The following is a 72,089-nucleotide window of genomic DNA, read 5'->3' as shown; positions in this document are numbered from 1 at the left end:
GTATTCACTGTCTCCTGATTCATCAGTACGCAAAAGCAATTTGGCTAACAGCACAGTAGCATTTTATCACTTGTATTACTTGTCATCCCATTGATCCTTGATTTGCTCTCGAGCGGGTGCCAGTAGCATCTCTATTTGTCCCTGTCTTGTGCTAGAGTAGCCCAATGATATCTGCTCACTCCAGGAACAAGAAGAGCCTTAAATTGTTCATTCGGGGTTTTGACGGAGAAGTCTGACCATCTTGTTGGTGGGCTGCCATGCGGTCTTTTTTTTTTTAAATTTATTTTATTGAATCACCATGGGGAAAGTTACAAAGTTCTCAGGCTTATGTCTCAGTTATACAATACTCAAACACCCATTCCTTCACCCGTGCCCATATTCCACCACCAAAGACCCCAGTTTACCTCCTAACCCTCGCCCCCCCAACCCCCATCCCCGCCTGTGTAATTGATAAATTTCACTTCATTTTCTCTTTACCTTGATTACATTTCATAATTCAACACAAAACTCACTGTTGTTGGAGTTTTCCCCCAAGAAAGACAGCCCTACTGCCAATGAAGCATTTGATAATTAGTTTTCCATTGCTGAGACTGGAGAGATATGAAGTTCCACTGTTTCAAGTACATAGAATTTTTTTTCCCTTCCTTCCTGCGCCACCAAGTTCGTGCCTGCTTAATAAATAGCCCTCATATTATGGCTGACACCACGCCGCCCGATGAGAAAAAAGGATATTTCCCGTCCTCAGCCGGTGTGGGGCTATGGCTTAGTTCACAGTCTAGAGACATGGCTGCAAGCAGTTTCTGGAACCAAAAGTAGTTCCTCCAGATTCTGGTTGATCTGCAGCAACTTGGCCTCACAAGAGTGTGGCCTCCCAGGTCGAATCTCGGCAGAGCATGCGCTGGTATCGGCCCGAGACTGCCCAAGTGTCCCGCTGTTCCAAGTATATAATTTATTTTTTCCCCTCCCCTTCCCGCGCCTCTAAGTTCGTGCCTGCTTAATTGACCTCATAATATGGTGGACGCCACACCGCGTTTCTCCCAGAAAAGGGAAAAGAACTGAGAAAGGAGGATATTTCCTCTCCTCGGCCTGCATGGGGCTATGGCTTAGTTCACAGTCTAGAGAAGTGGCTGCAACTTTGATTACCTTCAATATTTCAACAAAAAACTCAGTATTATTGTTTGGAGTTTCCCCCCACAGTCAGACCTGCTAAAAAAAAAACCGTTTCACATTGCTGACAATGAATAGATATTAGGTTTTGTTTTTATTGTATGAAGTCCAGGGAAAATTCTGCCAGTAATTGCATCCCTGCAAGCTTTTACTTCCCTTTTGTGGTGCTCATATGATGGAGAAGCCTGGAGAGAAAAACCCTGCCCCGCTGGTGGAGCATGGACCAGGGGCTCCCATCACAGCCTCTTGGCCTCTCTGGGAGCTGCTTGTGTCCAAATTAGTTCAATTGCCTCCGGGGTCTAGCTCATGCAGCCACAGAAAAGACCATGCCCGCGTGGCGCTGTGCTTAAATATTGGCAAAGGGCGGGATGCCACGCGGTCTTTTGACGTCCTGTGGAATACAACTGGTAACTACTCAAGTCCAGCCATCGTCTCTGAATTGCATTACGTGTCCGGCCCATCTGATTTTCGATGCCTTTGCATGAGCCTCAGGCAACCACAAGCTAACATCCGTGCTCGCAAAGCTATGCAGAGAAGTGATAAAGGAAGACCTCAAAGAGAGAAAAGCAGTAGTGTTGGCCAATGCAGCAGAAGCCGGGAAAAGTATTTTCAGTGCATACCTGTCCTTCGCCAACTACAAGACCAACATGACTGCCCTCCGACATCCTAGTAGATCTATCACATCTTTCAGAGAGGTAATAGAGAAGACTATTCACAACTTCTACTCTGATCTCTTCGACAGCCACGTCCACCTGCCCATATACCAAATTCCGCAGGATAAATATGTCATTCCCAACGTCCTTCCAAAATCTGACACTCCATTTCTTCAGTAATGACGCGTACAGTACCCGGTCCAGACAAGGTCAGACCCGAACACCTGAAGAATCTACCGCCAGTATTGGTCAATACACTGGCTTGGCTCTTCACATGCTACCTGTCTGAATGCAAGGTTCCATCCCAATGGAAAGCCAGCAGGACCATTCTGTTGTACAGGAAGGGAGACATCCACAACATCAGCAACTATCGCCCAATTTGCCTGTTATCTGTCGTCTACAAGTTGTTCACTCGAGTCATCCTAAATAGAATAGGCAGAGCACTAGACAAAGGAAAACCATGTGAGCAAGCTGGATTCTGAAAAGGATTCAGCACGATCAATCATATCCACACAGTGACCAAGCTCATTGAAGTTTCGTGAGAGTTCAAGATGCTGCTCTGTATAATGGTCATCGATTTAAATAAGGCCTTCGATTCTCCAAGCAGGGCATTCAAACTCAGTATATCAAGATCCTCCGCGAGCTGTATTACGGATTCATCACCAGGATCTCACCATTCTACAAGGAAGTGATCATTGACGTAACGAGAAAGGTTCAGCAGGGTGATACTATTTCATTGAAGCTCTTCAGTGCCACCCTCGAGAACATCATGCCATGGCTGGAATGGGAAGGAATGGGAGTGAAAATAGACGGTCGGCAACTACACCACCTCTGCTTCACTGTGGACATCATTCTAATAACAACAAACATTAGCCAAGCGGCACGAATGCTGGCCGACTTCGACCATGAGTGTGGAAAGGTCAGACTGCAGCTGAATCTCAACAAAACGATGTTTATGAAAAACGAACTAGTCCCTGACATTCCATTTGCTCTCAATAGAATGAACATCTCCTAATGCAGCAGCTATGTGAATCTGGGTCAAGAACTCAACATGAGGAGTGACTTGGTGCCAGAACTGCGCAGGAGGAAGAGAGCAGCGTGGAACGCCTTCAAGAGCATCGAAGAAGTCGTTAAGAGGGCAAAGAATCTCTAGCTCCAGGCACATATTTTCGACTCTACTGTTCTTCCTGCACTAACATATGCCTCAGAGACCTGGGCCCTATGCTAGGAGTATCATGTTTCACTCAACTGAGAGAAGGAATCCGGAGTTCCGACCTCTGACGATGGTCAAGAATCAGGGATGTTGTCTTGCTGTCTTAATTGCCAAGGTGTCAAAAATCGAAAATCAGCATTTTATGGTTTTTTTTCGGGTCACACCCAGTGATGCACAGGGGTTAACTCCTGGCTCTGTACTCAGAAATAACTCCTGGCGGTGCTGGGGACCATATGGGGTTATGAGAATTGAACTTGGGTCAGCCGTATGCAAGGCAAACCGTCTACCCACTGTGACAGTAGCATTTTATGTATCACTGTATCTCTGTCATCCTATTGTTCATTGCTTTGCTTGAGCAGGCACCAGTAACGTCTCCATTCGTCCTAGCCCTGAGATTTTAGCAGCCTCTCTCTACTTGTCCTTCCCAATTGTGCTTCATTGAAGGCTCCTTCAGGGTCAGTGGAATGAGACCCATCATTGTTACTGTTTTTGGTATATTGAATATACCACGGGGAGCTTGCCAGGCTCTGCCATGTGGGCAGAATACTCTCGGTAGCTTGCTGGGTTCTCCGAGAGGGAGAACTATACAATAGGAGCTTCTGGGAGTTTTGTTTTATAGTCTCTGAATATTGGCCATTGATGGGATTACACAGTGTGTGTGTGGCAGGGGGGAGGGACAGTTTGCAGTTTGTGGGTACGACTGCCTAGCTACTGGAAAAGGAGGAATCTGGGTGGAGGAGGTCCAGTCTCTATCCGAGCAGGCTTGGAGATCTTAGCCTTGGGTCCCACACACCTGGGTTCTTCTGCCGGTTCTTTCATGCATGAGGCTCGTCTGAGCCTGTGGAGAGTGGCCTTGAGCATGGCTGCAGCTGGGTTCCAGAGGTCTACAGCTGCCAGGGCTCTGCTTGGGGTGGGGAGGGAAACTCAACCTGCCCAGCTCCGAGAGGCCCCAGTGAAGACAGCCAGGTGTGAGGAGCATTTTATGTACCCACAAAAAAATCAATGGTTAGATGAAGAGATAGGACAGTATGTACACACACATGAACCCTGGTTCCACCACTTACACCACTTACAGTTACCAGAGCCCTGTCAGGATTCATCCCTGAGCTCAGTATCAAGAACAAGTCCTGAGCACAACCAGGTGTGGCCCTCAAACACAATGAGGTAAATAAATAAAAATTAATGTTTCATATTATTGTGAATGTTTTTCTCCAACTATGTAAATGGTGAAAATGGTGCCAAGATTCTACAAGCATAGGATGTTCCCATTTATTTGTTTTCTAAGTGTAGTGATTTTTGCCAGTTATCACTAGCATTTGTGTTTTGTTGCTGCTATTTTCTTATTTTGGTTTTTACTTTCTGCTTGAATTCTTTTAAAATGAAAATGAGTATCTTTACAAAAATATGTAATGAGCAATTTTTAGATATAAAAAAGAAAGGAGTGAAATATTTATTAGAAGACTGGAACCTATTATGCATAGAATTGTATAATTTTAGGATGTAGTGACAGTGTAGGTAAAATCTGAAATTGTGCATTTGTGTCACTGACATCAGCGATGTCCACAGAACTCTCCGACTGAGTTTATTTATTAGCCTCAGCCTTTTTAAAAGTCTCCTTCGATTAGGGGCTGGAGATAGACCTGGCAGTAGAGTCTTTGCCTTGCATATGTGAGATCCTGGGTTTGCTTCCTGGCACTGTCAAAAGTATGTGTTGCCTAAACAGTTTCCTTTGAACATCAGAAGCTAACTGACGTTCTAAGCTTCTGAACTCAGAGTGTAGAGTTTTGTCACAACCTATATTACAAAGAACAAGAAGTGATAAGTGGGAATTACTCATGAGACAGAAAGACGAAAGAGAAAATTTCACATTGTGGGAGACATGGAGACAGATTCAGAGTTATGCATCAATGGCATAACTGCCACAGCTCTGGAATAAGAGATCAGCAAGGGCAAAGGGAGGATTGTAGCACGATGGCCTGAGATATTGTCTGTAGTCTTTAACCTCCATACATTCCTTAATGGTAGGAAGCCAAGATGTTGCAAGAACTGGCAGCTGGAGATGGCTTAGTTTAGAGAAACAGAAGAGAATACAGTGGCTAGCATGCACGCAATAGAGTTCGAGTCCGCAACACACGGTCCTCTCAAAAGGCCAGAAGTTACCCTGTAGGCCCCCAAGCACTGCTGGGGTGGTCCAGGTATACCCACCACTCTTGGGCCAGAGCACCATCAAAGAATCTCCAATGGAAACCCATGGGGCTCCCGAGAACTGCTCGGGTGCTAAAACAAAGCACAATAAAACACACCAAAAAATGTGGCCTAGGTTGGGACAAGAAAGTTGAAGTTGCTGCAACCCTTCTAACTGGAGCCATGCTGGTACTCAGCAATAGTTTCAGCAAGACTAGACACCACAGCAGACGTCAGTGCCCGCTATGCTGAAACAGATTGGCTGGGCCCCATGGGAGACAGAAGACCCCACCTAACGCCTTCCTGAGCAAATAGAACATGGTTCAGATTACACATGAAAGACAAGTGTTTTTAATAGCGCCATTAAAAGGCAAAACACTCGTGCACACACATGTAAAATTAATTGAATTATTTAACATGTAACCCAATGTAAAATATTTTCATTTCCACCTGTATCAAAATAAAAATATCAATGAAAGATTTATCATTTTTGTTTCTTTCTTTTTTTCCCTTTTGGGTCACACCTGGCAATGCACAGGGGTTATCCTTGGCTCTGCACTCAGGAATCACCCCTGGCAGTGCTCAGAGGACCATATGGGATGCTGGGAATTGAACCCGGGTCAGCCGCATGCAAGGCAAACGCCCTAGCCGCTGTACTATTGCTCCTGCCCCTTTTATTGAGTTTTTGTCTCTCTTTTTTTAATTTTTCATTTTAAACTACACTTTGAAAGCTTGTGTGTCTACTGGATCCACAGAACAGCATTTACACTGCAGGCCCTTTCCTCCTGCTCATCATTATCGCTGAGAATATCTTCTCTACTCAGAAACCGTCTTGGCAAAGAAGATGGGAGAAGGGATGCTTTCAGTAGAAAGAATATCTTCGACAGAAAATGAAGATTATAGATTAAGAACCGGAATGATAGTACAGCGTGAAGGGCGTTTGTCTTGCAAGCAGTCAAGCCAGGTCCAATCCCCAGCATTCCATATGGTCTTGCAAGCCTGCCAGGAGTGATCCCTGAGCACAGAGCAATGAGCAAGACCTGAGCAGCACCAGGTGTGTCCCCAAAACAAGCAGACTATAGATTGATTAAGATGCTTTAGCTTGTGGGCACAGTCCATTTTCTCTAGACACTAGTGTTTCTTTATCAGTAGCAGTGTACATGATGAGGTTATTCAAATAAAGAAATGGGGCCAAGGATGTGGCTCCATGATAGAGTACTTACCTCGTATGTGTGAGATCCTGGGTTTTAATACCCCAAAAAGGTACCCCCAAATAGATAAATGCCCTATTTTTTCACATTTAGTAATATTGGTACATTTCAACCTACATTATGCAAAATTGAGAATTCTTTTTACAGAGAACAAACAGCACATATAAAACTTATTGATAAATGAAGTCACAATTCATCTCGCCCTGAGAATTGTGTGACATGGGGGTCCTGCGTTGCAAGCATGAGGTCATGGGCTCGGTCCTCAGCACCACCGCACAGATGCTGAGAGTAATCCCAGTGTCTCTGCTGCTGGGGATCACTGGCACCACAACAGAGCCCATCCAGTTCCCTCATCACGACATCAAAAAGGGAAGGGGAAAACATTTTTCTTAATAAAAAGAAATTACAGCAGTATTTCTTGAACCTTCCAGATGCTTCTAACCTAAAACCAGAGCTACATGACACTAGTCATTACAAAGTTAATTGGGAACAAGAATTCCTGAGGGATAGCAGCTTTGTAATTAATTCCATTTCAAATAGCATGTAGTCAGTAATGCATTACTTTGGAAAAGTTCTTCAAGCTGTTTTCATTATTGTGTTGTACTCACAAGGGTCTCTCACTTCTCTGCCTTTACTTTTGATGTTTGCTCTTGACATGCCTTTATTCTCCCTTCAGATACCTGATTCTATTCACAATTCACATGCCAGTTTAAGTTCTATCCTGGCCATGCATGAACGGTGCCTGGACTTGCTGAATTCAAATAGAACTTACTGTATGTTTACGTTCAAAGGTTTAGCTTCTTCTTCTTCTTCTTTTTGTCCTTTTTGATGGTAGTGGTGGGGAGGGTGGAAAGCACACCCATCCATGCTCAGGGGTTCCTGGATCTGTGCTCAGAAATCACTCCTAGAGGTGCTGGGAGATGTATGGAATGCTAGGATTGAACCCGGGTCAGCATTGTACAAGGCAAGCACCCTACCCGCTGGATGGCTTAGTTACTAACTCTCCCTCTCTCTCTTTTTTTTTGTTGTTATTTTCCACTTGTTTTCTTTGGGAGTTTCTTATTTTGCAAGTGACCAGCACAACAACATGTATGGAAAGAAACTATTATTTTCTTACTATACCATTGCATTCATGTATGGAAAGAAACTATTATTTTTTAATATACCTATTGCACTCAGCAAAATTCTTTTTTTTTTTTTTTTTTTTTTGCTTTTTGGGTCACACCTGGCGATGCACAGGAGTCATTCCTGGCTCTGCACTCAGGAATTACCCCTGGCCGTGCTCAGGGGACCATATGGGATGCTGGGATTTGAACCCGGGTCGGCCGCGTGCAAGGCAAACGCCCTACCCGCTGTGCTATCTCTCCAGCCCCCAGCAAAATTCTTAGTTTGAAACTAACCATCAAAAATATTCGTTGCAGTTTTTCTGCCGCCGCTCGAGCTCAACCCCGGAGGCAACTGAACCACTTTGGACACGAGCAGCGCCCCCAAAATCCCTCCAAACTGTGTGATCGGAGCTACTGGCCCAAGCGCCTCCAGCAGGGAATGGTCTTTTCTCTCTCAACTCTTTCTTATTGAACGAAGCGAGGCAACTGCCGGTTTTTAGAGTATGCAAGAACCCGCGGGAAGCCCGGGAAAGCCGAGGGGGCGGGACTTCCGGATCGGCCCTGTGCCGATATTTAAGCACAGCACCATGTGGGTACGCTCCTTTTTGCCACCTCGCGAGCTCGACCCCGGAGGCAACTGAAGTACTCTGGACACGAGCAGCACCCCAAAAATGCCTCCAAACTGTGTGATCGGAGCTACTGGCCCATGCGCCGCCAGTGGGGCACGGTTCTTCTCTCCAGGCTCCTCCATCATGTGAGCACCACAAAAGGGAAGTAAAAGTTTGCAGTGATGCAATTACCAAAAGAATTTTCCCTGGACTTCATATAGAAATCCAAAACCTAATATCTCTTGATTGTCAGCAACGTGTGCATGCTCCGCCGAGACTCAACCCGGGTGGCCACACTTTTGTGTGGCCGCGATGCTGCTAATCAAGCAGAATCCAGAGCCTAACTAGACTACTTCCGGTTCCAGAAACTACTTGCAACCATGTCTCTAGACTGAACTAAGCCATAGCCCCACGCCGGCCGAGGACTGGAAATATCCTTTTTTCTTGTTGGGCAGCGTGGTGTCAGCCATAATATGAGGACTATTCATTAAGCAGGCATGAACTTGGTGGCGCGGGAAGGAGGGGGGAAAATTCTATGTACTTGAAACAACGGGACTTCATATCTTTCTAGTCTCAGCAATGGAAAACTAATTATCAAATGCTGCATTGGCAGTAGGGTTGTCTTTCTTGGGGGAAAACTCCAACAATACTGAATGTTGTGTTGAAATATGGAATGTAATCAAGGTAAAGTGAAAATGAAGTGAAATTTATCAACTAAGCAGGCAGGGATGGGGGCGGGGGGTGGGGGGTGGGAGGTATACTGGGGTCTTTGGTGGTGGAATATGGGCATGGGTGAAGAAATTGGTGTTTGAGTATTGTGTAACTGAGACATAAACCTGAGAACTTTGTAACTTTCCCCATGGTGATTCAATAAAAAAAAAAATTTCGTTGCAGGGTCAGAGAGAGTACAGCACTTGCCTTGCACATGGCCAAACAGGTTTGATCCCCAGCGTCTCATATGGAACCCCAGCCTGCCCAGAATAATTTCTCAGTACAGAGTCAGGAGTAACCTCTGAGCACTGCTGATGTAGCCAAAATCAAAAACAAAGCAAAGCAAAAAACAAATCCCAAACTTCTTGCTTAAAGTTACTAAGTAGTCTGTAAGATTTACTTAAAGAAAGAGGGGAGAGTGAAAGCTAATTTCAAATAGATCATAATTTTTGTTTTTGTCTGGGGGCAACACACAGTAGTGATCAGGCTCATTCTCCTGGCTCTATGCTCAGCAATCACTCCTAGCTAAACTTTGGATACAATATATGGTAACACTGTAGCACTGTTCATCCATTTGCTTCAGCGGGCACCAGTAACATCTCCATTGTGAGACTTGTTGTTACTGTTTTGCAACAGTAACAACAGTACTGTTTTGTTACTGTTGTTGCAAGGCAAACGCCCTACCCGCTGTGCTACTGCTCCACAGGGGAACAAACCCTAGATCATTATATTGATCTACATTTTGAGCATTGACTTGACCTTTTTGGTTCTATGCTAATGTTCCTTGTCAAAGAGGGCCCTAGAGAGATAGTAGAACTGGCAGAGCACTTGCCTTGCAAGCTGCTAACCTAGGTGTGATTTCCAGCACCCCATATGGCTTCCACCGCCACCCCCCCCCCCCCCGCCACCTTCCCCCCTTACCTGCAAGCCATGTGAGGAGTAAGTCCTGAGTACTGGGAGGTAATATCTCTACCCAGGGACCAGAGATTTAGCTCAATATGATGGGCACTTGCTTTACATGCAGGACACCTGGGTTAGATTCCTGACATCACATATGACTGGATCTCTGAGCACTGCTAGGAAAATGTCCCTGAATCTAGCCTATGAGCGCTGCTAGGCATGACCCCTCAAATATATCGTTAATCACAGGACCAATGGGTTTTTGATTGGCCTCTGAACTTTCAACTGTTCTCATCCTACGTATATACTTTTTTCCCCCTCTTCCTGTATTTCTTCACTCTGAGTTCTGTAGTCAAAAATGAAAAAATTTACATTCTTAAAAAATTTAAATTTAAAAAGTAAAATCTGATGGTGATGTAGGCAGGTAGATAGGGAAAGGCCCCTGGCAATGAAACTTAGATCATCAAAGTCTCCGGGGAGGAGAATCCTGAGACTGACCCACCCTGTGGATACAGGAAACGCACCTGATAAGACCTTCAACAGACTCTGAGGATAATAGACCCCCCACCCTGTGGAAACGCACCTGATAAGACCTTCAACAGACTCTGAGGATAATAGACTCCTCCCCAGGGGGTTCCCCAAAGAAGGCTATCACCACTCCCAACCTCCCTGGTAACCTCCTTAGCAATGGACTTTTACCTGGGAAGAAGCCCCCACGTGGGGGCAGGTTGAAGAGACCCTATAAAAGACACCTTGAACAAAGGAAGTGCGCGCATATGCTGCCTGAGCCCATGTGCTGCTTGTGCCATGTGGCCAAGCACATGTGTCGCCCGCATCTCCTCCCTTGAGATGTGTACTTTCATGCTTTCGTGTCCAGTGCTAGGATGTGTGTAGAGCTCTCTCCATCTTTGGAGGAGCCCGCGTTCTTTCTTGAGCGTGTTACTCCTACTGGTTTTCCTTTTCCACTTATCTCTTCCTCCTTCCCTAAGACCTTCTAAATAAAGTCTGTTACTTCACTGCTTGTCTACTCCTGAAATTCTTTTCCGAGAGCGAGACAAGAACCCAGTAACCCTGGGTCCCGGGTGTTTGAGGCGGTTGGAGAGAAAGTGACCGTCTTTCTCCTCCCTGCTTCACGAAAGTCACCCGTGGGGCCCACCGACGTCAATGGTAGCCTTGCCTTGACTGAATCATCAATGACTTCTGCTTGTGCCATGCATAAAACATTAAATCTTGCAAGTTTCTGCCTGATGTAGCCCTTTTTGATACTTGTTTCATTTTCTACTTTTCTGGGACTGGGCTATAGCTCTGTGGTAGAACACTTGCCTTGCAAGTGTTTTGACTTAATTTGACTTGAATTTTGACTTAAGAAAAGGAAGGGAAGGAAGGGGAGATGGATGGAAGAAACGAAGGATGGAGAGATGGAGAAAGGAAAGAAAAAGAAATCTCTACCTTTCTCTGCTTCCCTTTTTGAATTTCAAACTCAGTAATATGCTGTGTCTCAAACCAAACTCTTGAATCCCTCAAAGTATTAGCATATACTGTTTCCCTCTACCTTCAGTAGCAGCTTCCCAGAGACCCTCTAGTCTACTGCATTTCTCCCCACAATAATTGTACATTAAATATGAAACGTAGTTAATGAAGCAAGTTTTTATTATCTCAGCTTGGAGGAGAGAACTTCAAGACCAAGGAACCATCAGGGTTAGCTCTTGCTGAGGGCTCTGAGAGATTGTCTCATGCTGTTTTGTTTGTTTGGATTTGGTTTTGGCCACATTCAGCAGTGCTCAGGGCTTACTCTTGGCTCTACACTTAGGAATCACTCCTGGTGGGCTCCAAGGACCATATGGGGTGCCAGAGATTGAACCCCAGGCTGGCCATCTGCAAGGAAAACTCCCTACCAGCTGTACTATTGCTCTGGTGGCTCTGATGCCTTTTGTTAGTATTGGGGCACAGAAGAAAATCCTCCTACTCCTCCGGGTTCTTCTGAAGATGGAAGAGCAAACAATTTAACATCAGACAGATTCGTAGGAAAAAAGGACCAACATTAATAACTTACATGTGGAGAACTTACTTGACTATGAATTCTAAAGTAAATGGGGCAAAACAGGGCTTGGTATCTCATCTAAAGGACACATGATACACAATTCTCCCCAGCTCTTCACATGATCACTGTTCTCATGTTCTCTGGAAATTTCCAAAATCGATTCTTGAACTTTTATGAATACTTTGTTACTTAAATGTGATTGACTAGGTCATTGGCTGTTGAATTCAACGACTGCCCCCTCCCCTTCCCAGAGATAGGGAGAAGCATAAAGGGGAGAGGCCTGGAATTTCCTCGAATCACAGACTAGTTGCCCAGTCAACTGATTTCAACATCAGGTGCTCTCTGAAAGATAGCTCATGTCTACAACTGGAGGTCCCTTTGTCAAGACTTAGAAAATTGCAAGTGCTGGTTCAGAACCTGTGAATGAATAACACATATATATGGGAGTTATGTATTCAGTCATCTGAGTGACCAATACATATATCTTTTTGCTGTTGTTTTAGAGACCACATCCTGGGGTCCTCTAGCTGCTCCAGCTCGGTGATAGAGGGTCGCTTCTAGAGATATTGGGTGGGAGAAACCAAGAAATTTCTTGGTTTCAAGAGATTGAACCTTGGACTCCTATAGGCAAAGCATGAGATTTAACCCTTTGAGTTCACTCCTTGCTTCATGATGTCCTTTTCTTTTTACTTTTGGCACATTCAGTGCTCAGGGCTTACTCCTAGCTCTGAGATCAGAGAAACATTCCTGGTTGTTCTAGGGTTTGGGTGGGGTGGATTATATGTAATCCTTCAGCTCGAAGATAGGCTGGTTTTAGTCAAGGCAAGAGCCTTGCCCACTGTACACTCTGTCTGTCTGTCTGTCTGTCTCTCTGTCCCCTATATTTCTTATAAGCCAAATTTCAAGAGGGTTGATAACCAGTTCTTGTAAGGCATCTTTGGTTATGTAGAGGAGTAAAAATCTGCTAGCTCAAATAGTCTTCAGCAAAAGGTTGACCTCAAGGAGGCTGTTTTGAAGTCTGGGTGGGTACTGCTATTGAAAAAGACATTTACAATACAAAGGAGGAACTCTTTCTGTAAAGGCATCCTTTCAGTGTGCTGCTGAAGACCTAATCCCCTTATCTCTTTTCAACTGAGAAGGAGGAACTTAAAGTCTGCCAACCTTTGTTTTACCTTTTGCCTTTCTTTGGTAAGCATACTCACTGGCAGTTTCTTTTCTTTCCCCATCTTTGTCTTAGTTAAGGGTGTTTAAGCTCTATCTGAAAACCCTGGGAGTGAATTTCTCAGCATTGCTAGATCTCTTCCAAGTTAACAGGAGATATGCACAGTATCAATACATTTCTCTTTCCCTTTTATCAGTCTTTTTGATGCTTTGCTTAATTGTTCCCAGGTGGAAAGATAATTTTCTCTTATTCCATCCATTTGCTCCTCTTTAGACTCAATGTTATCATTTTTCTACAGATGTTTTTGGGGCATAGTGATAGTTCAACACCACATGGACCCCCACACACCGCTCAGAGTGACTCTTCAGAGTGACTCCTAAGAGCCAGGAGTAGGTATTAATTTTACTGATCTTGTACTTTTCTCTGTTATATAAATACGATAAGCTTCTTTGTGAATTAAAAAACACTGGATTCTAAGTCTAGACTAGTTATGTAAGGACATAAAACAATGTTAACAGCAGACTCATTATCAAAAAGCACAATAGAACATCTTATGCTTTCAAACAGATTTGTACTTTAGTCTTTCAGACAAGTCTTAAAAGAGGGTGTGGTGAAATGGATTGTTCTTCCTGAAAACTTAGTATTGCTAGGATAGTGATATAGCCTCAGAAAACCTCTGTTTTGATCTTCTGTGCCTATGCCTCTCTTAGCTGTCTATTCCCAACCTGAGACCATGAAATGACTAAATTTATTAAATTGGGTACGAGAAAGAAATAAATGCATGCATCTCAATGATTTAGAAGCAGTGTCTTTATATTTTTAATTTTTAAATTTGGGGAGTTTGGGGCCACACCCAACTGTGCTTAGGACTTACTCCTAGTGGAGCCTGGGGGACCTTAAGGGATAGATACCGCAGATTGAACCCATGTTGGCCATGTGCAAGGCAAATGCTCCGCCTGCTGTACTGTTATTTAGGTCTCAGAAGCAGTATCTCTGAAAGGCAGTCATGACCTGAAGAGTCCCACAGGTTGGGTGCATGTTTTGCATGAAGGAGGTCTGAGTTTAGTACCAGACACTACATGGTCTCCTGAGCAGCAACTGAGCACTGCAGGGTGTATCCCCTAAAACAAAACAACAAAAACAATGATAGTTAAATTCTTTTTTTAATTTTTTTTTTTTTGTTGTTGACAAAATTTTGTTCATGTGCAAACCCAGGGCTTCACACGTAAATGCTCTGTTTCTGAACTACATCTTTATTAAAAAATCTTGGGTTTTGTTGTTATTTTGATTATCTTTTTAAAGGGGAGAGGCATACTCAGTGGTGCCCATTGGATGTATGGCCCTTATTCCTGGCCCTTATTTCTGGCTCTTGCTGGGGATTGAACCCAGCCCTCATCCACTTAACGCACACACTCCAGCCTGGCGAGTTAATTCTCAACTCCCGAGCTGCTTTTCATTTGCTTTTTTTGACTCCATCCAGCAGTGCTCAGGGCTTACTTAGGGGGAGCTACTGAGGATCATACATAGCACCTGCTTGATCTAGGGTTGTCCTTATGCAAGACAAGCACCTTAACCCTATGCAATCTCTTTGGATCCACGAATTAATTTTATTACTTTGGGAATGGGCATGTAATTGATAAATTCACACCTGAGTGACATCCCTGAAATGACATTCTTCTAGGTCATAAAAAAGAAGAGCTCAGGGGCCAGCAGGAGCCATAGTAGAGCAGGTAGGGTGTCTTACTGCATGAGGCCACCAGGGTTTCATCTTTGACATCGAAGTGTTGGTTTCCCCAACACAACACTCCATTCCTGAGTGCAGAGCCAGAAGTAACCCCTGAGCATCACTGGGTGTGACCCCCCACCAAAAGAAAATCATCATCATCATCATCATCATCATCCCATTCATCGCTGATTTTCTCGAGCAGTCTCAGTAACATCTCCATTCATCCTAGCCCTGAGATTTTAAAAGCCTCTCTTTACTCATCCTTCCCAACGATGCTGCATTGGAGAATCTTTCAGGGTCAGGGGAATGAGACCCAGCATTGTTACTGGTTTTGGCATATGAATACACCATGAGGAGTTTGCAAGGCTCTCCCATGTGGGCAGGAAACTCTCAGTAGCTTGCCAGGTTCTCCCAGAGAGAGAAGTAGGCTATAAGATGTCATAAGGCCGTCAAGTGGCTACGTGCTTCCAGGAGCTTGGTTTTATTAAGTCTCTGGATGTTGGCTGTAGGTGGGACTACATGGTGCCGGGGAGCAATCCCTGCGTGTGACCGCCTAGCTACTGGAAAATGGGAAATCTGGGTGGAAGAGGCCCAGTCCCTATCCAAGCAGGCTTGGAGGTCTCAGCCCCAGGTCCCACACACCTGGGTTCCTCTATTGGTACCTTCATGCGTGAGGCTCATCTGAATGTGTGGAGAGGGGCCGTGAGCATGGCTGTGGCTAGGCTCTGGAGGTCTTTGGCTTCTGGAGCTCTGCTCAGAGTGGGAGGGAAGCTGGAGCCCACCCCCTCCGAGGTGCCTCAGGGAAGACAGCCAGGCTCATGGGCAAGAGACTCTCTGTCAAAAAAAAGAGTAGCTCAATTTCTTCTTTTACACTATTACCAAAAGGACAAAAGCTTCTTCTTAAACTTGGGAGTCTTCACAGTTCTAAAATTAATCTGCATCCTAGATAGGCAGTGTGCGAAGAATACCGAGAGTGAGAAAGCCACAGTCGCCTGTCTTTGGAAACTCTTGAGCTCATTCGTCAATGTGGTTTGATGCGAGCCTCAGGCAACCACAAGCTAACATCCAAGCTCACAAAGCTCTGCAGAGATGCGATAAAGGAAGACCTCAAAGAGAGAAGAGCAGCAGTGTTGGCCAGTGCAGCAGAAGTCGGGAAAAGTATTTGCAATGCTCGCCTGTCCTTCGCCAACTACAAGACCAACGTGACTGCCCTCTGACATCCCGATGGATCTATCACATCTTCCAGAAAGGCAATGGAGAGGATTATTCATGACTTCTACTCAGATCTCTTTGACAGTCATGTCCACCTGCCCACCTACCAAATTCTGCAGGATGGATATGTCGTTCCCAATGTTCTCCCTTCTGAAATCCGACACGCCATTTCGTTGGTAAAGACGCATACAACAATTGGTCTGGACAAGGTCAGACCTGAACAGCTGAAAAATCTGCCGCCAGTACTCATCAATACACTGGCCCAACTCTTCACACACTACCTGTCTGAATACAAGGTTCTGTCTCAGTGGAAAACCAGTAGGACCGTTCTGTTGTACAGGACGGGAGACATCCACGACATCAGCAACTATCACCCAATCTGCCTGCTATCTGTCTTCTGCAAGTTGTTCACTCATGTCATCCTGGATAGAATAGGCAGAACACTAGATGAAGGACAACCATGTGAACAAGCTGGGTTCTGAAGGAGATTCAGCACGATAGACCATATCCACACAGTGACCAAACTCATTGAAGTTTCATGAGAGTTCAAGATGCCGCTCTGTCTAACATTCATCGACTTAAAGGCCTTCGATTCTGTTGAGACTGAGGCGGTCATCGAAGCCCTGGCCAAACAGGGCGTTCAAACTCAGTATATCAAAATTCTCCTCGAGCTGTATTGTGGATTCACCACCAGAATCTCAACATTCTACAAGGAAGTGATCATTGGTGTAAAGAGAGGGGTGCGGCAGGGTGATAACATTTCACTGAAACTCTTCAGTGCCACCCTCGAGAATATCATGTGATGACTGGAATGGGAAGGAATGGGAGTGAAGATAGACGGTCAGCAATTACAGCACCTCCACTTCGCTGATGACATCGTTCTCATAACACCAAACATCCAAGCGGCACAAATGCTGGCCGACTTCGACCACGAGTGTGGAAGGTCGGATTGCTGAATCTCAACAAGATGATGTTCATGAAAAACGAACTGGTCCCTGAAGCTCCATTTACTCTCAACAGAACGAACATCTCTGAATGCAGCAGCTATATGTATCTGGGTTGAGAAATCAACATGAGGAAAGACTTGGTGCCAGAACTGCACAGGAGGAAGATAGCAGTGTGGAATGCCTTCAAGAGCGTTGAAGAAGTGGTTAAGAGAACGAAGAACCTCCGACTCCAGGCACATCTTTTCGAGTCCACTGTTCTTCCTGCACTAACATATGCCTCAGTGACCTGGGCCCTATGCAAACAGGATGAGAATGCTATTAGGGTATCCCAAAGAGGAATCGAAAGAGCTTTGCTAGGAGTATCACGTCTCACTCAAGTGAGAGAAGGAATCCGGAGTTATTATCTCCATCGATGGTCAAGAATCAGGGATGCTGTCTTGTTTGACAGGGCATCAAAAATCAGATGGGACGGTCATGTTATGCGATTCAGAAACGACCACTGGACTAGAGCTGTTACCAACTGGATCCCACAGGACGTCAGAAGACCTCGTGGCCGCCCACCAACTAGCTGGTCAGATTTCTTCGTCAATTCCCTGAATGAACAATTTGAGGCTCTTCATGTGCCTGGAGCAAGCAGATATCATTGGGCTGTGCTAGCATGCGACAGGGACAAATGGAGACGTTACTGGCACCGGCTCAAGCAACTCAAAGGTCAACGGGATGACAAGTGATACAAGTAATCCTGTCACTGTCATCCCATTGCTCATCGATTTGTTCGAATGGGCACCAGTAATGTCTCTCATTGTGAGACTTATTGTTACTGTGTTGGCATATCCAATATGCCACGGGTAGCTTGCCAGGCTCTGCTGTGCGGGCACAATACTCTCGGTAGCTTGCCAGGCTCTCTGAGAGGGGCGGAGGAATCAAACACGGGTCGGTCGCATAAAAGGCGAACACCCTACCGATGTGCTATCGCTCCAGCCCACAAGTCATCCTAGACAGGAGTAATTGTACAGCAAGTAAGACATTTGCTTTACATGCAGCTGACCCAAATTCTATCTGTGGCACCACAAATTCACCCTGAGCTAAGAACTTGAGTCCCGAGCACCAACGTGAATGGGCCTTAAATCCAAATGAATAAATTAGATAGAAGATATCTGCATCCTGTAAGTAATGTGATAGCTTATCCCATTATTACCTGTGTAAAAACACAAAAAAGAAAAGGAAGGGGTGAGGAGGGAAGCACCTCACCACACTGGGCACAGGGCAGCGGCACTGTCTCTCCCACCAACCCACGTTCGGTAGTCTCCAGCCACATCCCCCACCCCGGGGAGATTGATGGCGATGATGAGGCAGGCGAAGGAAGGAATGGAGCCAAGCTGGTTGGAATCAGTTGCAGTTTATTTCATTCCCATCTCCATTTTCCTCTGATTCTCCTCCTGCTTCTTCCTCTCCCATCCTACTTCATTCTCTTTCTCCTCAGGATATGGATCTCCATCTAGCTTCTCCAGATCTCGCACTAGGACTCGCACTGGGACTGGCCCTGGAACTGGCCCCCAACCCACTCTCATAGCCTAGTTAAATCCCCAAGAATGAGGGGTTGGGGCTTACACATAGGTGTGATCACAATCAATAGGGATAAAGTTCTTTCCCTCAGGGGATGCTTCTTCTAGGACAGATACTCTTTCAGCAGGACACCTGCCCAAGAGCAGAGTCCCATGGGTGTGTTTCTCCTCTCCTAGTCCAACTAACATATAAGTATTCATATTATTAATCATTTTGTATGGATATAGCAAGAGATGCATTAAGCTAATAGAATTGCTCTCCTGGGGTCACCTCCATCTCAGACTACAGTGCTCAGTCCAGATTAGTCTTTCCTATCCCTAGCAGGGTCCTAGTCGTGTCGTTGCTTTTGGATCATGACATGACATGACCATGACCAAGCTCTTAACATATAGTTAAGCATTAGGCGCTTTGGCCAGGAGCATCTCGATGCGAGAGTAGCACACAACTCACCGCTTGCCCTGGGTCTGTCCTGTCCCTCGTCAGGACCCTGCTTTTGGGGTTCCTAGGAAGTAAGGGCAACTGAGGCTTAAGTCAAGAAAGCAGATGCCCGGGAGTGAATAATATTTGAAGACTATTAAATCCCTTGTTATCAAAGCATATTAACAACTGTCTTTCTTTGTCCATACAAAAAGTATATTGTTTTAAAGTAAACTATTCAAAAGACAAGAGAGAAGAAAGACAATATTAACTTACAATACAAGTTCACTTTGATGGGTGTGACTGATATACCTAAGCTCCTAGTGGCAAGGGGAGCAGGACATACCAATGTAGTCTAGAATAGTTTAGAGATTATTACCAGATAAGCCCAAACTCTGTGGCAAGGGAGAAAGGACAAACCAATGATATCCTACTATTACCTAGAATCTTAATTACATATCTTAAGATCAGGTCTACAACATATCCTAACAATGATGCACATACATACAGGGACTTTGTCACCTGTATGTGACAAAGTCACCGGGACTTCGTCACCAGGGATTTTGTCAATCTTTCATTTTCCACAACAAGATTCTTGGTAGAGCCCGTTCTGGGTTATTGGCAAAAGCCTGGTGACCATTTAACAGATACCAAATCCCATAGAATGGACAACACCCATCTGCCATTTCTGTTTATTCTTGACAGCTGAGGAGAGACTTATAGAGAAACCAGGGCGCCCCTCAGTGTACAGAGTTCTACCTTCCAGGGCACAAAGCAAGAGGAGAGAGAATGGCCAAGAGTGGTGGAGGAAACAATAAAGCACAAGGGGCATTGGGTCTATTAAAATCACACAAATCCTGAGGTGGAGCAAAATGTTCCTGTTTTTGTGACAGGCAAGTTATTCATTCGCAACCTTGGTCTGTTTAAACTCAGACTAGCTCTGAGTGATTATAGGGTTCTATGTGAATGGAGGTGGGTGTTAAGGGATGATACTCTGGGCTGTCTGTTCATCCTGTATGTGTGTGCATCATTGCAGGGGTATGTTGTAGACTGATCTTAAGATATGTAATTAAGATTCTAGGTAAACAGCAAAGTGCTTGCATAAATTCTCAAGTTTTTTCCCCTAGAGAAATTGAATGATCAAATTAAAAATGTTTTAAAGTACACATCTACCTTTAACTAAAGATTAAGAATCTGAGTAAGATTGAGAGATTTTGTGAAAGACTGTTTTAAGGAGAAAAGACAGAGGGGTAAAGCAATGGGTAGGCCATTTGCCTTGCATGTGGCTAACCCAGGTTTGGTTCTGAACGATCCATATAATCTCCTTAGCATACCAGGACTGATTTCTGAGTGCAGAACCTGGAGTAATCCTTGAGCATCTCTGGGTGTGGCCAAGGAAGGAAGAAAGGAAGAAAGAAAGAAAGGAAGAGAAGGAAGGGAGGGAGGGAGGGAGGGAGGGAGGGAGGGAAAGAGAGAGGGACAGAGGGAAGAGAGGGAGAGAGGAAGGAGGGGAGGGAGGGAGGATGGAAGGAAGGAGGGGAGGAGGGAAGGGAAGGAGGAGAGAAGGGAGGGAGGAGGGAAGGGAGGGAGGAGGGAAGGGAGGGAGGAAGAAGGGAAGGGAGGGAGGGAGGAAGGAGGGAAGGAAGGAAGGAAGGAAGGAAGGAAGGAAGGAAGGAAGGAAGGAAGGAAGGAAGGAAGGAAGGAAGGAAGAAAAGACAAATGTTTTTCATTTTCCACATTCTGAAATGAAAACTTGCAATTTACAAAGGGCAGTTTATGAAAATAATTTCATTTAAAGAAAATTAGCATTCAGATGGTAGGGTCTAATTTTCTATTTAGTCTATAAGTGAAAGTAAAGCTTCTTTATTTAGGGTGTGAACATTTTTCTTAAGGAATACTTTCCTCTTATTAGAAAGAGTGAATGTGTTTAAACATTCATTTTCCACCAAAGTCACAAATGTTGCACTTCAAGATGATGTACATAACACAGAAAATGAAAATATGATTATGTATAGATTAAACCACTTTACACTAATAATTCCACTTTCTAGCATCATTTTACACCAAAAGAGGTAAAAAATAACTTCTGTGCTGCTAGAAATTGGCAGCATGCCAATCAAAACATAGGATTACATAATTAATTACCTTAAGACTGTTCAACTGTATTAATAGCCAGGTGCAACCAAAATTATTCTTTTTAGGAAAAGTTTTTATATAAATTATGTTCTTGTACTTTTAATTTTATGCAAATTTATTCCAGTACAAAAATGGTATGATAAAAAACATACTCCACCACCAAGAACGACAGTAAACCTTCCTCCCACACCCCCAGTCCCCCAGCCCCCCACCCCGCCTGTGTAGCTGATAAATTTCACTTTAATTTCTCTTTACTTTGATTATATACAGACAAAAAACTCACTATTATTGTTTGGAGTTTCTCCCCCCAGAGTCAGACCTGCTGGAAAGGCTTGGTAGTGGAATATGTGCACTGGTGAAGGGATGGGTGTTCGAGCATTATGTAACTGAGACTTAAGCCTGAAAGCTTTGTAACTTTCCACATGGTGATTCAATTAAAAAAAATCGCAAAAAAAGAAGAAAAAAGGTAGAAACCTTGAAACTTTCAGGAAGACAATGAATGGTAATTTAAATAAATAAAGTGCCAACACAAGTACATTCTGAATTACCAAAGTTATGAAAAAGTTATGACATGGGTAAAGGGTCTTTTGTATTATTAATGTTTTAATCTACAAAAAAAACCAACACCATACTATTGGGGCTGGAGTGATAGTACTTACTTTGCACACAGCTGACACTGGTTTTAACCCTAGACCCTCATATGGTGCTCTGGCAAAACTGCACCTGAAGTGATTCATGAGCACAGAGTGAGGAGTAAGCCCTAAGCATTACTGGGTGTAGAACCAAAAAATCTAAACTAAATATGGGTGTACAACTAAAACGTATTAAAATGCAAAAAGTACTTGTCTTTTAGAGCTGGAGATGTGGCTCAAGATGTGAACATAGACCTGGTCAGTCTGGAGCTCTGGGCTCTCTTCTAGGACTCCATGGTATCTAACCTCCCCTGCTGCAGGCCCCTGTAAACTGCCAAATATTGCCCCTACAACAATAACAGGTGTATTCTTTATAAAATAGTACTTATGAAATTAAAGCAATTTCGGCATTAAGTGAAACTGAAAATCTTTCCCTTAAATTACTGGTATTATAAAAATAGCTTTTTAAAGATAAAATTTATGTACTGTACAATTAATTCATTTAAAGCATACAGTGCAGGGGCTGGAGTGATAGCACAGCGGGTAGGGCGTTTGCCTTGCACGCGGCTGACCCGGGTTCGATCCCTAGCATCCCATATGGTCCCCTGAGCACTGCCAGGAGTAATTCCTGAGTGCAGAGCCAGGAGTAACCCCTGTGCATAGCCAGGTGTGACCCAAAAAGCAAAAAATAAAAAAATAAAAAAAAAATAAAGCATACAGTGCAGGATCAGAGAGATAGTACAGTAGGTAGGGCATTTTCTTTCTTTTTTTTTTTTTTTCCCTTTTTGGCTCACACCTGGAAATGCACAGGGGGTACTCCTGGCTCTGCACTCAGGAATTACCACAGGCAATGCTCAGGGGACCATATGGGATGCTGGGAATCGAACCCAGCTTGGCCACATGCAAGGCAAATGCCCTACCCGCTGCGCTATTGCTCCAGCCCCTAGGGCATTTTCTTTGCATGTGGCCAACCTGGGTTCAATCCCCAGCACCCTATATGGGCTCCAAGCACCACCAGAAATGATTCCTGAGTGCAGAACCAGGAGTAAGTCCGAGCAACGCCAGGTATGACTCCAAAACCAAAATAAATAAGTAAATAATAAAGCATGCAATGCAGTGGTGCTTATGTATCCAGAGTTGTATAGCCATTAGCACAATTAGTTTTAGAATATATATTTTTTCTTCTGCAAAAGAAATCCCATAGAAATAAATTTTGTTCCACTTATCACTCCTACTCCACCCCAACACCCAACCACTCACCTTTTCTTTTATCAATTTGTTTATTCTGGACATCTTAGCAACTTTATTATTTTGTTTTGTTTTGTTTTGATTTTTAGGCCACATCCATGGTGCTTAAGGCCTACTCTTACCTCTGTGGTCAGGGATCACTCCTGGCAGTGATTGGGGGACCATATGGGGTGTCAGGGATGGAATCCAGGATGACCATGTGCAGTACAGCCAAAGCCCTACCTATGATTGCTCTGGTTTTGTATTATAACACCTTTCTTTCTTTTTTTTTTTTTCTTTTTTTGGTCACACACAGCATTTCACAGGGGTTACTCCTGGCTCATGCACTCAGGATATACTCCTGGCGGTGCTCAGGGGACCATTTGGGATACTGGGAATTGAACCCAGGTTGGCTGCGTGTAAGGCAAATGCCTTACCCATTGTGCTATTGCTCCAGCCTCATTAACAACTTTCTAAAGGTGCAATTTTTATTTTAAAATTTCTGAATTTTGCTCTATATTAAACCACTAATGATACAACTTTGTATATATTTCCCTCCTAATTGACTAGAGAAGCTCTTTTGCTCTTCCTTAATTTAATATTGAGGGGGCCAGAGCGATAGCACAGCGGGTAGGGCGTTTGCCTTGCATGCAGCAGACCCGGGTTCGATCCCTGGCATCCCATATGGTCCCCCAAGCACCGCCAGGAGTAATTCCTGAGTGCAAAGCCAGGAGTAACCCCTGAGCATCGCTGGGTGTGACGCAAAAAAAAATGCAAAAAAAATTTAATATTGAGATCATATATATGACTCTTTTTCTTATATACCATTTTTTTTTTGGCCATCCCCAGTGGTATGCAAGGTTTACTTCTAGCTCTGTGACCAGGAATCATTCCTAGTAGGACTTGGGGGAATCATTTGGGGTGATGGGGATTAAACCTTGGTTGCCCACATGCAAGGCAGAGCCTTACCCACTGTACTGTCAGTTTTTTGGTTGTTTTGTTTATTCAAATGAATTTTTTTCTCAAAATTTTGTTATTAAAGCACCATAAATTACAAAGTTTTTCATAGTTCAGTTTTTGACATACAATGTTCAATCACCAGTCCTGCCATCAGTGTCAACTTCCCTCTTCCAGTGTTCCCAGATTTCCTCTCCTACACCCTCACCCCAGCCCCAGCCTACCATCTTGACAGGCACTTTTTAAACTTCTTATTAAAATTTGGGTCTCATGATTTCACGGTTGTTACCTCTGTTGTTTGAATATTTAGCAGTATCATTTCTTAACACCACCGGTGTACCGCTGCCCCCCATTGCTTCTCATCTGTCTCTTCTCCCTTCCCCTTCACTCTGTTTCTTTCCTTCTCCTCCCTATACTTTGGGGCTAAGGATGATCTAGGCATCTCTTCCTTTAAGCCATTGCATTTCCTTATCCAGTTACTCTCAATACCACATATAAGTGACATCATGCAGTGTTTGTTCTTCTGGCTTACTTCATTTAATATAGTATCTTCCAGTTCCATCCATATTGCAGCAAATTACATAATTTCACATTCCTTACAGCTGCATAGTATTCCATTCAGTATGTACACCACGTTTTCATGTGATGTACTGATCACATGATCTACTGATCTGTTGTTGGACGTTTAGGTTGGTTCCAAATCTTAGCTATTGTACCGAGTGCTGCAATGAATAGTGGTGTGCATACAACCTTTTAGAGGTTATTAGGTTGATCCCTAAACTGTTGCGATAAAAATATAGATAAATGATATATGTGAGTTTCTGCTGAAGTGTAATTCTTAACCCATAAAATACAAAGCACTTCAAGAGAATTTCAAGCAGCTAGTCAAGCAAGCAAGCAAAATAAATCTCAAGATGTTACATTAGTTTGTATTTACTCCCTCTGCCCCTTCATATTTGTGAAGGAAAATGTTTATCTTTACTGGTCCTTTTCCCTTTGTCATCTAGATGTCTATCCCATGTCATCAGAATTGGAGATCGGACTTTTCCATTTAAGGTTCTTTGCTCCTGTCAGAGAATTCCTCTCTCTCTCTCTCTCTCTCTCTCTCTCTCTCTCTCTCTCCCTCCCTCTCTCTCTCTCTCTCTCTTCCTCAATCTCTCTCTCTGCACCCCCCCTTGGTATTTTCAGCCACTCCCGACAGTGTTCATGGATTTCTCTTGGCTCCGTGCTTAGAAGACCATATGGGGTGTCAGAAATCAAACCTCAGTTAGCCATGTACAAGGCAGACTCTGTACTAATGTGTGCTATTTCTCTAACCCTTATTTAATTTATTTATTTAGGTATTTTGTCAAGTCAGAGAATTCTTAGTTTTTCTACAATCTTGAGTGTGAGTTCAGACCTTTCAGCAGCTTATTTATAAGCACTGGCTCTAACATCGATCCCCTGGAAACTAGAGTTCAGGGAGCCCATGTTCCCCAAACATTATGCCAAATGCTGACTGCCCTGTCATTATTTATTTTTCAGGAAATTGCTTCTTAGTGTTTGCCAGCTGTTGCTGATCTCTGTTTTATTCATCTGGATGGTATTGTACAGTGAAGATTCTTTGGTGGCTGCCATCTTGCTGGGTAGAACATTTAACTGTAATGTTGAAACAGCGTTCTTGTTATTCCAAAGTATTTTATCTTCTGATAAAATAATCTTTTTTGTTTGTTTGAGAAAATACTTTTGAATCTTGCTGATGTGTTAATAAATTTTATATTTTTCTAGAACTGCAGTCAACATGCAGTTCTACTAGTCAACATGTTTTACCTATCTTTTTATTTTTTAGATATCTAATATCACTTGTATCACTTGTCATCCTGTTGCTCATAGATTTGCTAAAGCAGGCACCAGTAATATCTCCACTCATTCCTGTCGTGTGCTAGTATAACCCAATGATATCTGCTCACTTCAGGAACACAAAGAGGATATTTTATCAGCCTCTCCTTACTCGTCCTTCCCAATGCTGCCATATTTGGGGCTCTTTCAGGGTCAGCGGAATTAGGTCCATTATTGTTACTGTTTTTGGCACATCAAATACACCCTGGGTAGCTTGCCAGGCTCTGCCGTGCAGGCTGGATACCCTTGATAGCTTGCCAGGCTCTCTGAGAGGGATGGAGTTGCGCTCCAGGAAATACTGCGTCGTTCTCTTTCAGCTTTGTTTTATAGTCTCTGGTTTGGCCTTTGATGAGATTAAAGGGCACTGGGGGCAGTTTGTGGTTATGACTGCCAAGCTACTGGAAAACTGGGGATCTGGGTGGAGGGGGCCCAGTCCCGATCTCAGCCATGGGTCCCATATACCTGGAAATCTAATAGTACCAATTAATCAATTAAATCAACCTACCTATCATTGTGGCTGCATGATCTTGGGTGCCTTATCTGCACCATACTTTTCATTTTATTTTATTATTTTATTTTTGGGTCACACTCGGTGATGCACAGGGATTACCTCTGGCTCATGCACTCAAGAATTATTCCTGGTGCATGAGGGACCATATGGCGTGCTAGGAATCAAACCTGGGTTGGTGGCATGCAAGGTAAATGCCCTACCCGCTGTGCTATCATTCCAGCCCTGCACCATACTTTTCAACAAAGAACATAAATAACTCTGAAATTCCCATGTCCCCTTGCCAGGGACTTAGTTTCAGCAATTAGATATATTGCTAGCAGATTTTGGTTTAAAAGGAGTTTAGTTGTGGAAACAAGCAAAGTGAGGGCACGGAAGTAGTCTCATTGGCATGGGAGCAGAGTTCATGGGTCTATTATGAAGGTGCAATTTCCGGGCTGGAGCAATAACACAGCAGGTAGGGCGTTTGCCTTGCATGCGGCCGACCCGGGTTCGATTCCCAGCATCCCATATGGTCCCCCGAGCACCGTCAGGAGTAACTCCTGAGTGCAAAGCCAGGAGGTAACCCCTGTGCATTGCCGGGTGTAACCCCCCAAAAAAATGAAGGTGAAATTTCCTCATCAAAGAAGTATGATAAGATGCTCAATGATATGTCTGAGCTGATCATCATGATATGTCACTAGGGATCAGAGAGATAGCTCAATGGGTTAAGCATGTGCTTTGTATGCAGGAAGTTTCTGTTTCAAAACTGTGTGAGTCAGTAGTAGCTCATGAGCAGTGCCAGATGTGACCCCCCCTCACTTGCCCCCACACTACGAAATGAAAGAATATAGATTTCAGCAAAAATCTTGGCAGTGAAAATGGTGGTATATATAGGCCACTGTAGGCTGAATAGCAAGGAAGCAAGAGATAAAGTGTTTGGTCATCTTGAAAAAGGGGGGGACCATGTACATGAGTGAAACAAGTTGAAAGGCAGGAGAAGAGATGAGAAATGCAGTGAACATTTTACCTCATCTAAAGGAGGGGTCTGCTACTGTCTGCTTTGTTCCCAGGCATTTGTCTCTGTCTGGTGTCACAGGCCCAGCATTGTCCTATCTTCTGATTTTTTAAGAGAAAGTAGAAGTTCAGATATCTTAAGTTGCTAATATGGTCACTAACTCAAAACACATTTCACAAGTTTATGTGATAAAATAATATATAGCAGATAAAATTCCAGTCTGTGATTTTCCAGTTTTAATCTCTGCTTTATCGGAGAGAATAACACAAATCCATTAAATGGTTCAATAAAAGCAGTGTGATAGGAGGAGGTAGGAGTCCAAAGCAGGAATTGACAAGAGCAGAATTTGGTTAACAGTGCACACAATCTAGAAAGGAGCCCTGAGACAAGGTTAAATAGTGTCTGTTCCCAAGGAACTTTCGGCAGAGATGGCCCCGGACTTTGCAATAGGCCTTCTCTGCTGGGCAGCTCCAGATGGGGGCAGGTGTGTCCCACCACCTGCCCTCTAAGAGCTCCAGTGGTTGTCATTTTCTAGAAGCCAGCAAGAAGCACCAGCTCCCACGTGACACAATCCAGAGACACACACAGAAATCTCGGACCCGAGAACTTGTGGCAGCAATTTCTTCAGACCGTAATTATTTTATTATTTTTTTTAAATTTTATTGAATCACCATGTGGAGGGTTACATAGTTCTCAGGATTATGTCGGTTATACAATTCTCAAACACCCTTCCCTTCACCAGTGCCCATCCTCCATCACCAACCCCCCCAGTATACCTGCCGCCCCCTCCCACCTCCCCAGTCCCCACCCTTGTACTTGATAAGTTTCACTTCATTTATGCCTTATCTCGATTACATTCCATGTTTCAACACACAACTCACTACCGTTGTTGGGGTTTCCCCCAAAAAAGAAAAGCAGTCCTATTGCCAAGGAGGCATTTGATAGTTCTCCACTGCTAAGAATATAGAGATATTAAGTCCCGATGTTTGTTACATAACTTTTCTTTTTCCCCCTTGCCCCGTGCCACCGAGTTCACGCCTGTTTAGTAATCGCCACGCTGCCTGACAAGGGAAAAAAAAAAAAAACAAAAAAAAACCGAAAAGGATGGTTATTTCCCGTCATCAGCAGACGTGGGGCTCTGGCTTAGTTGATAGACTAGTAGAGTGTCTGGAAGCAGTTTCTGGAACCGAAGGTCTTGCGCTGGTATCGGCTCCGGCTCGAGATTCCACCAGCGTCCCACTGTTCCATGTACATAATTTTTCCCCTTATATCCCATTCCCACGCCACCAGGTCTGTTTGCTTAATGGACATCACACTGTAGTTGACGACACGCCGCGTTTCTTCCCGAGAAAGAAGAAAATTTCTTCTCAGCTGGCGTGGGGATATAGCTTAGTTTAGTCTAGAGAGATGGCTACCGTTTTGATTGCCTTCAATATTTCAGCAACAGACTTACTATTCTTGTTAGGATCTCCCACAAAAGTCCGACCCATTAAAAGCGAACCATTACATATTGCTGATGCTAAGATGACATTAGGTCGCGCGGCCGCTGCAGCGGCCGCGCGGTTTTGGGTTACAGACCGTAATTATTAAAATCTTAGAATTCCTAGATTGCATGGCCGCATGAGTATGATATATTATACCCATAACAAGCAATGCAAAACACAATGTCTAGCAATTGTATTTTCTGCAGGCATGGGGGGGTGATAGGACTGGTTTTGAAATATTGAAGATAACTAAAGTAGAGAAAGAATATTTTGCAAATTATCTGCCACATATGCAGAGGGAAGTATAGAATGAGGCCGGGAGAAATACTGGGGATTTTGGCAGTGGAAAATGTGCACTGGTGAAAGGATGGGTGTTTGACCGTATGATAGAAGTTCAGACATGAAATTTTTGTTATTGTATCTCATGGTGAATTAATAATTTTAAAAAGTTGTCTGTTGTATTGGAAGTTTGGAAGACATCAAGAACCTCTGTCAAATCTCTTCCGATGAATAACAGAAGACAAATCCAAACTGCACAGGGTTGAGGAATTTGACAGAAGCAAGGCAGTGCAGAAAGAGTAGAGACTACTTTAGGAATTATGCTCAGAGGGAGACACAAGAAGAGTCCCCTCAACCCCTCTTTATAAATAAATGGGTTAGTGCCATTAAAGTGTATGCCTGCTTATGCTTATGTATTTTTCTTGCTAAACCTACTCTGCAAAACATATAACTAAATGGCAGAAGCAATCTATAAATCCTAGTCAGCTCAGCTGACTAGCGAAAGTTTGATTGGGAAAGTTCCCCCTAACTTAGTGGAGGATGAGTATAAGGCCAAATTATGTGTTGGAATCTCAGTGGGATCAGTGTAGGGGAACCAAGCTGAACAACTTCTCCAGGAGCTACACTAGACACTCATCATGCTATTCTGGTTCCCTGTGGAATACCAGAGAGCTGGAGCTCACTCAGAATTTGGAATGACTCTAGGTCAAAGGTTTGCATGTATTAGCAGGCCTAAGACTCAAAAAGAATGCTTACTAAAACATGTTGTTCAATGGGGCAAGAGATAGTACTTTGGATAAGGCACTTGCCTTCCATGCAGCTGACCCCAGTTCAGTTCCCAGCATCCCATATAGTCCCCTGAACACTGCAGGAGTGATTCCTGAGTTTAGAGCTAGGAGTAACCCTTGAGCATTTCTGGGTGTGGTCCCCAAAGAAAACAAAAACCAACAAGGTCCCTAAACACAACAAAAAATGAAACAAAACATAACTTTCAAGAATTATTCTATTGTGTGGGATGAGGAACATACCTAGTGATACTCAAGAGCCATTTCTATTGATGCTTGGGGGACATGAGGTACCAAGAATCTAAGGGAGACACCGACATGCAAAGCATGTGCTCCAGCCCATTGAGTAATTTCCCTGGTCCCCAAGAACTTGTATTTTTAACAAACTCTGATATAATGCTGGGGCTGTTGGTTCAGACACCATACTCTAAGTAGCATTTTTTACATATGAGAATTTTATTGACTGGGTTCTAATCTGATGTAGCATATATATTTTCCTAAATCCATCTTGATTTCTCCTGTAACACTGGTAAAGAAACTCTACCTTACTCTACCTTAGAATTCCTGATAATATTAATCTTTTTTAACTAATCCTCTGGAGCAATAGCACAGTGGGTAGGGCATTTGCCTTGCATGCAGCCAACCCAGGTTTGATTTCTCCACCCCTCTTGGAGAGCCCGGCAAGCTACGGAGAGTATCTCACTCACACGGCAGAGCCTGGCAAGCTACCTGTGGTGTATTCGATATACCAAAAACAGTAACAATAAGTCTCACAATGGAGACATTACTGGTGCCGATTGAGGAAATGGATGAGAAAAGGGATGACAGTGATACAGTGATACGGTGAACTAATCCTCTGTTACTGTTAACATTTGGCCATAAGCCCACAACAATCTCAATAAGCTGACTTTTACCTTGGTTTTTCACTTCCATCAATGCTTTTTTGACCCTCCATAATAATGAACTCATTCTGCTTCGCCTTTTACTTGGTGCTGGAAAAGATCAAGATATATTAAGATATCTTTTTCAAACTACAATGGATGTAGAGCCCCTTTCTTTACTAAGATTATCACTTTGCTTGTCCCAAAATTCTTAAGAAATGTTTATACTGATTCCTTAACCTGATCCTTGAGAGGGAATGAGGACAAGAGTCTTTTGGTGGGAGTATATCTGGCTCCCAGTAGTACCAGTTGGTTCCCTGGACATGTTCTTAAAATAGAAAAATGACATATTACAGCTCTGCCAGGACTACATTTGGTATAATCCAGAGAATATGTTTTTAAGTGTCTAAAGGACTCAGCCACAGGAATCTTGATGGTACCAGCCAAGATATCTGAAGTCCAAGGATGGCAAACCACACCAGGGACCATCCAGTACTCTTAGGGGTGGGGGAGTCCCGCTAAATAGAAGCTGGGATTCGGACATGTCTGGGCAGGTCTGATGAATACACAGGCCAGGCATGCCTGGAGTCTATTTCCATGACAGCTTTTGGCGGAAGAATGACTTAGTGCTGATCTGATGGAAAGTAGAATGGGAAGAACTGAAATGTGTTCATCATAGGACCCAGGTTTTAAAAAGTGTACTTTAAGAGGGAGTTAATGAATATAATATGATAACAATACTGAAATATGTCACCTTTTATCTCTGATAATTGAAAAATTTAGTATTTTTCTGTAAATCTTCAGGTAGAAGATCACTATTAAAGTTAAGAATATTTATTTAATTTTTTTAATACCAGGGATTATGTTGGGTACATGAATAAAAAGACAAAGGCACATTTTGTGACTTTGTAAATCCTGGGGGTGAGATAAAATCTTCTTTACATATTTATAGAAAATAATGTATCTAAACCTGTTGTTTGAACTGTGCACTTTTGCAATAGTAACTAGAACTATGGAGCTCTATTAAATATTAGTATGGCTAAAATACATTAAAATATATTTTCCATTCATAAAAAAAGAGACTAATTCCTTTTTTATTGTTTATACTTGAGCTTTAGGTATTGATCAATGTCATTCTTCAACCATTGCATTTTCAAAGTAGAATTTGTGAGGGTTTTTTGTTGTTTGTTTTGGGGTCAAACCTGGAGATGCTCAGTGGTTTCTTCTGGTTTTACTTGGGAATTACTCCTGGTGGTGCTCAGGGGACCATATGAAATGCTGGAGTATTGAACCCTGGTTGTTCGCATGCAAGGCAAAAATCCTAACTTCTGTACTATTGCTCCAGCACATTTAATTTTTTTAAATCCATACAATTTCATTATATAAGGAAGACCCATTTTCTATGTTGATTATATACATGAAGAAACAGAGGAAACAATACCATTATTTACTTCTATTAGGTTTTTCTCCATTACTTGATATTTTACAATTCCTAATAATTAGGGTATTGTCATACCAATTTAATTAACAACCACTAACAACTCTTTCTATTAATTTACATATATGCATAAGTGAATGTGGGTTTTCTTGAATCACAGCAAAAATTCTAACAATAGCATAGTGATATTCATCTCAATTAAATTCTAAAAGAGGCCTCTTTTTTTGGGTACTAAGTAACTTATTGCAGGATTACTGGAAAACATTGGAAACTTCAAGAAAAAATGAGATACTGTCTGGTGGTTGAGAGGAATGATTGATGCTGACAAATATGAAAGAGATCATTTAAATAAATAATCCAGATGATGTTTAAAGGGAAAACTGTTAATTTTTATCACTTTTCTTGCCAACACAGTATCCGTTACATTTGACATTTTTACTCTGACTGTCAATGACAGCTTTAAAGCATCTGTGGCATCCCAGGACAAAGGAACAAATCAACTTCAGAGAGGGCTGTGGAAACATATCTAAGCTCTGTATTTTCCCAGAGTTTATCCCTCATGTCAAGCCAATAGCTCTTGGGCATCAGGGAAGTTACAACCCTTGTCTTCTTGTGGTTAACAACTACTGATTTGTTTTCTCCCATTCCCCTTTCTCTGGAGCTAGAGACTAGCAAAAACTTTTAGACTCTTAATACCAACTCAGCTAAGCCCAGAGTTTCTGTATTCACCAGATTTCTCAGTGTTTGATCAAAGTTGAGAGTCACAGTGAATTAGTCTCCTACAATCATCTTTCATGACTTTTGGTTTCATATCATATATCTATATTATAGAGTTTTCACAAAAAGGGATACTTTTTTTTGATTGTTGTTGGTGGTGCTAGGGACTAAACCCAGAGCTACATGAATATGAGTTACATCCCAGTAAAAAGGATAAACTTTGAAAAAAAACTTGGGTCCATGGTCCTTCAAAGACAGACAAAATTATTTGCTTAGCAATGTTGGCAATGTTGACTGTTCTTTGCCCTTTACCTTCCACAGTCTCAATCCTTTCACTTCTTTGCATCTTGTACTTCTTTGATATGTTTTTCTGTTGGGGAAACATTGATTTATCACTTACAAGCTTTGGAGGAATATTTTTAATATATTTAGGCAGTCAACGAACAATTGATGGATGGGAAATTTGTGATTATCCAGCTATGTACTATGTAACTACATAATGCACTACAGAGAACACTTAGTGATACCTGAAGTACCACTCTGAGATTTTTCATAGTATGACTTGGCTGTCTACATAAAAGGCAATTTAGAAACACCTTTTCTCTTATTGTGACATTTATTTTTGTTTTTTGACTTTTGGACTCACACTTGGCCATGCTCATGAGGTTATGGGGGACCATATGAGATACCAGGAATCAAACCCAGATCAACCATGTGCAAAACAAAGACCCTACCTGCTCTGGCCACAGTAGCAGCTATGCTTAAGGGTGTTCCATTACAGAACAGTCCAGGGAAATGTAAACCCCCACTCCTTATTATAACTTTAGTTCTCTTCTGTTACTTTGGTCTCTAAGTACATCTGACACAGTGGTACATTAATTAGAGTCACATACAAAAGCATTCATTTCATTTCCCAAGTCTGTTAACCCAGTGATGCTCAGGGGTTACTCTGGCTCTGGTCTCAGCAATTACTCCTAGCAGTGCTTGGGGGATCATATGAGATGCCAAGGATTGAAAACAGGTTGACCACATACAAGGAAATCTCCCTACCCACTGTATACTACAATACCGTGATGTTAGTTTTCCACTTCTAGTCGTCCTAGCCGGTATCCTCAATGTTAACTTCTTGGTTACACAATCTTCATTCTTTCCCACCCCCAATTTTTTTTTTTCGTTTTATTTTTGGGCCACACCCAGTGATGCACTCAGGGGTTCCTCCTAGCTTTGCAGTCAGCAATTATTGATAGTGGTTCTGGGGATGGAACTGGGTTGGCCTCATGCAAAGCAAGGACTCTACCTACTATATTATCTCTCTAGTGTCCCCAAACATTTTCTTTACTGCTGTTGAGTATCTATATTTGCATGTTATCTCTCTTCTATATCCTGAACTCCCACCAGAATGGCCTTCACATAGCTTATTGACATTCTTAATAGGGCTTGTGACTGTTTCATTATGTACAAGGCATATCTGGTATGTAACGAGTTTTTGGCATCTGGAATATTTCCAATCACAGCATTAAGTATGGTTAGTATTTCTTTTGAGCTTCCCTCGTTCATCAGGTTGAGGGACTCAGAGAATGTCTTGTTTGCTTTTCCAATAGTCTTTATCATCTTCTGCCATGGTAATCTAAAAGGAGCTCTTTTTGCATCTGGTCTTATACTTTCAGACTGATTACTGAGCCAGTAGGCCTTTTCAGCATTCTTTTTTTTGCCACCTTTCTATTCATTTAGGTGAAAATTTTTTTCTCTCTGGGCTTTCTTTGAGCAAAAACAACCTATCATCAAGAATTGCTTTTGCTGTAGTATATCTACTCTGGGACTAGAGCGATAGCACAGCGGGTAGGGCGTTTGCCTTGCATAAGACCAACCGGGGTTCAATTCGTCTGTCCCTCTCGGAGAGCCAGGCAAGCTACCGAGAGTATCCCTCCTGTATGGGAGAGCCTGGCAAGCTACCTGTGGCATATTCAGTATGCCAAAAACAGTAACAACAAGTCTCACAATAGAGATGTTACTGGTGCCCACTTGCACAACAACAGGACGACAGTGCTACGACAGTGCAGTGCTACCTGGCCATGCTCAGGGGTCACTCCTGGCTCTACACTCAGGAATTACTGTTGGCATCGCTTGGAGGACCATATGGGATGCCAAGGATTGAACCTGAGTTGGCCTCGTGCAAGGCAAACTCCTTACCTGCTGTACTATTTTTCCAGCTCCTAGCATGACATTTAACCTGCATGAAATATGACGCTGATGTGTAATTCTATCTCTACCTCATCCTCATCTCTTTCTGCAAATGATATTCTGACTTCAAATGTTAGTCTATTTTCACCTTCCCATATGATTTTTTGATTTGTTTGGGTCCACACCCAGCAATGCTCAAGGTCACTCCTGGCTTTGCACTCAGGAATCCTGGTGGTGTTCAGGAAACCATATGGGATGTCAGGGATTGAACCTAGCTCAATTGCATGAAGGTTAATGTCTACCCCCTGTACTATTGCTCTGAAACTTATGATTTTTTATTATTATTATTGCTATTGTTTTTCCCCCTGAGTTTTGAGTCACATCCCATGGTGCTCAGGGGCTTAGTTCTCAAGAATAGGTCCTCAGGAGTGACCCCTTGGCACAACTTGTGGGATCATATGCAATGCTAGGGATTTAACTGAGGTCAGCTGCATGCAAGGCAAGTGCCTTAATCCTTGTACTAAATCTCCATTTCTGATTTCTTTTCTGTTCTTTTTTTTAATTTTTGGGTTACACCTGGCGATACACAGGGGTTACTCCTGGCTTTGCACTCAGGAATTACTCTTGGCGGTGTTCAGGAGACCATATGGGATGCTGGGAATCGAACCTGGGTTGGCTGCGTGCAAGGCAAACGCCCTACCCGCTGTGCTATCACTTCAGCCCCTCTGATTTGTTTTCAAAAAACCTACAACCAGAAGTTTGTTTATTGGTTGTGAAAATCATCTGTTTTGAGATTGTTACAAAACTGGGTCTGTCTTTTCATTACTGGTGTATTGGCTGCTGCTTATATTTAGGTAAACATATGTAATACTGGGCTGGAGTGATAGCACAGCAGGTAGGGCATTTGCCTTGCATGCAGCTGACCTGGGTTTGATTCCTCTGTCCCTCTTGGAGAGCCTGGCAAACTACCAAGAGTATCCTGCTCTCGTGGCAGAGCCTGGCAAGCTACCTGTGGCATATTCAATATGCCAAAAGCAGTAACAACAAGTCTCGCAATGGAGATGTTACTGGTGCCCGCTTGAGCAAATCGATGAGCAACGGGAGGACAGTGCTACAGTGCTATGTAATACTATTTATGTCACTTTAAGAAGAAACTTAAGGGGGCTGGGTTTGATCCCCGGCATCCTATATGGTCTCTCAAGCTCACCAGAAGTGACTTCTGAGCACATCCTGAGCACAGAGTCAGGAGTAAGCCTTGAGCATCACCGGGTGTGACCCCAAAACTTAAGAAAAAAATTTAAGACTAATATTTAGATGGGAAAAATTGGGTGAAGATTGCCTCTGATTATGGAGATGAGCTGGAAAAGACAGCTCTGATATTCTTCATTTTGGGTCACACCCAGCTATGCTCAGGGCTTACTCCTGTCACTGCAATCAGGAATTATTCTGGCGGTGCTCAGGGGACCATATGGGATGCTGGGGATTGAATTTTGGTTGGCCCTGTGCAAAGCAAGTATCCTACCTGCTGTACTCTCCCTAGTCCCAAAGATGATGGTGCTTTAATTTTTTTATTTTTAAATTTTTTGCTTTTTTGGTCACACCTGGCAATGCACAGGGGTTATTCCTGGCTCATGCACGCAGGAATTACTCCTGGTGGTGCTTGGGGGACCATCTGGGATGTTGGGAACTAAACCCGGGTCAGCCATGTTCAAGGCAAATCCCCCAACCACTGTGCTATTGCTCCAGCCCCTGATGATGGTCCTTTTAAAGGGAAACTTCAGTTGTGGCGCATTACTGGGACACACCCAAGTTACAGTCCATTCCATTGAGACTAGATACAGGTATGCAGTCACAAAGGGATTTGTTGGACCTCACATCCCTTTACCTTTTCAATTCCACAGTTGGAGATTTGTAATTTGTTTCAGAGCTTCTACAGTGCTTATTTCAGTGAAAGCTTATTTCTCAACAGATTTGTCATATACATTTTTATTCTAAAGCCCAAGTGTCTGTTTATTGTTTGGCAACCCAGAGATTCTCCAATGGGACATGAGGCTTTGGTGTTGCTCCTGGGCATCACCTGGAAGTGTTAGAGGACCACGTAGAGAAGGAATTGAACTGGGTTGGGCTGCATACCACACATGTGCCTTAGCCCTTGTACTCTCTCTTCATCTCCCTAAACAACAACTTCTTTGACATCATTAGCAATAGAGAGCATTGGCTTTTTAATTTTTTTATTTTTCCACTCATCATTTATTTACAAATACACATTATAACTTTTATATACATTGCACATTTACATGGTAGAAAAGTACAAAACTATATATTTAAATGAATTTATATTTAACTTGCCATGTTTGAAAATATAAAATTGCATCAGAAAAAAGTATTATGAAAAGCAAGAAACTTGAACTGATAAAGCTTTGATATAACTTTTAGTCACACATTGATTGAAAAAGAACTAATTTAAAAGGTACAGCAGTCTAGCTTAAAGGAAACACCTAACAGAAGGTTGAACAGATAGCATTCCTCTTCCTTCAGTCTTTGACACCCATCATTCAATTACTTTGGATGTGTAACATCTTAAAAATCCATTATTAGAACTCTAACATAACTATCCCCCCTGCCCCCCATATCTTTATCACAAAAGAACTGAAGGAGGAGTTTCCTCAAAGATTTATTGCCTGTACCTTGTATTTGAGTCAGTTATAATGCCTTTTGGTCAGTCAAGATTCCTTGTAAACAAAACCCGAGGGATCATGTATGTACAGAACAGGCAGCAGAGAATCCAATAAATAAACATGACAGAAACTGACATGCAAGTTTGTTAAAGTGGAAAAGAATCTAACAACAGTGAAATGAAGGGAGACAGATGAGTGAATGGATAATAAGGAATGGACTTAAATGGTTTACAAGGAAAAAAGAAAGCTTTTACTTTACAAGCAAGAGACCTCACAATAAATAACAACTGCTCTTCCTTTCACGAATAAATTTCTTCAAAAACAAGGTGTACAGTCAACCAGACACTTTATGTATAAATTATAAACATGACACAGTATAAATAAATGTCTACAAGTCTCAACTATGGGCCTCATCCAGTAGACCTCACAATGTCCGCCTCTCCGTGTCCAATGCATAACAAGGTGACCTGGGAGAGAGCCTGAGGACAAAAGTCCTTTATGTATAGTTTTCCCCCCAAATAAATAAGCATACACTTATTTACAGTATGGACAATATATTTTTCTTTTTCCCTTTTCTTTTTTTTTTGTTCTTGTTTTCGTGTTTTGTTTTTTTTTTTTGCCCAAAGGCTATGTCAACACTGAACATTGGTGGAGGGTTTACCACTCTAGAATGGAAGATATAGGGAAGCTGTAGTCCTGGTCTTCATCTTCTTCCTCTTCCTCGGTATCTTCAGAAATGGCTAGATGGGGGAATACAGGGGAGCTGTTGTTTAAATATGGACAACAACAGCGCAGAAGCAGCTCAGTGTATGTTTTCAAAGCCCTCTGATATAACAGCGTTGCATTTTTATTTGACTTGCAGTAAGATGCTTTTTTTTTTGTTTGTTTTGTTTTGGTTTGGTTTTGGCATCTGCTGTTATGCAATAAGTTTAAAATTTTTTTTTTTAAAAAACATAATCTATGAAGTCAAAAACTGCAGAAAGTTCTGAAGAATCAATGGCTCAGGTTTTACGGGCAGATTCCTGAAATCAGATAAAAAGCGCTCTTGTGTTCTAGGTATAACTGCTTTGGGTCCTTAATTCAGAGTTAGTAGTGGCAACTGCAAAAAGCAGCAGCCTCAGTGTGATAAGATAAAGCTGTCTTTGAAAAAGAAAAAAACAACAACTTTTGCAGCAGTTAGTTGAGATTCAAGTGTTAATAAAGCAAATAGCAAAGCATACTACTAAAGCAAAAGAATTAGGGACAAATGACTGGATGGGTTTTTAGAGGCAACCCCATTGATGACCATTAGACCAGTCCTAAAAGCCAGTAAATATTCCAGAGAACATTTTTTTTTTTTGGTGGATGACTGAATTGCTGGTGAAAATTAGCAGCTACCCTGATTTAAGCAGAAATAGGCTAGGGTGGGGGAATTTGCGTGCTCTCTCTATATCCATTGCCTGGGGTTTTTGCCTGGGAAAGCCTTAATTGGCAGCAAGGTTAACCACGGCACTTACAGTTACAAGATCCGGAGTGCTTTACTTCCAGCAGCACACCTGAGGAGCAAGCTGCTTCCTTCATGGCACATTCGCTGGCATAAGTGGCATTGTCACTGGCACACACAGGCTCCTCAGACTTAGTCTCAGGGCATAGCTCGTCACAGAGGGAACACCGGCCTCTTCCCACCTTGAAATCCCACAAACACTTTTTTCCTCCCGTGCACTGAATATCTTCACAGGACTTTGCTTCTAGGATATAATACACCCGTGGTGAGTAAACATATCTTCCCTTTCCCCTCATTCTCTGGTCCCTTGTCAATAAATATTAAACATGCAACATAACTCCTGGCTGATGGGGGGAAATGGTGCTTTCACGCCAAGAAATGCTCATAAAGCAAACTCAAACTGCCCCCTTGCCCTTCCCCACCACCCTCACCTACAGCTTCCTACATGTTAATGTATGAAGAATGTATTTGTGGGGAAGACAATTTTACAGTCGCAAGTGAAATATGTATTGGGTTATTTCCTACATGAAGGATCTTTTATAATAGAAAGATCTGATAACAGATTTTAGGAACTGTTAAGTAATTATGTCTTGCTTCCAGCAAGTCTAGCACTTATTTAAAAAAGTGTAAAATGGAATGTGTTCTAAGTTTTCTAAGATAAAAAATGTTTCCTATTTCTTGTTGGTGTATATATATGTATATATAGCATATATTATATATATATATGCATACATACACATGTATGTCAAGGCTTCTGGAAGACAACAGTGCCCTTGAGGAATGCTGTGGTCATAACAATGTATCCAAACTGGATAGTGTTTCTCCCCACGGTAAAAACTCTAGGTTAGAGAGGCTTTGGCTCACTCCAAAGTTTTAACACCAGAACTATCCTTTTCCATTCTCTCATCTTTCCTCAGTCCAGAATACCTACTGATACACTTTCCCTCGTAGGCTAGTCCAATGGATCTGCCCAGGAGACAGGTGGCCTTTCTCAAGTGACAGGCACTGGAGTAGGTCACCCCATCATTTCCGCAGAGGTACTGTTCTGAAGAGGTGGGCTCCGGGCAAATCCGGTTACATGTCACACAGTAGGCATTATTAGTCTGGTCCACCACGCACGTGGAGCTGCCTGGACAGAAAACATCCCGGCAGGTCTCTGAAACACAGAGGGAAAGTCACGTTAATAACCAGGCACCTCCCCATCCTTGGGGGCGGTAGCGTGGACATGATGGAGGGAATCAGGAAATCAGAGGTTTGCGAAAGCACTTTGGGAACCCCTGGTTCAAGAGCAAACCCATGACTGTCTAGGTTGGATCTCTGAGTATTTTTAACGAACTTTTAGGAGCGTGAAAAAGGTTCCTTTATTTGGTATCATTATCAGCGACCACCCCAGGAGGTTTCCAGAGGGTCCCCCTCAGGTGGTAAGCTGGGGCTGGGGGGTGGGCGGCTGGGGCCTTGTTCCAGGAGGCAGGCAGGACCTACTTTTACATCTGCCCTGGTACTGCACTTCCAGTTCGGGCTGCTCTTTACATCGGGCCTTGAGGAGCGCACATTCGTTGCGGTAGGTTTTCCCGTCCAGCCCGCAGACTGGGCCCTTCCAGGTAATGTTGGAACAATCCGGCGCGCAGACGCAGCGGGGTTTGTTCTTTTTGTTCATCCGGCATTTCTTCCCAGGGCCACAGTCCACGTTCTCGCACGTTTCTAGGAGTGGGAGAAAGGCGACTTATTACTAGAACCGGCAGGCGGTGAGCTGTCGACCAGGAGGCCCGCGGTGGCCGGGTGCAAGCATGAAGCCTGGTAGTTGCACAGACAGGGTGGGGGGAGGTGAAGGGCGGCGGCCCCGCGCTCGCTGGGAAGGAGTGAGGGATGGAGACAGGCCTTCCAGACCTGCAAGTCAAAGAGGGTGGGTGGGCCCGCCGGCTCTCCCACAGATTCTCCGTAATAAGTCTGGAAGCCTCTTTAGCCCGCGGCGCGACACCGGGTGGGATTCCGCGTGCCACGCTCTGGGAGAACCGAGGGAACCCAGGAACAAAGCTCTCCTCGTCCCAACCCCCTAGCGGCACCGCGGGGAGGTGGCTGGTAAGACGCCCCCTACCGTGCCCCCCCCCCACCCCGCACAGACTGGGGAGGAAGAACCCCACCTTTGCAGGGGATGCAGTTGGGGGCGCCCCCGTTGAAAATCATCCACTTGAAGAGCGTGTTGTCGTTCACGTCCTCCTCGGTCCACGAGGTGCTCAGGCGGCCCGTGCTGCAGCACTCCTCCTTGCTCAGCTCCGTCTTGTACAGCACCTGGCAGCGGCCGTTCTTGGCTTGGCGGAGCCAGCAGTTCCCGGCTGCGAGAAGACAGGGGTGGGAAGGTGGGTGGATGGGTGGGCGCGCCGCGGAGCAGGGATGGTGGTGGTGGGAGAGAGGTAGCGGTCCAGGAGAAGAGAGTTGGGAGAGAGAGAGAGAGAGAGAGAGAGAGAGAGAGAGAGAGAGAGAGAGAGAGAGAGAGAGAGAGAGAGAGAGAGAGAGAGAGAGAGAGAGAGAGAGAGAGAGAGAGAGGAGAGAAGAGAGAGGAGAGAGAGAGAAAGGAGAGAGAGAAGTGAGAGAGGAGAGAAGAGAGAAAGAAATGCGGGGCGGGGGGGAGAAAAAGCAGAAAATAAATGGAAGCGAGTGGAGAGTGGAGGGGTGAGGACAAGAAGGGGAAGTGAGCGAGAGCGAGGAGCAGGAGCGCCACAGCCGGATCAATGTCAGTTACCAGTGACCCAGACACAACACGTGCAGCCCGCACTGACTTTTACTAGAACTGTTTACTTTTATTCGTCCCATTTCATAACCTGCAGCGACTGGAAGAGCAGATGAAAGAACCCGACAAAAACAGGATGCGACGGATGTTTTTACATGTCGGTTTCACGTAGGCGGTGCGGGTATTATTGGTGACAGGGGTGAAGAAAGTAGGGGAACTTGAGAGAAAGAGAAAGAAAGAGCAATACACACACACATACATACATACACGTACACACGCGCGCAGGAACAGATCAAGCAAAAAAAAAAGGGGGGGGGGGTACTTGTGAAAAATGAAAGCAAACAGGCAAACCGAGCCCTGCCTGGAGCTGCCCGCGCGGCCTGGGGGCGCAGCGCGCCCGACGCGCCCGTTTTGCAATCCGCCAGAGCCTGGGGACGCCCGCGGCCGCCGCGGTCTTTCGAAACCTTCGAGGGCTGCTTTCCCCTCGCCCCCGTCCGGGCACCCGGCAGCGCCGCGCCCCGAAAGGCCGGCCGCTCGGGGGAGTGCGGTGTAGACGGCAAGGGGCAGTGCCCCCGGGGGACAGTTTACAACCCACTTAAAACATTAAGGCCAAAGCAGGGAAAGTTGCATGTCTGTTTCAAGAAAAGTGCATGGGAGAAAAGAAAAAAAAAGAGAAGGCTTCTTACTATCTTACTGTAACATATGTGTAACTACCTCTCTGTAACTACCTACTGAGATATCTTTGCAAGCGGTAATCCACCTTCCCCGTTTCGAAGGTTTGGCTTTTGCTCAGAAAATTTCTCATGAACGACCCATATGTCTCTTAAACAATAACTGGATCGCAAGCTACCATAATAATTATCGCTAAAAAATTTTTTTTGACCAAAGACTCATTGAAATCGACCTAATTTTTCCCCTTAAAATACATTAGATACGTGCTCTTAGTGCACCTCGGATTTTCAATCAGTGTGGGTTCCTCACTATTCTGTAGAAAGTTACCAAAGGGGGGAAAAAACTGCAAAACGACTCAAAACACTTTGGTCTTTTCTTTTTGCGGGGTTAGTGGGAGGGGGTTAGAAGAAACGTCCACTAGCCAGAAAGCTACTACCCTCTAAAATTTCCAGCACCCACATTTCCAAGTTTGGGCAAAGTTTCTGAAACCACGTCCCTCAGCCACCGAAGAAATTTCATTATCTCCCTCACTCCCCCCCCACCCCCACGCTCCCCCAGTCATTTTTTAAAGTACCCAAAAGACGTGGGAGGGCGAGGGGCTAGATTGCAAATGGGACGAGCGAAATCTGCAGGCAACTGATGCTTGTCCCCTTCTCCAGCGCCCAAGACGGTGAGATAACATCTAAACGCTTTCGGTGCAGAACTTGGAGCATCTAACCCTAACTCCCGAGACAGGCTCCACGCTCACTCCCGGTCCTTCTTCCAGGACCGCCGTGCTCCAAACTCGGCTTGCCCCGTCCCCAAGTGTCACTGCCTCCCGTGTCCGGACTCCTTTCCACCCCGGACTCGCCAAGTGGGTTCACAGCATCCTCCGAGAGCCGCGCGGCTCAGCCCCGACCCGGGCGGGGGCGAGCCTGCGGCCAAGTGGCGAGCCCCCGGCCGCCGCCGCCGCGCCTCCCGCGCATCCCCCCCTCGCTTACCCTGGGCGCTGCGGTCCTCCATGAACTGGCAGAGTAGCAGCAGCAGGAGGCAGAGCCCGCCGGGCGGGTGCCGGGGCCGGGCCATGGCGGGGGCCGGCGCGGGGCGCGGAGCGGGCGCGGGGCGCGCGGGGCGCGGGGAGCGGGAGGCTGGCGCTGGGCGCGCGGCGCAGAGGCGAGCGGCGGAGGCGCAGCGATCCCGGCGCAGCCCCGCGCTCGCCGCCGGCCGCCCGCGCGATTCAATGGACGTCAGGAGCCGGGCGCAGCCGCGCTTTAAATCTAGACGGGGGTCTCGGCAGTTTGCGGTGGGCGGTCTCCCAGGGTGTGGGGCCGTGGGAGGGCGGCGGCGAGCGCGGGTGTGCGCGGCTCCTTGGGGGTGGGGAGCTTTTAAAAGTTCAGTGTGAATCAGGTGACATTTCCCACCTTCTGGAAAGCCTTGCCCGCGATCTGCTGGGGGTGCCTGAAATCAAAGCGCTGGAGGGGAATCGCCGAGCTCTTATTTGCGTAGCGGCCGGCGGGAGGAGGGGGTGGGGGGAGGCGGCCGGGGCGGGGGGTGGGGGCGACGCGTCGGGGGTGGGGAGTGGGGAAGAACACCCACTTCAAGTGCCGCACGCCGGTGTGTGTGTGTGTGTGTGTGTGTGTGTGTGTGTGTGCGCGCGCGCGCGCGCGATGGGGGCACTGGAGAAGGCGCGGGTATATGTGTGTGTGTGTGTGTGGGGGGGGTGCTGCGCGGGGGAGCCCCGGGAGTTTGTCTCCCGCTGCTCCACGGCTTCAGAAAGACTTTGCAGCGGCCCCGGGAGCCCCAAGTGCTGAGCCAGATCGCCCGGCCGCCCGCCCGGGCCCCGTGGCCAAGCCAGCTTCACCGGGGCGCGCGCGCCGCACTTTCAGTTCCCCGCAGCCTTGGGCGCGGGGCCCCGCCCGGTTTTGTGTCTGAGTCGGGCCGAGCCTGCCCTGGCGGTCACCACCCCCCCCCCCCCACACACCCCACACACCCCCCAGCCAGGACTGGGGGCACCCACCCGGGCTCGTCCCCCGTGCACCCTGACACGGCACAGTCGAGACGCTCGCTGCCCGGGGCTCGACGAGTCAGAAGCAAACAAGAATGTGGAGCACCTCGGGCTCCCGCACCCCCTCTCCCGGGTCACAGGCGCGCCCTCGCGCTTTCTCTGCACCCCTTTCACTTCGTCCGTCTGCAGTCGGAGACCCGAGAGGGGGCGCCGACGTAGGCGGTCTGTGCGCCCCCACCCCCACTCTAGCTCCGAGACCCCCCCCTTCTCTCTCTCTCTCTCTCTCTCTCTCTCTCTCTCTCTCCCTCTCTCTCTCTCTCTCTCTCTCTCTCTCTCTCTCTCTCTCTCTCTCTCTCTCTCTCCGTGGAATAGAAAAGATTGCAACATCGATAATGAACTTCTGCAGCCTCAGTTTCTGCAGCACAGTGCCTGGCATTCTTCGCCGAAAGTTGGCGGGTCCCTCATTTATAACATTTTTGGCACTGCTGAATGAAACCGAGGAGGCGATATTTCCTTTTATATAAAAACGATTACTGCACGGAAAAGACTATATTGTTTATTCCGAAGCTGGCTTTTAAATTCCCATTCTTTTCCCTCCTAGAGCCCGAAGGACAACAGACAGCGAAATGTGCAGACAAAATTCTTGCATATTCGCAGGTCTCTGGGATTCGCTCTCGCTCTCGGGATTTCAAACCCGTCCCTCTCGGTCCCACGCCTCCACCCCGCACCCCACCCTGTCAGACCTCCCCCGCCAGCCCGCCCCCCCCTCTCCGCCTTCCCTCCTAACCCCCCATCTTCCAACAGCCCCCTCCCACCTCTTCCACAACTGCAAATAACTCAGTGATAACAGATTTTTTTCCACCAACTGCAGGAGATAGTGCTAATCTTTTAATAAAAGATCCCGTTACAATGGGATCTGTCTGGACAGACTATAATAGATCCCGAAATACAGCCGTGCTAATATTAGAAGACAGTTGTTTGGGAGCCTCTCAGACGGGCCCGGGCCCCCCTTTGAAAGTGGGCCTGCCTCACAAAGCCCGCGGCCGCCGCACCTGCACTGCGCGCAACGGGCCGGCCAGGCTGGTAAAAACGGTGACCCCAAGCCACGGCGCTTTATGGTGACCGTCGCGAGGACGCGAGGGGAGGGGCGCGGTGGCCCGGGGCTGGGAGGCGGCGGCTCTTAGCTTCCTCAGACAGTTCTGGGGGGTTCCACATCCTTCATCTGCCCAGATTCCTTCCTTCTCCCCCCCCCCTTCGTTTTTTCCTCCCCCTCTCCCCATCTTTCTTGCCCTCCCATCCGCCCACCTCTTCTCTCTCTCCCTCCCTCGTCCCCAACTCTGCCCAGACTCTCCCCCCTTCTCCCTCCTCTTTCTTTCCGCGTCTCCCTTTCTGTCTCCCCTCCGACGCAGTGTTAATGTAGAGTTGTTTAGTGCCCCCTAATGGCAGACGACATCAACAATTAAAAGCACACTGTCCCTTCGCGGGGAGCCGCCAGTCAATGGCAGAGTTCCAAAGCTGAATGCATTTCTTTATCCAGGGAGATGGAGAGAGTGTGTACACAGTCATGTGTTGGAGGGAAAGTTTTCATCCCTTCTTGTACTGCCCCTCACTCCACACCTTCTACACGAAAAGCTTAATTGAAAGAAAGGGAAAAACTGACAGTTATTGTCAGTTGCCTGTGTGTGTGTGCGTGTGTGTGTGTGTGTATGTGTATTCAAAATTTGTCCTCTGGTAGCAGCAAGGTTCTGTTGACTTAGAAAATAAATATTTTAAAGACACAGAAGATCTTCAGTGGTTGATGGATGGTTGGGTATTATGGCAGTGCTACCAAGAGAAATTAAAAACTGAGACTCAAATACCACGATATAGTTTCATAGGTGCTCCCCTGTTTAAATATATTTATTGATCCTGAATGTGCTAAAGTCTCTTAGATTGTTCACTCTGGGTCCTAATGAGCTGTTCAAACTTGACTTTTGCTCAGTCATGTGTGATGTCATCTTATCCAGAGGAATGTAGGGTCACATTTTTAATCCACAGTCTATTTTGTCAACAATTTTGGAAAAATTGTATGAAAGACCACAATGTTGGGGCTAGGGCGAAGATCAACAAGCTGAAGTTCATGCTTTGTATGCGTGAGGCCTGGGTGTGATCCCTGACACCACTCGACCCTCCAGCAATTACCTAAGACTTAGCTGGGAATAGACCCCGGGCATCTCTGGGTGTGGGCCAAACCAAAAACAAAATTAAAAAAACCCTATAATATCCTCATCTTTGGAAACTTCATTCATAACAATAAAAATAGTGATGTAACTTGTGTGTTCTTATCATATTTAAATCTTTATTTATATGAACACATATACCATATTGATAGAAGAAAACTATCCAGAGATCTTTTTTGTTAGTGGTGAGGAACTCACTTATATGACTAAGTGAAAAGTAGAACAGAGACAGGATCTAATAAAGAATATTTCTTTGGATGTTTGAGCACGCATGTTAGATTGGTTTAGAGAGCTATTTCAGTTTATGTATATAGAAATGACTGGTATCAAAAACTTTCTATATTAACTAAATTCAAGATGTAGCCACACAATTCCTGCACAATGCAGTAATAGTACTTTTTGTTTAAGTGTTTGGACACGCCTGGCCGTGCTCTGTGCTGGATGGCAGGAAGGCGGGGAAGGTTGTTGCTCCCGTGGGGCTCCAGGAACCATGTGACACTAGTGCCTGGACATGAACCCAGGACTCCTACATGCAAAGGCTGCCCTCCAAACCTTTGAGCCATTTCCTCACCCCCTCGGTTTTGTTTTGTGGATATACTGCCGTATCCTCAGACTGAAAAAGCACGGACTAGTTCCTTCGGGTATCAGAGAATCATGATAAGCTAGACCAAAGCAGACACAGTGACTTTCATTGTGAAAAACGCCACCGCTTCAGCACCAGAGGCTGACCCAATACAGGGTGGCTCTGTGGGTCAGGGCTGAGGTCACTGGCAAACACACTGTGGAAAACACGAGTACTCTGTTGTTTTTGCTCTTGTGAATAAGCAGCTTGGTGTTTGTTTAATGATACAAGCTCATCCTGTTTTTCAAGTGCACCTTGGATAGTATTGATCTGTTTGGGAGAATGTCTGCTCTGAATTGGCACACACTGGTCATTAGGACTTATTGGCCTGGCTTATTTTGGGGCCAGTCTGAGGAAAGAGACGGATGCAGATCAATACTGGTTCCATAGGGGCCTCCTGTGGGCATCAGCAAGTGATCCATCCCAATAACTCTTGAATGCTATCACATGGGATGAAATGCTATCGCACCTGTTCAGTGACATCACTAAAACAGCTGCTTTTTTTTTTTTTAAAAAAACTGTTTTATCTCCTGTAAATGTTAAATATTGGGTTTGTAGATGTCTAAATGTCAAGGGGACATTTAAAAATAAAAATGCCTTCTTTCATTTTTGTTGCATGCCTCCAAGTTTGCCATCTTAGTTTTTTCCCTTTCTGCTCTGCCAAAAAAGTAAATAAATGTAAATTATGAGAAACACAATAGGACCACTTTGTAACTGACTTTTTGAGCAACACACAAAAAGATTGCTGTTCTCTCTCCTTTTTTTTTGTCAGTTTCAAAAGTTATCTTCATTCTGAAGTTTATAAATTGAAAATATTGGAGTTTAGCAAATGATTCAGTCTAACTCCCAAATAGCTCTTTGAAATCATATGCAATGGCTTGTTGGGACCGGAACTGACCTGGCTAAATCTTAAGTTCTTAAAAAATATATATATAGAGGAGATGGGATGAGATTATATATAGAAAAATCAGAAAGCTGTGAATTGAACATCTTTTACATTAAATGTTGGTCATATTTTGAGTTATTTGTTCTACAAAATAAATATTAAAACTTCAAATGCATGAATCTTGATTAAACACTAGTATTTAAGAATTGGGAAAATAGGCTGAGATGGTTTAAACATTTTTTAAAAATTAGTTTTCTTTTGGTTTTTGCCCACCCAGTGATGTTCAGGGGTTAGTCCTGGCTCTGCGCTCAGGAATTACTCCTATGGTGCCTGGGAGACCATAGGGGATGCCTCGGATCAAACCCTGGCTGGCCGAGTGCAAGGCAAGCACCGTACCTGCTGAAACATTACTTCAGCACAGCTGAGATAGTTTTAAAACCAAATTTTGTTCTTTTAGGTACAAAAACAGTTAATGCGTCATTGTCTTTGGAATTGTGCAACCTCATAGGTTAGAATGTGGATCTGAGGTGGGGTGGGGGGTTATGGTTTTGTATTGGCTGAGTTGTTGCAGAACTAAAAAGTTAAGAAATGTGAGTACATAAAAGAAATATGAGTACATAATGTTTATCCAAGGTGTCCAAACTACCAATTAAGTTTTTAAAAGATTCATCAAAAAGTGCTGAGAAAACAAGTTATTTCTCTGAATGTTTTCTTTCAATGTTGTATTATATTCTGTAGATTCAGACGATCATGGAAGCTCATTCTTTTTGCTTGCTGTTAGTTCTTGTATATCTCTTCCTTTTCACTGTTGTTTTTCTCCTCCAATTTTAGAAATATTTTTGTATTTCTAGAAGCTATCTAACATGTGTGTCACATATCAGCATATTCAAGATAAACATAATTAAGTCATTAAAATAAATCTTTGTAAAAATTTAAACTATGTGTCAAAATAAGATGCTATATTGGGTTAATGGGACCTTCTACATAGTTTGCTATGTTTTAGTTCACATGATAATACATATGATTTGTAAATTTGGATTTGACTGAAAACATTGGTGTGTGACCTTAGTGATTTTAACTCTGAGTCCATTCAGACTTTGAACTGCTTGGAAAATGTAAGGGGAGGAAAATCAGTATTTGCAGTTCTGTTTCCTACTTCCCGATACCCTACTGAATCAGGGTATCAAATTAGTAACAACCTTCTTAGATAATAATCTATAGCAATAAATATATTGGCTGAGAATGAGCTGATATGCAACATTCACTTTGTCTTTTCTACTATCTCATCTTAACTTTCTATAAGAAACAGTTATTTTCATGTTTAATTGACTAGATTTCCTATTCAATAATGCATTAAGGAGTTGACAAAAGTGCTGTTTAAGTGCTGGAGAGATGGTTCAAAGGGCCCAATGCTTGCTTTGCATGCAGGAGGCCCAGGTTGGATCCCTGGAATTACATGGTCCCTCAAGTACCAGGAATATCCCTGAGTGCTGTTTTATCATCCATCATGCTGTTTCCCTGTTTTTTTAAAATTGTTTTGGCGTCCCACCTGGCAGTGCTGGCAGCTATTCTGGGGCCCATGAGATGCTGGGGATGAAACCAGTATCAGCTGCCTGTAAGGTGCTCACCTTAACTCCTACACTATCTCTTCATCCTTATCTGTATTCTTAAAAATTGAAACAAATACTCTCTCTCATTTCTGCTATCTAATTTTCCCAGAAAGTGAGGTATTTTGTTTACAATAATCAAAGTTCACAAGGCGATTAGAAATGACTAGATATGAGGCTAAAGAGATAGTGTAGAGGATAGGATGCTTGCCTGACAAGTGACCAACCTGGGCTCAATCCCTGGTATCCTATATGATCCTCTGCACACTTCCAGAAATAACTTCTGAGTGCAGACCTAGGAGTAATTGCTGACAACCACTTGGCATGGACCAGAAACAAACAAAATATCAGGGGATGACTTTAGATATCCTTTGCATTTTCTCTCTCCCTCCGTTTCCTTCCTTCAGTTTATATTATAGTGATAGGGGTAAAACATGCTTGGTTGTGCTATCTGGACATTTTGATTGTTTGCAAGGATCACATATTAGGTTGTGAGACTTTCGAACTTGGTTGTCTGCGTGTCAGGGGCCATTCTAAGTTGTGGTGCTCAAGTACACTCTGGTTGTAATTCTCACTAGGGGTCGCTGTGGTGCTCACAAACATGCTTTCTGGGGATTGGGGGGTGTCTTACTCCTGGTCATGGACTGCCAGGATCATGCTCAGTGCTATTAGGGATTAAACTCATGCAGGTAAGGCAAGCAGTTTAGTCACGGAATCATCTCCTGGACTTCTACAGCATTTTCTGATAAAATTCTAGTTATTTGTTCCTCAAATGAAAATTTATTCCAAATCTCTTTTAGTGTGCTTGCATTAAAAATCATCTAATTTCGGGAGACTAACACCCAAGAGTAGTAGAGATAAGGACCAGGTGGTTTGCCTTGCAGCTTGGAAACTGGCCTCACATGCTAGAGGAAAAGGCAGCTGAGATAGAGAGAGGAACACCAAGTAGAGGATGTTGGGAGGACCCATTTGGGTTAAAAGATGCGAACTGAAAGTAGACTATAGACCGAACATGAAGGCCACTCAATACCTCTAGTGCAAACGACAACAACCAAAAGTAAAGAGAACAAAAGGGAATGCCCTGCCTCAGAGGCAGGGTGGGGTGTTGGGGGATGGGGTGGGGCTGGTGAGAAGGATACTGGGATCATTGGTGAAGGAGTATGGGCACTGGTGGAAGGATGGGTAATGATCACTGTATGACTGAAATGCAAACGCGAAAGTCATAAGTTTATGACTGTACCTCACAGTGATTCACTAATAAAAAATTTTTAAAAATCTGGTAGTTTCATGAGAAGGCTTTATTTTTGGTTTCTCTATTCTCATTAATCTATTTGTTGTAGAACATTACATTGATTACTGTGGTCTTATAGTAAGTAATGAAGTCAATGGGTTTAATTCTTCGAACTCTTTTTCTTTTTCCAAGATTGTTTTGCAGATTTTAGTTGTACTTTAGACTAAAAATTATATAAATTTTAGAATCCACTTATCAAAATCTACATAAAATGTTTGATTTGGATCCAGAGAAATAGTACAGGAGTTAAGGTTCTTGCATTGCATGGCATCTGTTCTAGTCTGAGCCTCAGCACTGCATAAAGACCCTGAGCACCACCAGAAATGACTCATAAGTACAGAGCTATGACTAAGCCCTGAGCACTGCCAGTTGTAACATAAACTCAACCCCCTGAAGTTTGATAGGGTTATTACTGGAATAAATAAACTAGGATAGGGGCTGAAGTGATAGTACAGTAGATTGGGCATTTGCCTTGCATGTGGCTGACCCAGATTTGATTCCTGACATTCCATATGGTGCCCTGAGCACCACCAGGAGTGCAGAGCTAGAGGTAACACCTAGAGGTAGGAGCATCACCAGGTGCAACCTACCCCTCCCCCCCAGCAAATTAGGGTAGACTAGATATTATAACAATATTAAATCTCTGTAATCATGAATAGATTTATTTTTCCATTTACTTTGGTTTTCTTTAATTTCTCTCAGTCATGATTTGTAGATTCATTTTGTGTTTGTATGTCATTAGAAAACATGTTAAAATGGAATACTACAGGCAGTTTTTAGCTCTATGTCAAATAGCTCAATGAATTATAAGGAATATCTGGGGTCTTGAAAAATAGTACAGTGGGCAGGATGTAGTCCATCTGGGTTTGATCCGAGGAACCCCATAGGGTCACCTGAAACCTGCCATTAATGATTATAGACCACAGTTGGGTGTGGCCCCAAGCCCCTAAATAAAAAAATAATATCTGATGCACATAGGTTCTTTAATGTCTGTGGTTGTCTGCCTATGGTCAGTAAGATATAATGAGTTGCTCACACATTCAAGTAGTTCTTGAAAGGCAAAAACTCATCAATGGGCTAACTCATCAAAATATCTTGTAGGCATTCTTTCATGATTTTTCTTAGACCATAGTCAGTTTTTTAAATGAATAATTTTTGTTACCATGAGATTAACAGAGAGTTATAAATGACTCTCTATTGGTTAGTGTTTCGTTGAGGATTAGTCATTTTCATGAGAATAAATTCCTACTCAAAAACTCTGTTACTGTACTTAAGTTCTGAAAGGTGCAATTCTCATTGTGGCAACATGTAGGTGGAAGTCACTTCCTGCTTTTATTCTTTATTGGAGACTTATGGCATCTTTTGGTTTTTCATTGTTCTCCCAGATTCATTCATTCTCCATCCACTGCCCTTACCTTCTATATCTCATAACAACCCACCAGAAGGGTTAGCTTTTTAACTTAAAAATTGCACTTTTTGCACCATGAGTTGGCTAATTTTTTATGTAAATGTTACATTCAAAGTAAACTATACTTTGTGTTGTTTATTCAACAGTACTATTAAATATTTAACAATGGGTTGAGGTCAAATGGTGATGACACAGTATGTGGAAACACAGACCAGATGATGCATTAAGTGTTGAAATAAATTATTTCAACACATGACAAATCTTGCTATTTTTCAGCTAGAATATATACATACATGTGCATATATATTGTGAAAGCTAGTGGACAAATAACTTAGAGACAGTATTGATCAATGTTTGCTCAATATCCTATAAACAGTTACCCTTTAACAACAAATTATTGACATATATAGGAGATTCATTTATTTAATTTTCTAATATACTAATAATTCTCACCAAAGTGTCTCCATGTAGTATCCTTAATAATAAATTTATAAAAATTATCAATAGAAATCAACATGTTAATTGCTCACCAATTGGGCAGAGAAAAAACTAGTGTAGAACATCCATTTAGTTGAGGTCCTAATACTTAAAATCTGTGCTTTAGTAGAAAACATTGCTTTGACAAACTAGATGATACAACCATAACACTGTCAACAATTTCCTTTTCCCCCTAGAGCACTAGTTTTCCTGAAGAAAACTAGGGGAAGTGATTCCTAACGAATCCCTTTTAAGGGATGGAGGTATACTGATGGTGCTTGGCAGTGCTTGGGATATACACCCGTTGTGGTGCTGAGATCATTACGGGTGATTGCCACTTGAAAAGTAAGTGCTCCATCCTTTTTAGGCATCTCCCTTTTCTTTCCTTTTCATTATAAACAGGCGCTCTGAGAAGCTATTAAAAACTATGAACCATCTCCCCAGAATAGCGCACAGGTATAAACTCTTATACATACACACCTTGCACACGGCCGACCTGGGTTTGATTCTTCCATCCCTCTCGGAGAGCCAGGCAAGCTACCGAGAGTATCCCACCCTCATGGCAGAGCCCGGCAAGCTCCCTGTGACATATTTGATATGCCAAAACCAGTAACAACAAGTCTCACAATGGAGTTACTGATGCCTGTCCGAGCAAATGGATGAGAAACGGGATGACAGTGATACAGTGATACAGTGATACATATACACCAAAGGTTTCAGTATTTTCAAAACAGTCTAGAGACATTTTGAAATCTGTGCATGGGTCCTTAAAGGTTCCATGGACTTCAGATTAACATCCTTTATTTTGAAGAATTCAGCTACTATATGAATTGATTATTCTGCCAGTGTATCCCAATCAGTCTACTAGATTTACAAAAACTATTCAAACCTCAGCCACAGTGCCCTCCCTGTAATAATTTTATATATTTGAACATATTAAAATTTAATGTGTCACAGTTCTCATAGTTGTCTTGAGAGAGTTCAAAATACATATATCCCAATATGCATCTTCTGTTTTGTGCTTTAATGATAGCTACTCTGTGCTGAGCACCTCTTTCAGGCCAGGTACATGAAGTACATAATTTCTATTTTCTTAATTACCTTTCCAAAGAGATATTATTATCACAATCTCCTAAATCCTTCAATGAAACAGGACAAAATTGAACCAGAAATTTATAGCCTAACATTTGGAAGAAATTGCTCTTTATATTTTTCAAACAATAATGAATAAAATAAATAACTTTGTTATTACTATGTACTTTTTTTTCCACGTCAAGGATTGATCCAGGATCTTGCACATACAAGGCATGTATCCAGGCACTGAGTCACATCCCTCCTTCCTAAGCAACATCCTTTTACAAATGTTTTTCTACTATTATTAGGAAAAGTTGTAGTTCAGGCACACAAAAATTGATAGTAAAAATAGCCTGAAGACTTTCTGTGACTTAGTTTTTAATTAATTTTTTCAAATAGTAATGAACTACTATTATGTTTTTTAGACTCTGTGATGAGAATAGAGGAAAAAAAACTTAATAAATCTAGTTGCTGCTTTCCTAACGTTTTGGGGAAAACAAATTGAAGATATTTAAGCATGGAAAATAAATTGTGATGAAGGTGATCAGGGAAAGCCTTCCTAATGAAGTGCATTTAGTTGAGACCTTACATTCGATGAGGTGTTAACAAAGAAAGAGTGATCTTGGGAATATTATGGAATAACATGTATAAAACCCAGGATGCAAGAGAAGAACCATTTGAGTAATGAAGGGAGTTTGGTAATGACTTTCAGCACAGACTCTGAGAAGTGTGGAAATTGAGGACATAGGTAAAGCGAATGTGCAGATTATATAAATGCTTTGATAAACTCTGAATCTATTGGCTTTCTAGAGCATATACATCCATGGGAATTTTATAAATAGTGGGAATCAGGATAAAAAATAAATAATTTTTATTTACAAACTCTCTTCTGAACAGAGAGGAGAGAGGCAGAGAGAGACAGAGAGAGACAGAGAGAGGGTGAAGGAGAGACAGAGACAGAGACTGGGAGAGTTGGGAACACTGCCACTTTTCAAAGTACTATCAGTAGAAATTTTTCAGGGTATGACATAGACTGGAGAGAAGTTTAGATTTGAGATATGACTAAGAGGTAAAATTGATAGCTGCTGTTGACTGGTTGGATTAAGGGGGTGAGGGAAAGGAGGAGACAAGGATGACTCTTGAGTTTCCGGTTTGAGTATTACGAGTAGGTGGTAGTATCATTTCCCAGCAGTGGTAATCATGTAGAAAGGGCAGGTTTCTGTTTGTGTTTAGGGAGCTTGAGGAATTTAAGAAACTTTTAATACCCTCAATTGTCAGAGTCATCTTTGTGAATATGTCTATTATGGGTAACATAGGTCAGTTTTCCTTTTTGACCCTGGACATAGCCAGATATATATATGGGATGAACTAACCAAACAAATAAAAAAAAATGGGTGGTGGTTTCATAAACTAATACTAAAGAAAATACACATCTCTGAATTTTTTGAGCAGTAACTCAAAAGAGTCACAGCAACTGAAGATACAAAATGTACATGCAGAGACAATGAAAAGGGATGCCAGCACTCTCTTTTTTTAAAAAATTAAAAAAAAATTTATTGAATCACTGTGAGGTAATTCCAAGCTTTGATGTTTGGGTTACAATCTCACAATGATCAAACACTCATCCCTTTACTAGTGCACATTCCCCACCACCAATATCTCGGGTATACCCCCCCTTTCCCACCCTCCCCCTGACTTTATGGCAGACAATATTCCCATATTCTCTTTCTACTTTTGGTTATCATGTTTGGTCCATTATCTACTTTCGGCATGCATGCATCTCCCATCCCAACTGGTTCCTCCAACCATCATTTTCTTACTGATCCCTTCTCTATTCCATCTGCCTTCTCCTCTGCACTCATGAAGCAGACTTCCAGCTATGGGGCTATCCCCCTGGCCCTTGTATCTACGGTCCTTGGGTGTCAGCTTCATGTGATGCTACCCTACACTCCACAAATGAGTGCAGTCCCTCTTTGTCTGTCCCTCTCTTTCTGACTCATTTCACTTAGCTGATGCTCTCCATGTTTATCCATTTATAAGCAAATTTCATGACTTCATCTCTCCTAACAGCTGCATAGTATTCCATTGTGTAGATGTACCAAAGTTTCTTTAACCAGTCATCTGTTTTAGGGCACTCGGGTTGTATCCATATTTTGGCTATTGTGAACAGTGCTGCAATGAATATATAGGTACAGATGTCATTTATTTTTTTTTGGATTTATTTTTCTGCATCTGTCCATGATTAACTTCTATTTTCAGTGCATCATGGTCTGAAAAAATAGCTGGTACAACATCTATTTTGTTGATTCTGTTGAGGTATGTTGCGTGGCCCAGCGCATGGTCTATTCTGGAAAATGTTCCATGTGTGCTGGAAGACAAAGTGTATTCCCTTTTTTTGGATATAGAGCCCTGTATAGATCTATTAGCCCTCTCTCTTCTATTTCTTCCTTCAAAGCCATTATTTCCTTGGTGAATTTTAATCTTCTTGATCTGTCCAGAGGTGATAGGGCGGTGTTGAAATCTCCAACTACTATCGTGTTGCCCACAATGTCCTTCTTAAGGTCTGTTAGCAGCTGTTGTAGGTATTTAGCTGGTCCCTCATTGGGTGCATACACGTTTAGGAGTGTGATTTCTTCCTGCTGTACATATCCCTTGATTAATAAAAAGTGTCCTTCACTATCCCTCCTAATCTTTTTCAACCTGAAGTCTATGTTGTCTGATACTAGTAAAGCCACCCCAGCTTTTTTGAGGGAGTTGTTTGCTTGCAGAATTGTTTTCCATCCTTTGACTTTGAGTCTGTGTTTGTTCTGGCTATTCAGATGTGTTTCTTGCAGGCAGCAGAATGTTGTGTTGAGTCTCTGAATCCATTTTGCCAGTCTGTGTCTCTTAATTGGTGAATTAAGACCATTGACATTGAGAGAGATTATTGTCATAGAGTTTTGTGCCATCTTTCTGTAAATATTTGTTGTGCTTGTAGGGGTTTTTCTTGTCTTATAGTAGCCCCTTTAGACCTTCTTTTAGGTTTGGTTTAGAGTCTATGAAGTTCCTGAGTTGTTGTTTATCCCCAAAATAGTGTATAATTCCTTCGAGTTTGAATGAGAGTTTGGCCGGATAAAGTATTCTTGGTGAAGCATTCATCTCATTGAGTTTTTTCACTATATCCCACCACTGCCTTTGAGCTTGAAGGTTTCCTCCGATAGGTCTGCTGTGAACCTAAGGGGTGTTCCATTGTATGTGATTTCCTTCTTCGACCTTGCGGCTTGCAGTAATGTGTCTCTATCTGTTACGTCCATCATCCTAACTATATGTCTGGGAGTTTTTCTGTTAGGGTCTCTTTTAGCTGGTACCCTTCTGGCTCCTTGAATCTGGATGTCTGCATTGTCCAGTTCTGGGAACTTTTCAGCAATGATTTTTTTGACTGTGGCTTTTTCATTGGGTTTGGTTCCCTGTCCTTCTGGTAGACCAATGATTCTAATGTTGTTCCTCTTGAATTCATCCCCTAGGACTCTAATTCTCCCTAGAGCTATTTTGAGGTCTCTCCCCATTGATTATTGTTGCCTATAGGCTTCCTGGAGCTGATCTTCAAGCTCACTGATTCTGTCCTCTGCTGCAGTCATTCTATTGTTGAGGGCACCCACTGAGATTTTTAATTCATCTACGGAATCCTTGATTTGTGACATTTCCTTCTGTAGGTTTTTTTCTTTCTGTTCTCATTTCTTCCCGTAATTTCTCAGCTGTGTCTGTTGTATCGTTTCTGTGAGGTCCTCCTTTAATGTAACAAATACCTTGTCAAACTTTTGATTGAGTTGATTGAACATCTTGAGGATTTCAGCTCTGAATTCTTTATCGGAGAGCTCCAGTTTGTCGGTAAGGTCTAGTGATGCATCAAGACTCTTTTCTTCGTCCTCCCCTTGTGGCGGGGATTTGCGCTGTTTCTTCATATTGCTGTGGTAGTATGGCAAAGGGGCCTTAAAGTTCACCTCTGGTTGTGGAAAAGGATTCTAAATGGGCTTGGTCAGTGGTGATCAATTTCTTCTGTACTCCCTCTAGAAGATGTCCCTCTCTGATGTTCCTCTATTATTTATGTGAAAGTTCAAGCAATACTTTTTGAGAGTGAGGTCCATTAGATTTGGCTTGAATAGCTGCTTCTACTCATTGGTAGTTTTTGAAATTTGGAATTAGCTAGGAACTTATTTAGGAAGTATTTTAAGGCCCTCGAAGATGATAATCAAGGATATAGGTGATGAATATTGAGAAGTACCAAATAATTGCTTGGTATTTGAAAAAAAAAATAACTGCGGCCCAGTTAGCGGCCGCCGCTCCGAGGAGGCCACGCCCACTTTGTTGAAGCCACGCCCACCTTTGTTGAGGCCACGCCCACTAACAAAATGTGACTGGGTGACCTCAGGGGGTGGGGAGGTGCAGGCGCAGATGGGATGGCGCCCGTTCACTCCACTAACCTGAAAAGGGGAGTGGAGCAGTGGGCCGGCGCTGGAAGGTGATGAGGGTCTAGATGGGCGGTGCTCAGGAAAGGTGGAGCCAGGGTCCGAGGAAGACGGCGCGGGGGAGGGGGGGGGAGGTGCAGGCGCAGATGGGATGGCGCCCGTTCACTCCACTAACCTGAAAAGGGGAGCCCAGATGTCATTTCTATTATGCTTTTTTGCATCCTCGGGATATATTCCCAGAAGTGGTATTGCGGGGTCAGATGGAAGATCAATTTCTAGTTTTTGAAGGACTGTCCATATTGTTTTCCAGAAAGGCTGGACAAGTCGGCATTCCCACCAACAGTGAAGGAGTGTCCCTTTTTTCCCACATCACGCCAGCGTTGTTTGCTTTTGTTCTTTTGAATGTGTGCCAGTCTCTGTGGTGTGAGATGGTATCTCATTGTTGTTTTGATTTGCATCTCCCTGATGACTAGGGATGTGGAGCATTTTTTCATGTGCCTTTTGGCCATTTGTATTTCTTTTTTAGGAAACTTCTGTTCATTTGTTCTCCCCATTTTTTGATGGGGTTGGAGGGTTTTTTTTTTATACAATTCTACAAGTGTCTTGTATATCCTGGATATTAGTCCCTTATCAGATGGGTATTGGGTAAATATTCTTCCACATTCTGTGGGCTCTTTCTGTATTTTGGTCACTGTTTCTTTTGAAGTGCAGAAGCTTCTTAGTTTGATGTAGTCCCATTTGTTTATGCTTCCACTTGCATGGTCAGTGCTATTTCGTTCTTAAAGATGCTTTTAGCTTCAATGTCATGGAGAGTTCTGCCTGCATTTTCTTCTATGAACCTTATAGATTCATGTCTGATATTGAGGTCTTTAATTCACTTTGATCTGACTTTTGGCCAACACTCTCTTAAGATATACAATGCATGTGGGAATCTTGTCTTAAGTAAACCAATCTCAGACTCCAGAAGGTTCAGATTCTGGAATGGGGTATGACAAAAAATAGAAGATTAGAGATTCATTTCCAGTTATCTCTAATTTACATTTATATGTTAAGCATTGTTTTGTGTTAGGGTAATTGAATACCAATTGATATTAAAACCATTAGGTGAATTATTGATGAGAAATTGAAATTTATGTGGTACCAAAAATATGAGATGACAATCTAGCTTATGGGGGAATTCACAGCAACATTATGAGAGATCAATAGATGTTTTTACCCCAAATCCAGTGGTCAATCTTTGTAGGTCAGCCAATAATAGGAATGTTGCTGATAGAATGCAAAGAAATAACATGACCATGATTAATTTTAATCTCTCAAATGTGTAAGTTTAATCTCATCAAGTTGTTAGCCTTATCATTGCATTCATTGGAAATTTAAGAGATAGAACACAGGAAATGGTCAGACATATCTAGAAGTTATCTTTCTACAGAGCAACTGACCTAATAATGATAATAATAGGAGCCTGTGGATCAATGTTTCTCCCTTTCCCCCTGGTACATGATCCTGAAAAAAATTTCAATTATTCTATGGAATTATAACTAGTGTCAGTAAAGGTGGTAAGCTCAATAATGCTCCATTGTATAAGCTATTCTTGCCTTTTCTTTCCCCTGTTCTTCAATTTTAACTCCAAAATTACACTTTTCACAAAGAGATTGGACTTAAGTCTTCTTTCAGTAAGGACCCACACTGAGTAAGTGAAGTTCTATGAATATATTTTAGGACTCAGTAAGTCCATTAGGTTATAAAACACTTCTATAGACTTTCTCACTCAATGAAGATGAAGATTATATGTCTATGCATCTTAAGATTGTAGAGCAGTAATGACAAATAGGTAAAGTTGTCTAATGACAGCAGAAGATTGTAAAGCTCTGATCACTAATCAATTAGTAGAGATAATTGAGATAGCACAGCAATGGGCTGAGTGCTTGCTGGGTTCTATCCTTGAGCCCCCAAACACCACTGGGGGTGACTCTTGGAACCCAGGACCCAGAATAGGCTCTGAATATCCCTGGGTATGACCACATTTTCTGTTTTTGATTCCATATGGAAGTATGTGATCCACCCATGTTTGTTATGCTTAGACTAAATGAAAAAGGTGATCACTGTAAGCTGAAAAGTGATTACACACATTAATACAGACAAAAGACCCCTTCACTCTGCAGACATTCTTCAGACAAAACCATTTTGAAGAGTTTGAGGCAGTGCTCAGAGTTATGTTTCTCACTTCCTTGATCTAATATTCTCCTTCATCTAATTTTCTTTTACATTACTTAGTGACCTCATTGGTATCTAGTCATGCTTCTGTCTCACAAATTTTGTATTTGTTTCCTCTACTAATGGAAAAACTTTTTACTTTAGATATCTTAGCCTTTATTTTATGTATTTAGTATAAGACACATGAGAAGTAAGATATATGAGAACTATATATAAGTGAGTTTATTGATTACTTCAAAACCTACTTTATGCCAAAGAAACAATAAAATATGATTTTTATTCTTTACATTATTTTAAAGTGTTGAATAATGGATATTTCAAATGAGGGTAATAAATGAGTTTCTTTTTTCACTTTCTTAAATACTACTTCCCAAATATTACAATCATGAACTCATGGATCATCATAGATTCAGTGATTTTTTTTCTTTTTTTTTTTTTTCTTTTTGGGTCACACTCAGTGTTACACAGGGGTTACTTCTGGCGCATGCACTCAGGAATTACTCCTGGCGGTGCTCGGGGGACCATATGAGATGCTGGGAATTGAACCCGGGTCGGCCATGTGCAAGGCAAATGCCCTCCCCGCTGTGCTATCGCTCCAGCCCCAGATTCAGTGATTTTTCCATCAAGTAAAGTCAGTGTTCTTTTGAATTGTTTAAATTTTTATTTTAGTTAGTGAAAATCCCTTCAAGGTAGTCCATTTTCTTTTCACATGATGTCACTAGTCTTAGAAAGTTTGTTAGATTTCTGGTACAAATTTCCCTAAACTAAGCTTAATATTGTTGATTCCCAATCATGGAATAAGTTTTTCTCCAAGAAGCCCTTTTTATTTATTTATTTAATTTTGGGTTTGGGGCCACACCAGTAGTGTTCAGAGATTTTTCCTGGCGCTGTGCTCAAGGATCACTTGAGCCTGTGCTTGGGGACCGTAGGCAGTGTTAGGGATCGAACTTACATCAATCACATGCAAGGCAAGCACTTTACCCATTATACTACATCATTTGCTCCTTAAATTAGGGAATGGTATAAGAATTCAAAATATGGTGTCCTGGGGACTCATTGTTGCTGGAGTGAGATTAGAGATTCTCTTGCAGATTTTAATGGACAGAACTAGAAAAAAATTATACATTAAAAATAATTTATATTAATACTCTCAATCCACGTTTTAAAAAGAATGTCTTTTTAGAAGTATAATTTATGTAACATCTCACTATTTTAAATCATACAATCTAATGTTTTGTAGCATATTCTAATTGTGTAAAGATCAATACAAGAACATTTCTGATCTCTGGATCCAAAGGTTCAATATTTGTTCCAGCAGTGCAGTCCTATCTGGGCTTTGAAGTGCTTAGCAATCTCCAGGGTTCTGCTTGGGGACACTTTGTGGGGGGCTGTGTGATGGGGATGAAACCTAGGTTGACCACAAGCAAGATATATTCTCCAGGCTTTGGGCCATGTCCCTGGCCTACAACTATTTCTATTCTTGTCATTATTTGTAATTAATTATTTTAAAAATTGCAACAACAATTTAAAATTATAAAACAAAACCAAAAATAAACAATTTAAAACTATAATAAGCATAAAAGGTGTGAAATGACAGCTTATTTTTCCCCTCTTTTCTTCTCAAATCTAATTAACTTGAAGTCAAAATATTAGAGATTTTTTTGTTTTGAGTGGACTAACGCCTAGTCGTGCTCAGGGACAAGGTACTCAGGAGAATATTTTGTACTGGAGATTGAACTGCACTGAACCCAGACATCCTGCATGCAAAATACTTGCTCTAGCCTATTGACCTATCTCTTGAGTCCCTCATTATAGAGATTTTATAGTGAAGGAACAAATGATAGCAACCTGTATATTTCAGATGAAAGGAATTCAAATGTTTAGCACTACTGGTAGAGACAATTGAGGAGAGTAGGTTACAGAGTAAGTAGTATGATATAAATAATCCCTTGCAGAAGGAAACACATTTCCCAGGTAGTGAAAAACCTGGAGGTCGCCAGAGGCAAAAGAAAGATCCAAGTCTTGCAACTAACACAACTAACCAATGTGGGGCTGGGTCAGATCTCCAAAGTTGAAGATCATTTAGGTTTGTGTCTAGGCTATAAGTCTCTGTTTAGTTACTGTCCTTTGTGGCTTTTTTTTGGGGGTCTCCTAAGCAATTCTCTGAGGTTTGGCGGACACTCCCAGAGGTTCTCAGCCACTAGGGCATGGTTCAATGTGAGAGTCTAAAGATGCGAAGTTGCTCAGGCCCTGCAGTGCCAGGGACCCCCAGAACCATGGGGCCTCCATGGTTACATCTGAAAATATTAGAGGGACTCTGTGGTGCTGGTGATTGAACAGAGATGAGGGACATGCAAGGCATACACCCTGACTTTGATTTACTTTTCCCAATCCAATTTTAGTTCTATATTATTTTAATTGTTTTTTGAGGGGCATACCTTCTGGTGCTGACAGGCTAGAGCTGACCCAGTCAGTGGTGGGGGGGTTGCTCCTGATGGTGTTTGGTCAGTGAGGGGGTTGAACATCGGGTGCCTGTATACAAAACATGCACTCCAGCCTTTTTAGCTATTTCCTTAGTCCCTAATTTTTTTTCATTTTATACACTTTAACACAATTTCATAGTGCCAGAAAAACTTTGAGTCCTTATTTTTTTAATAAATGACCTATTTTTCTACATTATAAAATATATGGTTTCAAAATTTCCTTTTTATTAATCTTACAAAAGATGAAAAACTTAAAAAAGTTATTCCTTAGAATTTGTTCTTTAGAATTTGACTTTCTTTGTAGGGCAAAATTCTTTTTCACCATGCTAGAATTGGAGCAGAGAAAAGAAAATTTACTAAGGCAGAAACACAGGGTAATAGTAATGGCATGTCTTGGTAACTTTAACCAAAACACAAAAACATTTTCATTCCTGCATTCAAAAGTAATATGTATCCTGGCAGAACATTTGGAACAAATAGTAAAGAGAAATTAAAATAATGTATTTCCATTATCACCTAGAGATAATGATAGTGAACACTTTAGTGTAGATAGATCCAGACCCGTGAGTGTGTGTGTGTGTGTGTGTGTGTGTGTGTGTGTGTGTGAAAGCAGTGGTTCAGAAGATCACCAATTATGGTTCAACAAGGGAGGCAGAACCTTGTAAATAAAGACCCAAGGATTCTTGATACATTTCTCACTTTTCATATACATATATATACACACACATATACACATGAATATGTATATATGAAAAAAAATATATTTTTGGTGATGGGGCCATACCTGTTAATGCTCAGGGCTTACTCCTGACTCTGCACTCCTGGGTCTGCACAGGAATTTCTCCTGATGGGTCTTGGGGAACCATATGGGATATTATTTTCAGGATTCCTGAAAATGTGTCTCAAGACTCACTCAAGATCTTGCTCCGGGAAGGGGGCTGGATAAGAAACAGAAAGGACTCTGGGTTCTCAGCCTGAAGAATTGCATTTCCAGCAGGGGTTCTAGATCTGATAATCAGTGAGTTAGGCACAGGAGACAGGATGGAAGATTTCTGGCTCAAGGCAAAGTGAACTTCTGTCAAGTTCTTTGTTAAGAATGGGAAGGCCAGAGCCACAATATTTCTTTGTACCTTCTTAGGGAAAGAAAAGACTTGGCCTGGGGCTGGAGCAATAGCACAGCAGTTAGGGCATTTGCCTGCACAAGGCCGACCCCGGTTCGATTCCCAGCATCCCATATGGTCCCCTGAGCACTGCCAGGAGTGATTCCTGAGTTTAGAGCCAGGAGTAACCCCTGAGTATTGCCAGGTGTGACCTAAAAAGCAAAAAAAAAAAAAAAAAAGACTTGTCCTGTCTGGAAACTAAGAGACTTGACTTTAAAGATGTATGTTTCAGGAGCTTCAGCCGAGGTTTATTTCATTCCCTCTCTCCCTCCCTCCCTCCCTCCCTCCCTCCCTCCCTCCCTCCCTCCCTCCCTCCCTCCCTCCCTTCCTTCCTTCCTTCCTTCCTTCCTTCCTTCCTTCCTTCCTTCCTTCCTTCCTTCCTTCCTTCCTTCCTTCCTTCCTTCCTTCCTTCCTTCCTTCCTTCCTTCCTTCCTTCCTTCCTTCCTTGGAGGCACCAGGTTTGTGTCACAGTAGGTGGTGCTCAGGGGCTTCTTCTGGACAACCTTGGTTTCTGAGGAAGAAAGGCAGGCAGCAGAAACAAGGGTCTGCACTGTGCAGGTTCAGAACAGGTAATTTCTAATTGTAGTGCACGTGGTGTGTGTGTGTGTGTGTGTGTGTGTGTGTGTGTGTGTGTGTGTGTTTTAGCATAGCAATTTTTTTTTAATCTCAAACTACAAGTAGGCTAGTTGAATGAATTAAAGAAGTATTACTGGGGCCGGAGAGATAGTACAGTGGCTGGACACTTGCCTTGCACATGGCTGACTCAAATTTGATCTTCAGCCCCACCCATGGTCTCTCCTCTGCACCCCATCACCTCCTGAGCATAGAATCAGGAGAAAACCCTGAGCAGTGCTGGCTGTAGTCCAACACCTCTTTCAAAAAAAGTACCATAGAGAAGTGTATACAGAATATATTATATTAATGGCTGATTTTAATGGAAGAGGCAGAAAATCACATTGTGTAATGTAGAGAAATTAGAGGTATTTGAGGAATGCGTGTTGTTGCCCTTACAATAGCGAAGCAGCTTGAGTTTTCAGTCAAAGCTCCCTTTTTCCCTCCTGAAAGTTCTAATAAGATGCAAACTGTACATCCGTAGAGAGCCTAGTCCAGTCGTGGGTGTTCAATACATATTAAACATTAACAACAATAGCCCACGTTTTTTTCTGTTATGTCTGTCCCAGAAAGGACTTCTTCAGCAGAGCTATGGATTAGGGACAGCCGGAGGCTCTGAGAGAGAGAGACATTGAAGCTTTAGGCACAGCCCAATCCCACACACCAATGTGTCAGAACAAAAAGATCAGTATATAGTGGCAACTCTCACAGTCTGCTCAACACACTGAACTGCCTTTTCTTGCTTGGCCCTTTATGAATAAGCAGCTGAAACTGTCTGTGATAAGGCCACTGAGAAGTGCTGGCATTTTGAAAGGGATAACCTGTGAATATGGTACTGGGTTTTTCTTACATATTTACATCTCCCCAGGTCTAGCTGCAACTTGAGAAGAGGTTGGAAATAAGGAGATAAGTATTCTTTGGCCCAAGTGAAGGGCAGAAGTCAGTCTCCCCTCTGATCTGCAGTCTGGATCTCATATCTGAGAGTTGGATCTCTATTGCATGAGGGACAAGTGCAGATTGTGCAACAGAGGGCTCCTGTGTGCATCTGACAGGAGAAGATTGTTCCAAGTGTCAAAGTGTTTTCATCTTGATAGACTAGCACAGTCTGGGTGAAATGGTGGGGGGCAGGATCCTGGGGTAGGAGAAATGCCCAGGTAGCTGAGCAATGAAAGCTTATATGCTACATGTACAGAAACAAAAGGGATCACACAGATGGTTCAGTGAAATTACCAGTTAGTCGAGGCAACTGAAAAAGTGGAATGGAAAAATAACATTTGTGAAGACCTAAAACAATGGAGGGAATTAGAGATAGTATTAGGAAAGTGATGATAATTATGTCCACTAAGGGTGGCATCATCAACTTCATCCCTCTATAGTCCAAGGTGAACACTCAAAACGCAAGAAAGTCTTGTCTTGACTCATGTCTATACTTCACGAGCAAGTATTCATTTTTGTCCTTGATACCAAGAGATGTTGCCATCAACAGCATTACTATTCATGTGTACGAGTGGGATTCAAAGCTGTCTGCTTCATGTCGCATGGCCCAGTATAGTCTAAGGACACATGTAGAGGCTGTCTGCCACTGTTGGTAACTTTCTCTACCATCGTATAAAATCATGGTTTAAAAAAAACCCCTCCAGGTTTGAAGTACGGAGTGTCGCCGTGTTCCATCTGTTGACTGCTGTGGTTTTTCACAGGAGATGCTACATCCCTAACTGTTGGGCTTCTACACATTCTTCCCATTTCTCTTTTGTTTCTAATCAAGTCCCTTGGCCTGTGGTAGGTGCAGCTGCTGTGGTTTAGTGCACATGTCCAGGGGAAGAGATTCAATGAGCAGAGCTTAGATGCTGATGCAGTGACTCCACTTTGAATCTTTGTTTTTGGCTCTCTTATCTTTCCACTAATGTTAATTTCAGCCCATGGGTCATACTGTGAAGACTGCTGGATGCAGCAGGTGGGAGTCTATGAGAGTCTATGTGAACGGTTGTGTTTTTTTTTTTTTTTTTAAGAGATGCTCACAGTTCAGAGGTTCACTATAGTTGACTCCCTGGGGCCAGATCTTGGTTCTTTGGCAGGTAATGCCACCAGAAGGGAGTTTTTTGAGCAAGTGTCTATTTTAATTTTTTGTTTTTATAATGGATGCTCATGCATCTCTGAACAACAAGTTGCCTAGGAGGCACAATTTGCATTTTGTTCTCCACCATGTATTTCTGGAAGTTTCCTCAGTGAGCATGACAACACCACTTTAGGCTTTGGATTATGTTTCTTTGCACTGGCATGGTTTTGCATCATGTAGTAGAGAATTCCATGGACTTGCATGCATTTTTCTGGGGCTTTGGGTTGAGAAGTACATTCACTGAATATATAGAGTTTCTGAATGATTGCACCAATGTTGCATGATTGCGCTGTGCCTTCTGTGCTGGCTTAATTTTTAAGAGAATGCTGGGCATAGTCAGATTCTGGCTTTTAGAAGCATGGTTTTGTCTAGCACACTGCACAAATAGATGTACCCAAATTCAACTGGTGGTGGAGAGCAGATTTCATAGCTTTAGTAAAGTCTGCCACCAAATCTAACATGCTAGCTTCATCATTATATTAGTTTAGAAAAATTTCTTGTCAGGATACCTACTTGTTAAGAATCTGGTGTTAGAGTTCAACTTAGTTTACCAAAATACATTGAGCCAGTAGTATGAAAGATGTGGAAATAAAGTGAATCAGGTTCAGCTTAAATTTTTTATTTATTTTAATGCACACAAAAGCCGCAACTGTTGATAACAATTCTAGAGCTGAAATTAATTAGATAACAAAGCTCCAACTTTAAAAACAATAAATCAGATACTTTCCCATCTAGTTTGGTGAAATTCCAGAACTGGAATTAAGAGGTGTCACACACCACATGGTCCAGAGACATCTGGAACTATGGTGTGGGCCAATGAGTTGACATGGTTGTGGCAATGGGAGGTGGGTCTAGCTGCCTGGGCTTCCAGAAGTACAGGGTGGCAGGGAGTGGGAAAGGCTGCCCACCCCAACTCAAGAAACTCTAGAGTTCTCAGCTTGGGCACTGGATACCTAAAATTATTCATACTTTGACATCTCTGCAGAGAATATTTGTGGAGTGGTGGGCTTGAACCCTTGGCATGGCTGCAGCAGTGGGTGTGAGAGTGTGAGCCCCAGAGGTCAGAAACCTGACTACCTGGTGAGGATCTGTGACTACCACCATTGCCTCTTAGGAGCATGACAAACACAACGTGTGAGAGTACCCCCAGGAAAATGAGCTCAACCTTTCGCAGGCACTTGTACCAGCACTTCAACAGAAGCAACTCTGGCAAGCCTCACAGGCGAGCATGTGCAACTGCAGCTACTTTAACAGAAGGCAAGGGAAAGGGGGAGAAGTTAAGCAAAGAGATGGCATTTAAATGGTGGAAGATTCATAGTATCTATTAACTAGAGTGGTTAGTATAAAAGGATTATGGGTGCACAAGTTAGAAAAAGTTTATATTAAATATAAGAACAGTATATAAAGAAATGAGGTGCTTTACACATTATATAATACGTTTTGGCACTGCTAGAGCGATAGCACAGCGGGTAGGGTGTTTACCTACCCGGGTTCGATTCCTCCACCCCTCTTGGAGAGCCCGGCAAGCTACTGAGAGTATCCCGCCCGCACGGCAGAGCCTGGCAAGCTACCCATGATGTATTCGATATGCCAAGAACAGTAACAACAAGTCTCACAGTGGAGACGTTACTGGTGCCCAATCAAGGGACGACAGTGCTACTATTAAGCACTTAAAATTTTTTGTGCTGGAGTGATGGTACAGTGGGTTGGATCCTTGCCTTGTCACGGCCTGTCTGGGTTTGATCTCTGGCACCCCATATGGCCTTCTGAGCTGCCAGAAGAATCCCTGAGTGCAAAACCAGGATTAACCCCTGAGCACTCACTGATGGGGGTGGCCCCCAAACAAAAACAACCTATGTATACATGTCATGTTAGCATGACATGTCAAGAAGAGATCATTTGAAATCAAGATCATTTGAAATATTCCCTTCTCTGGCTTCTGCTCTCACCAAAAGGGCTGCCTTATAGAGACAGAATGATGGCCATGGTGATGGCTTCAGACTTACCCTCTGTAATATCTCTCCAGCACTTCCATTTTTAATATTTGAATACTAACAATTTTTATGCCAAGTCTTCAGTTTGATCCCTGGCACTACATATGGTCTCCAAAAATCTACTAGGGGATCACTCCTGAGCACAGAGCCAAGAATAGACCTGCCCCTGGCAAATTAGGTTGTCTATCCCTCCACCTCTGCAAAAAATACACAAAGCCCAGTTTAGATTTTATTTATTTATTTATTTTTGCTCTTTGGGTCACACTTGGCAATGCACAGGGGTTACTCCTGGCTCATGAATTTAGGAATTACTTCTGACAGTGCTGGGGGACCATGTGGGATGCTGGGAATTGAACCTGGATCAGCTGTGTGCAAGACAAACACCCTACCCACTGTGCTATTGCTCCAACCCCCAGTTTAGATTCTTTTCCGTGGAGTCATTATGGACAGAGAGGATGGATCCTCTTTTCTCTCTAGCCTCAAGTTTGTTCTGAGCATGGATACTGGTAAAGTTGCATATACACACACCAAGAGGCTATTAAAGGCTATATCTGCTTGAAAGTTCTTGTATGAGAAGGTTTAAAATAAATGCATTTACAGCTATATACCTAGAGCATGATATAGATTGTCTATACTAACTGCTTTAGAACTACCAAGAGAATTGGTAGCTCTTCAGATTTGGGAGAAATAGTTATATAGTACTTCATAGTTCTTTTCAAATATGTTAGAATCCCTGTCTCAGTTCGTTTTAATATTATTTCCAAAGATAGATGAAGGACTTCACACTGACGTTAATGACTTGAGAAATCTCTAGGTTCTAGTTTAATACACATGCTCTGTCTAAGCAGTGTCATAACTAGAAGTATAACTAGAGTTTCAAAGAAAAATTATTTAAAGCATATAATATTTTAAACCTCTGAATGTTACTCTCAGAATTAGTTTGATCATATTCCCAAACTCCTAGACAATTGGAGATGAGGAGAAGATCAATTTTATTTGGTCAATGCATTGCTGATACTTTCAGAACATTTTGGTACATTGAAAGTAATAAATATTTGTTGAATCAGTAAGTGAACCCTGATTAATTTCAAAGAGATGTTAAGGATTTCTTGGTAATACTATTGGCAGGTGGTGGCTTCACAGGGTTTCCCTTCTCAAATGAGAACATTGTTAGAGAATTTGAGCATCTTTTAAAACTTGTTCTTGTTCAGACTTACTGGAGTCTGGAAAGGAGAAGCAGAGAACTTTCAGGAGGTCATCAAATATTTTTACTTTTCCTATTAACTTTTCTACCTGCAACCCCAACTCTATGTATTTGTAAAAAACCCTCTCAAAATGAATGCTTTAAAACATATTCTACTAATGTTTACAGCTTCTCTGAAAATAAAAAGTGGTGAGTCTTAGAATATCAAGTTATTTATTCAAAATAAACTACTAAGAAATTATATTAGCATGATAATTAGCAGCTTTAGATTATATTAACTATACTTACATGAGGGCACAATTAAGTAACTTGGTTTTAAATGGTAGTGATATTTTAAAACATAAATTCTATTTCAGTGGAGAATGTGATATGTATATCATCTACTTGATCTTTAGAGGTTTTCTGAAAGTAACTAGAAATTCCAGATTCAAAACATGGCACTTACATCAATGATGGGTTATGACTAAAATTTAGAAAAATTAGTACTTAGGACTTCTTCTTCCACTGCTATCTCCTTTGCTAGTTTGATGGGATATGTTTTAAAAAGGAAACTAGCCAACTGGAAGTAGTCCTGGCAGATTAAATCTAACCCTGAAGGAACCTTCTCCCCCTCCCCCGGGAAAAAAAAACAACAAAACCTCTGCCCTCTAGTCAACTTTATTGAAATTTAGAATTTGAGAGCTCCAACAGAGGCTTGTCTTTGCATCAAAAGTTGAATGGAATTCCCACTTTCTTTCTCAATTTTTTTAAAATCAGTGATTACATTTCTTACATTTCTTTAAATGGCAAATTAAGGTGGAAAAAGTAGCTGGGATGCAGCTCTTTGGGATAGAATGTATGTCTACCATGTGGAGGAACTGGATTCAATCCTCAGTTTTGTGGGGGAGAGGGTAGCAGAAAGATAAAGATCAATTGTGACCTGTACAATATGCACTTATTACTTATTTTTGATTATTAGCTATTAGTAAGCTATATGTTTTCAAGGTGGTTATACATGTTTTAAAAAAGATGCCATAACGTCATTTTCTTTAAAAGTAAAAGGGATAGATATATAATTAAATCAGTGAAGAATAAAGGAATGGCTGTTTTCTCTGTGGTGATTAGATTTGTTGACTGATTTTGGCTGTAACCGTGAGAAACATGGAAACATCTTTCAATTTAAACTCAATACACTTAATATATTATTATTATTGTTGTTATTATTATTATTATTTTGGTTTGGGCCACACTGGGCCATGCTTAGGACTTACTCCCAATTCTGTGCTCATGTATAGCTCCTGGCACATTCAGGGGGCCATAAATGGTGTCAGGGATTGAACCATGTGCAAGGCTAGTGCCCTACCTGCTGTACTTTCTCTCAGGCCCCAACAATCCATTCTGTTTTCTGTATAATCATGTTTCTGTGGTGATAGCTTGGAAATAGATAATTATGTGGATTTATTATAATAAAAGAAACATGTATTGGCATTGTGAGTGGGAAGCTCCCAGTGGCTAAGCTAACGTTGGATCAAGTAACTATCTTCTGTGGGACTTGACTAGAGTCCTGTTGTATGTGAAAGATGTTGAATGAGAGAGCATTAGATGATCTCTGCTTTTCAAATAACCATTCTTTAGCCCATGTTCTACCATTGAAGATTCACATCTTCAGCTCTACATCCTTCTGGTCAAGAGCTTGTTAAAAACCATTATTGGGGCTGGAGTGATAGCACAGTGGGTAGGGCATTTGCCTTGCACACAGCCGACTCGGGTTTGAATCCCAGCATCCCATATGGTCCCCTGAGCACCGCCAGGAGTAATTCCTGAGTGCA

General features: G+C 42.8%; 1 protein-coding gene across 3 annotated transcripts; it reads right to left on the bottom strand.

Annotated features, from left to right (window-relative positions):
• Window positions 1-37,144: 37,144 nt before the first annotated feature.
• On the bottom strand, window positions 37,145-43,595 carry FST (follistatin). Of its 3 annotated transcripts, none has more exons than XM_055140962.1 (6): window positions 43,466-43,595; window positions 41,227-41,418; window positions 40,568-40,786; window positions 40,017-40,241; window positions 39,099-39,329; window positions 37,145-38,342 (listed from the first exon to the last, which is right to left on the bottom strand). In XM_055140962.1, the coding sequence occupies exons 1-6, from the start codon at window positions 43,548-43,550 to the stop codon at window positions 38,260-38,262; spliced, it is 1,035 nt and encodes a 344-aa protein (XP_054996937.1). In that variant the 5' UTR covers window positions 43,551-43,595; the 3' UTR covers window positions 37,145-38,259. The 3 variants fall into 3 exon arrangements, with proteins under 3 accessions (XP_054996937.1, XP_054996941.1, XP_054996942.1); XM_055140966.1 differs by having other exon boundaries at window positions 39,099-39,326; XM_055140967.1 differs by lacking the exon at window positions 37,145-38,342 and adding an exon at window positions 38,354-38,624.
• Window positions 43,596-72,089: the final 28,494 nt, after the last annotated feature.

The sequence above is a fragment of the Sorex araneus genome, chromosome 1, assembly GCF_027595985.1.
Source record: "Sorex araneus isolate mSorAra2 chromosome 1, mSorAra2.pri, whole genome shotgun sequence".
Lineage (NCBI taxonomy): Eukaryota > Metazoa > Chordata > Mammalia > Eulipotyphla > Soricidae > Sorex > Sorex araneus.
This window is presented reverse-complemented; position numbering and strand designations above follow the sequence as displayed.

Coding starts and splice junctions, on each gene's coding strand:
- FST (XM_055140962.1), bottom strand. CDS start 43,550: ATGGCCCGGCCCCGGCACCCGCCCGGCGGGCTCTGCCTCCTGCTGCTG. Junction 41,419..43,465: donor GGAGGACCGCAGCGCCCAGG/GTAAGCGAGGGG, acceptor GTCTTCTCGCAG/CCGGGAACTGCTGGCTCCGC. Junction 38,343..39,098: donor GCACTCCGGATCTTGTAACT/GTAAGTGCCGTG, acceptor TCCCCCATCTAG/CCATTTCTGAAGATACCGAG.